The 72,089-nt window shown below is 36.3% G+C and overlaps 1 non-coding gene across 1 annotated transcript; it reads left to right on the plus strand.

Annotated features, from left to right (window-relative positions):
• Positions 1 to 2,065: 2,065 nt before the first annotated feature.
• LOC145037953 (small nucleolar RNA R71) lies at positions 2,066 to 2,173 on the plus strand. The gene has a single exon (XR_013679062.1). It is a non-coding gene; the product is annotated as a small nucleolar RNA R71 (small nucleolar RNA).
• The last annotated feature ends 69,916 nt before the right edge of the window (positions 2,174 to 72,089 follow it).

Genomic DNA, 72,089 nt, shown 5'->3' on the forward strand with positions numbered 1-72,089 from the left:
TTGTGAGACTTCTCTTCATTATGCCCCTCGGGGTACCAATAAATCCTCACCAGTAGTCTAACCAGAGTCTCCTGGAGGGAGAACGTAAAATTTGTGAATAGATTTATTCGGTACCGACAATCCCTCACCTGAACTGTTAGCTACAGTTAGGCGAGCATGCCTGGGGTGACAAATTTTGTATACGTCGACACCTAAAGAAACATCAAGGAGGTTACCGGTCATATTAGTATGGTTATACGACTCACAATAAGTAAAAACTAACCTTTGTTCATAGGATTTCATTCTTCCATAGTTTTATTGTAATTAATAAAAATACATATCTATTTACTGGAGGATATTCTAAGGACATAGTCTACGGTTTTATTTTAAGAAATAAGACTACTATACATACTCGTGGTAACCAGGATTTTCAAACAGAATATACTTTTCATATAGAATTCATCAAACATGTTAGAAAATATGAGATTTTCTTGGTAAACATACTTTCATATTCAGAACTTGATAACAACGATTTTCTATAACAAACTACAATTTACTTATAATGGAAAGGAATCATTTATACAAACTCGGTGACTAGTTTTCAATACAAAAACATGTTTATGAACTCACCAGCTTTATGCTGATACGTTTTTAAAACCACTTGTATTCACAGGACAACAATAAACAGGTACCTTGCCAGCTTTTGGAGAAGACGGAGCATTTTGGAGTCTCGTTTTTATGTTTTGTTTATATAGATGTATACAAACTATGTTTCTTATTGTAATGTAATGGTTGTGTTTACTATAATTGCTATGATATGATTGTTGTGATACTACGCATGACATCTCCGCCCCTGACGTTTCCGTCGTTGTTTTTCTGACGGTTCAGAGGTGTGACAAACCACCTTCTTCACTTCTGCCATCTTATTTCTATTTGTAATAAGCTCCTTTAAAATTTTAGCATACTTAGGCATTTGTGCAGCCGCATCGATGAATGGCATATTAATTTGAAGGTCTTTTATGTGTTCCAGGAACTTGCTATAATCAATATTGTGCTTCTCTTGTCTGGCTCGACCTGGAAACGGTAGTAGAGGCTGATATGGCTTAACAGGAGGTTTATTTTTCTGTTCAGGTGGGGGACTCATTGAGTCCATGTCTGTGACTCGGCGAGTCAGGTTGGGATTTTTCAATTTTTGAGTTTCTGCTTCTTCCTCTTGCACCAATTTAGGATCTTGTTTCTAAATAGGGGCCAGAGGAGTAAAAATCTTCCCACTCCTAGTTGTCACGATGTTATATGTGAGCCTTTCGGATTATTTTCGGTATTATTAGGAAGTCCACCCGGTCGTCTCTCATTTCTTTGAAGTGCAAGTTGGCCTAGCTGTTTTTCAATGATGAGAATGGAGGCTTGTTGATTCCTATGTAGAGCTTGCTGATCATTCATCATAATTTGGTGCTCTTTAATCATGCTTTGTTGATCCCTCAACATATTTTGTTGATCTTTTATTGCACAATCGGTATCGTTATGTCTTTTTTCGGATGCAATTTCAAATCTTGTAAGCATATCTTCAAAGTCTAACTTCTTTTCTTGCACCGGCTCCTCCTTTTGATAAAAATTGCTTTCTTTTTTCTTATACTTTTCCTCCTTCTCCTTCTTGTACTCATCATAAGGTAGCCATTCTTTCTTGCATTTTCACCAATCATCATCATATCTGTCACTGCTTGAGTAACACACTTGAGCTTTCTGGTTCCCGTTCTCATCAAGATCACAATCCTTAGTAAGATGAGGTCCTCTACAGTTATCACATACCACTCTAATGGCATGGATAGATTGGTCCATCTTAGTCATTCTTCGATCCATGCTCTCCAATTTTTCCATCACTGCTGCCATATCACCGGTTATAGCATTCAACACCGCTCGAGTTCAGTCATTCCTTGGGTTATGATATTCTCTAGAGAGCTTAGAGAATTCTTCAATAAGTTCCCTAACTTCAGCCAGATTTTCTTTGTTAATGGCCTTGAGAGTGAAGGAGTTGTCTAGTGGTGACGTTTACCGCATCATAAATGTTGATACTTCTTGTTGCACATTGAGGTCTTTTTGTGGGCAATTCCTAATTAGACCCTTGTAGCTCTCCCATGCTTCGTATAGCGACTCACCCATTTGTTGTTCAAAATTTGCAATGGCCTTTTTTGAGTTTAGCAACCTTAGATTGTGGACAAAATTGCTCTAAAAATTCTTCACGCATTTTTGCCCATGCAGTAATCACGCTCGGTGGTAGTGCTTTCAACCAATCCTTTGCAACTCCTTTAAAGGTGATAGGGAGAATCCTTAAGAACATCGTTTCTCTTAGTACATTAGGAATATTAAAGTATTGGCGATGTTGTTAACTTCATCGAGATGCTTATAGCATCTTCATGATCCTTTTTGATGAAAGGAATCTCCTTCAATGCAGAGAGGATGTGCCCATAAAGTTCAAATGTGGCAGCGGCGGGTATGGCGGGTTGCACAAGCCCCAGACCGGTGTTGTCTCGAATCCTCTTTTTGTACGCCTCTATCGAGAGGTCGACAATGTCCACCTTGGTGTTGTTGGGTTCGCCTTCATGCTCACTTTCTTCTTCGTATTCTGACTCGTATTTGGTTACTTTTGGGATCGAATTTTCTTCAAAACTCTAGAACTTTCTTTCCACGCTCTTTTGACTGCTAGACTCACCTGCTTCTTGCTTTTCTTCTTCCTAAAGACCGATTTAACGTCCTTGAAAGATGATTTCCTTGACGGGTTTGAGTCTTCAACGGTTTTATCATTGTTCTTCCTATGAGCGGATTCCGGGTCTTCGAATGGAGGTAACAGAAGTGTGTTTGAACCTCGGTTCATATAATACTTGCAAGAAAAAACAAGAAATATGCGTAAAAAGAACAAAAAATGAAATAAAAAACGAAACTGAAAATTTTGCCTTGGAATCATCGAGTAGCTGCGATTGGACTTAACGAGTCAAAGCTAAAACAGAAAAAAATTAATCAAAAATCCTAAAAACAAGAAAATTTAATACTTAAACCTAGTAACTAATTTACTAAAGCAGTAACTTTGTGCAAGATAGATCTCACACAAAGGATCGATAACACTAGCAATTAAAATTAATTTTTAGAATCGTTCCCCGACAATGGCATCAAATACTTGATGTGTGTAAGATGCACTAGTTTTAATCTCACTTTTAAATATGATTTAGACACAAAAAAGGCAGTTATACCTGTCAATTGGTGGTATAGTTAAGAAAGTAGGGTATCGAACACAGGGAACGGTAATTAAACTAACTACTAGAATTATCTAAAAAAACAAATATAAAAGGAAGGAGGTTTTCTCTAGTTTTCAATACTAGAAACTTAAGCACTTAACTGACACTTAAACAACACAATTAGCAACTAAAACAAATAAAAATCAACTAAATTCAGTATTAAAGGAGACTTATGTTCATGTTCAACTTATTTATTCCTATTGTTGATTTTATGGCAAGTGAAATGGATTAATTTGTCATTGGCTACCGATTAATGTGATTAGGTTCATGTTCACTATTACTAATCCTTAGAAAACAAATCAATTCAAACAGTGGACAATTGGTTAAATTAATGAGTTTAATAGTGTATTGATTTGGGTTAAGTAAGACTTGTAGTTAGCTAATTCAATTAACTTCTTGTATGGTTGTTCGTCACACAAGCTCACACATTTATTTACCTATTTTCTAATTAACCCCTTGTTTCATGCTCACTATTCCTAGGCATTTAACATTGTTTTCACATAAATTATGTGAGACAAGCAATTAAGAGGTATTTATGCAGCTTAATATACTTGATAATTAACAGAAAATAGTTATTGGCAACACATGAGGGTCTTTAACAAGCTTAACAAAACAAAATTCAACAAATTAAATTAATCCAACCACAAAATCAAGCCATAGTCATAAATTTGTCTACCCTAAACAGAAGAAACAAGTTTTTAGCTCATATTCATAGCAGAAAATGTCTCATAAACTAAACCTAATGATTCAAACATGGTGTAATCACTAGATTAAGAAAAGAGAATATAATTTTGCCTTTCGATCTCCTCAAAATTGAAGGTTAGGGTTGATCCACGAGTTCCAAATCTCCAGATGCACTTTCAATCACAATTCAATCCCCAAGGGTTCCAGAAAAGGTCCTTGTTATGTGTGTTTATGCCCATTATATAGATTTCTGAAAACAGCGGTTACTCGTCGAGTCCATAAGCCGGCTCGTCGAGTCCCTCACTTAAAATCCGTGCGCGGTAAGGCATCCATTTATTCACGAAGTTTCTTGCCTACTCGTCGAGTAGGTGTTCGACTCGCCAAGTACATCTAGTTTTTGACGTTTTTTCTTCTTTCTTCAATTCCCGAGCTTCCGATTGCATTTCCCGCTTCCTTTTGCTTCCGAGCATGTCTTTAAGGTTGAAAATATAATTTGAACATAATTAAGTACCTTTTTTCATTAATTGATATAAAATAGCCAAAAAGTATTAAGATTCTACACAAAATATATAACTAAATACGCACATATCATCAAGCTCAAGTTTTCTATTCCTCAGCGAAAACTCAAGATCTTTAATTTCCTCCTTAGAAGATTCTTTGCTACGAGGAACATTGAAATATATGTTGTATGTGACTCACGTGGCGACACCGTTTAAGAATCCTCTTTTTTCCTTGCCAAAAACTAAGTTCATGGCATTTGTGCCCGTTTCAACATTTAGATGTCCATCTTTTATCTGTTATTCATGTTCCATCTAGCACACAAAATATGATTAATTAATGTTCGAAAAAAATTGTCACAAATCCTTGAAGTTAAAGTAATAAAAAAATTTAGTGAAGTTACTTGTTTATCCGCCAAGAGTTTAACATTCTCATCTTTAAATTTTCCTTCTTTACTTTCATGTCCTTTACACCACATAAAAAATGAAAAATAATAATATGTTAGTAATAAAGGATTTGTGAATATAATATGAGATGCAATTAATAATAATGAAAAAGTATTTACTGTAAGCTCTTCCCATAGTTTCTCCTTCACTTCTGAGGTTACCTTCTTCCAGCCAAAAGCACTTAATCCCACATTCTCGCGGAGAAGATCTCCCAAATAGCTATCAAACAATCTACTATGCTTACCTAAAAACTTACCCAATCCATCAACCTTTACACATGTTTTTTCTAGCACCAGAATTGACATACACAGTCTTCAATTTTGGCATTCGAGTCATGACCCTCTTTCTATTTGACCTTGTAGGAACTGGGTTTTGGATTTCTTCATCAGAATCTGAATTACTATTGTAGTCAATATTGTTTCCTTCCCCATCTTCGGTGTCTGAATCATACACTTGTGTTCCATCATCTTTCTCATATTTCATATCATACTCGGGCATATCCTCATGTTGTTGGTTGTTCACCTCCATGAATCCTTGGTTGACACGAAACATAGGAAACAAGTTTCATTTGTGATATGTTAAATGAAAAGGTATGAGTAGCTTATATTACAGACAATATTTTCACAAACGCAATTCATCGAACACTTGGTGTGCAACAAGAACAGTAATATGAAGAAGGAAAATTTTCGTTTTTTATGTATAATCCACCAATCAATACAATCAAGCACACTATACACAAATAGTATACTTATAGTGGAATTCATGCAGAATATGTACTAAATGTTGTCGATTAATGAACTGATAAACAATACAATGTTGGAATAAATCAATGTGCTTTAAATACTAGAATATTAGTATGCCCTAAATGGATGTTTGTTACCAAAGTTAGCAAAACTTCCTTGATTCCATGTATTGATCTTCAGATTTTTGGCGGTGAGATAGATGAAAACTTCCTGCATTGAATTGGAGCCAAAAAAGGATATGGAAATATGATTGCCTCCCATTGCATTTGCGTGATTTCCTTAACAGATTCAAATATTTTCAAGTTTTTGATGTGACCCTATACTAAGAGAAGCGTAAAACCATTTGGAAACATGGACTTCTCGCAATTAAAATCTTGTAGATTTGTTTATTTAATTAATATAAATATTACATATTTGGTCCTTGTATATTAATAATTTTACTTTAGGATACAATTATATGAGTATTGGAAATAAAAAATATGTAACATTTAATGGGAAAAAGGTAGAATACAACGAAAATAAGAATATTGTCAAGGTAGTTGTCTAATTTTCAATAATCATTTATATGCCCTAAATATATAAAAAAAAAAATTGTTTTGCACAATTATATTACACTTGTATTACTAAGTTTTATTACCCCTTCTAAACTACATCAACTATATTCACACCCTATATACACCCATTAAGGTCCCAAAGCCCTACCACTACCTCAACTATATTCACATCCAACCAATATACTTTCCAATACCAGTGTTTACAGGTAACTCCTACATCTACACTCAATTCACCTGTACCACTAAAGTACCTGCTCTAATCCATACAGCTAACTAATACATCCCAAACAATTTACCCAACCCACTAACCTACCCTGCTCTAACTCATCCAGCTACTCACACATCCATACCCAATTCACCCGTACCACCAACCTACCATGCTCTAACCCAGACAAATAACTCATACATCCACACCCAATTCACCCATACCACTAACCTACCCTGCTCTCTAACCCATACACCCCATATATGCCTATTATGGTCCCAAACATCTACCACTATCTCAACTACATTCACATCCGAGCCATATACTTTCAAATACTAGTGTTTACAACTAACTCATATATTCACACCCAATTCACTCGTACCACTAACCTATGATGCTTTAACCATACAGCTAATTCACATATCCACACCAAATTCACTCATATCACCAACCTACCGTGCTCTACCCCAAACAACTAACTCATACATCCACACCCAATTCACCCATACCACTAACCTATCCTGCTCTAACCCATACACCCATATATGCCTATTATGGTCACAAACCCCTACCACTACCTCAACTACATTCACATCTAACCCATATACTTTCAAATACCAGTGTTTACAACTAACTCATACATTTACACCCAATTCACTCGTACCACTAACCTTCTCTACTCTAACCCATATAACTAACTTATACATCCACACCCAATTCACCCGTACCATTAACCTTCCCTACTCCAACCCATACTGTTAACTCATTCATCAACACCCAATTCACCCGTACCACTAACTGACCTTGCTCTAACCCATACAACTAACCCAAACATCCACACCCATTTCACCTGTACCACTAACCTACCATGCTCTAACCTATATAACTAACTCATACATCCACATCCAATTCACTCATACCTCTAACCTACCCTGTTCTAGCCTATAAACCCTATATACGCCCATTATGGTCCCAAACCCCCACCACTACCTCAAGTACATTCATATCCGACCCATATACTTTTAAATACCAGTGCTTACAACTAACTCAAACATCCACACCCAATTTACCCATACCAGTAACCTACCTGCTCTAACCCATACAACTAACTTATACATCCATACCCAATTCAATTGTATCACTAACATACCCTGCTATAACCCATATAACTAACTCAGACATCCACACCCAAATCACCTGTACCACTAACCTACCCTGCTCTAACCCATGCATCTAACTCATACATCCACACTGAATTCACCTGTAGCACTAACATACCCTACTCTAACCCATACAACTAACTCATACATCCACACCTAATTCACCCATACCACTAACCAACTTTACTCTAACCCATATAACTAACTCTTAAATCCCCACCCAATTTACCTGTACCACTAACCTACCATACTGTAACCCATACAACTAACTCATACTTCCATAAACAATTCGTCCATACCACTTACCTACCTACTGTAACCTATACACCCCGTATACACCCATTATGGTCCAAACCCCTACCACTACCTCAACTACATTCACATCCGACCCATATACTTTCCAATGCCAATGTTTACAACTAACTCATACATCCACACCCAATTCACTCGTACCACTAAGCTACCCTGCTCTAACCCATATACCTAACTCATACATCCACACCCAATTCACCTGTACCACTTACCACTATCTCAACTACATTCACGAATAATTAACCATATATGCCCATTAATTATTAATTTTTATTTTTAATTTTAAATAAAAAATTAAAATATAAAGGATGACGTAATATACAAATTAAATCTCAAATTTATTAATTAATTTGTAATTCTATTGTTCAATAACCCCCATACATAGATACATATTAATACACAAATTAAAGAATAAATTTTAATTAGTATGGTAACATTAAAAAACATAAACACTGGTGAAATTGAAAACTTATACGTAGAGCACAAGACTAACAATGTGCTAGTGAATTGCCCCCACTACTTGGTGAACTCACCATCAAAGAAGATAGAAAAGCTTTTTAATCTATTGGTTATAGAAGACCCAAGGGAAACTGTTGATGATGGAATTGCATACATCAAGCATATGCTTAACATGTCAATTCCCAGAGAAAAGATTGAAGATGCCATGGACATGGCTAAAGAGAATGTGATTCAATGGAATTATAGATGTAACACAACATCTAATATATTAGTTATTTTGAAACTCTTTTTTGATTAAGATAATATAAAAACAATGTAATTTGGCTTTAATTCAAAAATTGTCAATATTTTATTATGGTATTGTACTTTGTAGTTTACATTTTTTGGTTCTTTCTTCTTGTTATGGTATTACTTTAAACTTAAATAAAAAGAAACTTGTTTATATGTTAAGCCCCAAAAATTAGTGGTTAAAATCAATACTTTATGTTAGTGATATTATTTCACCAACAATGTATTATAACATAAATGTATTATAACAACAATATGCAGGGGTGTTTATGATTAGGGTTACTATGGTGAAGTCAAATGTTTTAACATGGCATCGTACTTTGAATTTAACCATTTACCTTTTCAATTTTTATGTTAATTGTCAATAGAATGATAAAAAAAGATTAATTAAACATTTTAAAATAGAGGGCAAACAAGGATATTTTTTTCTTTTTTGTTTTTCTATTTTCAAATAAAGAGATTAATTAAACAATTTAAGATAGAGGGAGTCAGGGGTATAATTGTCTTTTTTTCAAGTTAGGAGATTAAATAAACAGTTTAAAGAAATATATTTGAGAGTTAGTAGAAGCAGGGGTATTTTTTCATTTGCTTTTATTTCTAAATTTGTTATTATAATAGATGTATTTGATGAAATGTATACATATTTTGACTCATTGTTTCTACTTTTGCATCACATTATATTGAAAGTGCATTGAAAATACAAGTATATCATCTAATACGAACTGGAGTACAAGGGGTTTAAATTATTTTCTTTTAATCTTAGTAATTAGTTATAGTTTTCTTTTATCATAACCAAATATATTATGTACTAAAACGCAACCTAGTTGGTTAATGTTGATGGATTACCTCATATATATTCTGGAAGATCGTGGGTTCGAACCCCACTTACAACATTTTTTTTTATTTTTCAATAAGTTACACGTTTCTTAACTCTGTCACACACTAAACACTATCATTAAGTACTTTCCTTTATCCATACATAATTTCCTTATATATATATATATATATATATATATATATATATATATATATATATATATATATATATATATATATATATATATATATTCATTCCCATTGACTGAATATGAATATTCATTCAATATGAATTTTCATTGAAGCAGTCTCCGGTCACTACAAATTCTTTGCTAATACATAATAACGTCTACTAGATATTCATATAGGTATGCATACATAACATTTTTATAAGTTCTACATAGACATAAAAAAACCTTCAATATCTGTTTGTTTGTTTTTTTTTTTTTTTTTTTTTTGGTTTGATAATGAACTGAATTACTATGCATGCATGCTAGAATCTACAATTAATGTGGGTTTGGTTTCCATGTATTGGATTAATTTATTATAATGTGTTATTTTCCTTTATGTACACCAATTAGTTGATAAAACACATCAATGAACAACTGATCTTACTTATTGAACTCATGTATGATTATTGTAGCATCAAAATAGATAAGTCTTGGATGGGATCGTATAGAACCACAGAGAATTATATAAATAGCGTTGCCTTTACCATAATGGCCCTAACCATTCTTGGCCCAAACAAAATATCGGGCTCCAAGGTCTACAAAGGCCCAACTACACCACTGAAGGCCCGTAAGCAGAAGTCAAAGTCCCCCTTACTCTAAACAGATCAAGGCCCAAAACCAACTCAACCCTAATGACCCAAAAGCCCAACAAAAGTCCAAAAGCTCACTGGGATCATACACACAGCGTAATCTCAGTATCCTCGGCGTACTTGATCGTCATGTAGTATGTGTTGCGTACACCTTGGTACACACATCGTATCGAGCTACTCAACACCTTTAGCCATTTAGTGCTTAATCTATGCAACCACTTAATATAACTTCTAGATCTCGATCATTAAGGGGGTCCTAGGGTATAAGGTTGGCAACTTTACTCCTTAGCATGTATTATATGAGCCCAACATCCATTTTTGTTCATCAAAGCTCACATAAAGGACCTAGATTCATGCATGGCTTTATATCAACCACCAAGATAACATTTTTATGCCTCTAATACACCAAAGGGACTAAGATCTAGCATTTCTAGCTTCTGGAGTTGCCCAAACTCCCACGAGAGAACCTATGGACCCGTAATGAGCTTATAAACAAATTCTAACTCTAATTATCAAAAGGATTACAATGTATGAGCTTTTTACCTTCAAGAGCTTTCTAAGATGATGTAGATTGAGGATCTTGAAGCTCAACCATGTCCAAAGATTTAACACCAAGTTTTTCTTCTTGCAAATACACTAAAAAGGCCACAAAAGTTACTTCCAAGCTCAACAATCACTCTCAGTGACAAACTAGGGTTTTAAGGATGATAATAGCAGTTGAGGATGAGAAGAGTAGGGGTCTAAAGTGTTGGATTGGGTGTGTAAGACCATACCTATAATTGGTATATACTTGAATTGAGAGTAGCACAGTCCTTTTGGGTTGCCCTCAAAACTAGCAACTAGACAGGATAACATTTGGAGATGGAGATTGATTTATAAATTGAAATAAATAATTTGTTAATATCTTATGAGAATAATATATTAATTAGAACTAGTAATATTTAATTAATATTTAATCAGAAATCAATTGGAATTAATTTTGGGATTAAAAGAATTAATTAAAAGTGTAGGGACTGAAGTGCAATTGTTCAATAGTTAAGAAAGAGGCAATCTAGAACACTCCATTAGGCATGGATGGTTTCTTTAAGCCTAAGGGATTCTAGAGTTATTTCTGGTAAATTACCTTGTTTTGAGATAATATTGGATTAAAGTTTATCTAGGGTTTCCTGACTGCACTATAAATAGAGCCTCAACCCTAGAATTTTCGGCCACTAATTCTTTTGAAGTGGTAGCCGAATTTTATAGCCTCCCTCCTCTCTCTCAATCAGCTTCTTTTGCTAGAGTTGGGTGTGATCCACTAGAGGCGCAATATTTGTGGCACTTGCTTTCAAGGCTTCAACAACACAATGGTTTTCATTGATATTACTAAATAGCAATCAAGGTAAGTTTCTCCTAACCCTATTTGTATTTTCCAACATATGCTAGTGTTATAGGGTTTTTATTTTGTTTTTTAAAGTTGTATGTTCAATTAGAGAAAACATAGATCAGGTATTATGGTTGCATTCACACATTGGAATTATATGCTTTGCATAATACCCATCACAGAGGTCATAGTGTGTTTAAATAGGGATCATGCCTTAAAATTCGGGCTTTAACTTTTGGCTGTGTACGACCTACGTACGTGGATCATATTCCCGATTCAACATGCCCATATACGCTAAGTGTACATATAAGTACTCCCAGTGTACGAAGAGACCTCATTCACAATTCTATTTTTTTCCAAGGACTAAAAAGAAAATACATGGATTTGAGTGTTACAATATTAATATAGTTTTAAGATAAAATAGTTTTTTATAGTCTCAGCTCTCGTTATTCGTAAGTGAATAAAAGTGTATCAGATTTTTATTATAATACATTCGTTATTAACTAATGAATAACACATATACTTAATTTTCTTTAAAGTTTAAGTATCATTCATATATTAATATAACACATAAAATATTCTCTTACCAATTTTTTTTAAATAAGATTTTGTCACATTTATATTTATTTATTAATAAAAACGAATATTAGCTCTCATCATATGTTATATTAATATATGAATAAATATTTATTCGATTTTTGTTATCGTTCATTTGTTATTCATATACAGATATGTAGTATATTTTAAAAAATACCAAGTGTTTTGAAAATTCAAACTACTTATTCATATATGAATAACAAATGAATTATAACAAAATTTTAATAACCGTGTTATTAACATGTGAATCTAACTTTTATTCGCATATGAATAAAAATATATTTTAGATAAAAAAACGTTATTACATGTTATATTAATATATGAATGATACTTCAACTATAAAAAAAAATATAAGTTTTATTCATAAGTGAATACTTTCAACCTCACATAAATATCATCATTATCATGCATTCTCACTAATTCTTTTTCATTTTTGATCTTACACATAAATTTTCATTCATTCTCATTCTTATAGAATACGGTTATCAAGAACACATTCTGGTAAAGTGAGAATCATAAAAAAAATAAAATAAAAAAAATAAAAAAAAAAGTCTGTAATACCCTTATAGACGATTTAATTACTAAAAATGTGGGATAATGATAATAGTTATGTGAGGTTGAACGAATTCACATTACTAAACAATATATTGTATTAGTCATTCTCATAAAATATCATTGTCCACACGTCCGCACAATGGTTGTTCCTCCACCTTTGAATCTAACTCTCTCTCTCTCTTTCTCTCTCTCTCTCTCTCTCTCTATATATATATATATATATATATATATATATACATTTGAATCTAACTCTCTCTCTCTCTATATATATATATATATATATATATATATATATATATATATATATATATATATATATATATATATATATACTTAGGTTCAAATAAGAACAATTATCGTGTTAGAAAACACAAGAACAAATCTCAGACACCAATCCTAAAAGGAAAATTTGCCTCCTATTTTTAGCTCTCATAGGTATTTTTGTAACTTATAATCTTATATCTGAATCCAAGTTAGCATTGATCGTATCTTCTCCTCTATGATCAGGTCTGCAAGATATCAAGTAATCTTTTCTGATTTCTACTACTTGACACCTAAAATCGAAACTTGATTAAGATATTCTTCATTGTTTCCTATATAATGAAGCACATACTGAATCGATGTTTAAAAGTGAGTTATTTTCGAAGATTATAGGGAATCAATTCTTAAAGGGCAAATTACACCAATCGTCCCATTTGCACATGCCAGAAAACGTGTTTAGTCCCTATTTTTAAAAATTAACTCGGACCGTCCCTCGTTTGTTTAAAACTTGCACATTTCATCCCTTTGGACATAAAAAGATAATTTTGCCCTTAAAAAATTCCTTTTTAATTTTCTTTTAATGCTTTATCATTTTTTATTTAAAAAAAAAAAGAAAAAAGTATATTATGTACCCACCCTCCCTCTTCCCTTTCCCGCCGTCCTTTCCTCTTAATAGAAACCTCCCTATCTCCAATCAAAATCATCAGATGAATCACCGACGTATTTTCCACAGCCACTTCATTTTGGTTCCAAAATCATCTCACCACCTATTCTCCTCGTCTTTACTCGACTCAAAACCGGTCTCACACACCATGTACAACCTCCTTCCCACCATCTAACAACCTCCTGAATCCACCGGTCAAACTCTAACCGTGGTTACGACACAATCTAGAAGAAAAGATTATTAGTAGTGGTGATGCTCAATCTGAACCCCCCAAAATGAAATCCGTCATGAAATACCCAAAGTTCTCAATCTGAAACCACACATTTCCCCATATATAAATATGAAACCCTAGACACACAGGTGAAGAAGGAGATCGTCGATCGGAAAAAGAGGAGGGGAGAGATGCAGTATAGGTGATGGCGCTTGGATGAAGAAGGAGATCTTCGATCTTGAAACCCTAGGTGGCGATTCGAAACCCTGAATTATGCTCTTGGTTGTTGAAGGTCGTCGATGAGACAAGAGTTGTGCTTGGCGGAAGGTGGGTCACGATGAAGAGGATGGTTGAATGGTGGAGAAGATTACAAGATTGTGAGTGGAGAATAAGGGATATCTGATGGGAAAATAAGGAGGAGAGAGATGTCATGGTTCTGTAAACAATACTAATGGTGGTGAGTGGTGCTCCGATGATGGTGACAGATGGTTTTCCGCCGATGCTGGTGGTCGGTGGTCTGATGATGTCCGCCCGGAAAGAAAATGGTGGTGTTTGTCATTTTTTGTGAGGGTGGGGTTTTAGAAATAAATAAGGGTATATACCTTTTTTCTAAATATTAATATATAATTAATATCAATAAAAAAATAAAAAATAATTGGAAACTAATTAAAAAGGGCATTATGGTCATTTTAGATTTGACATGGACTAAATTCGCAACAAAACTGCATATCAGGGATGAAGCGTGCAAGTGTTAAAGAAACAAGGGACGGTCCGAGTTAATTTTTGAAAATAGGGACTAAACACGCTTTCTGGCAAGTACACAAGGGACGATTGGAGTAATTTACCCATTCTTAGAATAGGAAGCAAATACAATACTTAATTGCAATTTTCATGGAATATGTTCAATAAATTGCTCAATCTTTCTTCCTTTTTTAGCTTTGGTGAAATACATGTTAAATTCAGAGCTGTTTTTTGTTGGAGAAATTAACTTGTATACACACTAACTGTTTGATGAAATTCATAAACTAAGTGTACCATATAATTTTCACATACAAGTATGTATGTACACATGACTTGGTATATGCTTATTAGAAGCTATGAAAGGTTGTATGTAATTTACACATGAATTATATATAAAAAATTTATTGATATGCATTTTGATAGAATTATATGTTGATCTATTTATTTATGGAGTTTAAATAGTCCATCAGTGAATGCTTTTACCATAAATATATATGTTAACTTGTGTGCATTCCAACTGTTTGATGAAATGCCTAAACTAAGTAAACCATCTATTATTCACAAGCGAATATGCATACACTTATGAATCAACATATAAATTAATATATTCACATGTTAATATGTTCTCTGATGTAATATTCATATGTGACTATACCATGTAATATGCACATTTTAATATACCATGTAATATCTACATGTGTATATAATATATAATTATCACATATGAATTTAACATGTGGTATTCGCATGTGAAAATGGATTTACTTATAACACATGAATATGATGTAAAACCGAAAAATGATGATGAAAACCTCACACATTCAAATCTTGATCCAAAAAGAGATTCAAATTCAAAGAAAAACATGTAGATATAAGTTTCTGAAAAATGGTTGGGAGAGAAAGGGAAGATGGTGGAATGCTTCATCTTGATGATGGAGTAGGGAGGAGGGAGGAGGGAGGGGATGTATTTGTTACTAATCAACCTTCAGTATCATTAGCTTCCTCCAGCATTCCATCAGTTTCCTCTGTTGTCGCCGTCACTGCACCGTCATCTACATCACGTAAGGTCAATTTTCTTCAAGCTCTTTTTTCCTTTTCTGAATTGATTTCTATAATTATTTGGTTGTTGAGTGCCTTTTTGGTTGTTAATTGGCTTCCTATGTGTGAATTTTCCATCTGAATTTGTATAGAAACGATAATGGGTAAGATACACGAAGGGTGAGCTTCATTTTTGAATCTCTTGTTCTTCAATTTTTTTTGCCCAAAGACAGTATTCCAACCCACATCTGTTTCTGTAAATCTCACCCTTTTCGCATACAACATATCAAAATCAAAAACAGACACACAATTGTGTTTGATTTTCTCACTTCTTTCAGATTTTAATAATGATTTCACAATTGGGTCTTGTTTGGATGCAAGTTAGTAGATCAGAGATATCGATTGGTATGGGAAGTAGTCGTCGAGGGTAATTGAGCAGTGTAGATTAACGAGGTGTGGTGGAGATGGATTTCCAGGTAGTGGTTGAGATGGACCTCGACTATTCTTCATCTTCATGGTTCATGGTGGGAGAAAAGCTGGAGGCTGGGAAGACCAGTAGAGAGAGAGAGAGAGAGAGAGAGAGAGAGAAAGAGAGAGAGAGGGAGAGAGAGAGAGAAGAAGAAGAAGAAGAAGAGCGGGAATGGGAGAAGGAGGTAGGGCCTAATGTTTATTAATAATAAAACATCAAATTAAATACAAAAAATATTAAAAAAATGTATCAAAAGGGTATTTTTAGTCTTTTCAGTTTTTGAAAGACTAAAAGCACAATCAAATTAGGTCAAAAGGACCATCAATCCAAAAAAAATTAAAGTTTGGATCAAACCTTAGAAAAAATGCATACACAAGGACCATTTTTACAATTTTGTCTAATTTGGATAACTGATGTTTATGTTTTCAATGTCCTATTAGTAATTTAGCAAACTCACATATTTTATATAAATAACAACTAAAAATATGAGATTTTCAAAAAAAAAAAAAAAAAGAAACTGTTATGAGGTATTTTCAATGAAGAAACTTCATAAACCTTGAATAAATTTAAAAAGATTTTGCTTTAACAATAATTCAAGTCAACATTTTGAAAAAGCTCACAACTATTCATCGTGATTTAAAATGTTGAATTTAGATTTAAAATGTTGAATCCCAAAAATAATGGGATCATATAAAAATCATGAAAACTATCAACATTAGATTTAATCATCTCTCATAAATGAAAATAATTCTTCCACATATCACTCTCTTATTAACTTGGAAACATATCATTTTGGGTATTTTTGATTAAATGTTTTTTCCATCTGTCATTTGGTCATTTTTTTTTATCTTTTCTTAATTAATAATCATATTCACACCTCAATTAATAATTATCTTAATTGAAATTAACCAATAAATTACAATATTAATACTCATATAGTATTTAATATGTTTCTTTTTAAATTTAAATTTTAAATTTTAAATTTCAAATCTAAAATTTTAAATTTAAATAAGCTTTTGTTTAAACTTTCATATTTTATGCACCAACATAAAGAGAATGGTAAAATCCGTATTTCACTTTATAAAACTAAGGTTGAGAAGATGTTACTTAGCAAAAAATGAATCTTTTAGTAGTTACAGATTATTTCTATAAATGTTATTTTAAGTTTACTAGATGTTCTTTTTATTAATATCTATTCTTAATAAAAGAATACTTTGCAAGCCACATGTCCCTCTTTTGCACATCCAACTTGCCACGTGTCCTTACCAGGGATTTCTTATGACTCAAATTCCCACCCATTCTTTGCACCAAAAAATTGATTATATCATCTCTTATAAATCAGCTCACACATTTTGAATCAACTGCAAATTAAAACTGATATTAATCATATATTTATGGTCAATCCTACATTTATGGTTATTTGTTTTATAGTATATGTTTTGAAATTAAAAACATAAAAACTGACATCATAATCTCTTGTAAATTAGGAATCAAATTAACTGAAATTGTTTACCCATTATATCTACATAATAATAATAATAATAATAATAATAATAATAATAATAGGAATGAAATAATTTTTGCGATTTTATCATTTATCATTCATATAAATATGTCATCTAAAAATCTCTCTAACCCTTGCATCTTTCCAAGTTTGGTTCATCTATACATCTTCTTCTCTGTGACTTTGGTAATTCATTCTAAACTATACTTCACATTCTGTTAGAGTAAGTATTATTCTTATGTTATAGTTATCCTTTTCATGTTATGCGTATATGTATTTGTATGCAGCATATGTGTGTTGCTTTTTTCTAAAAAAAAACTTTAATAGTTGTTACCCATCAGCCATGTTCTATACGGATGGACTTCAAACCACTAAATCTATATTATACATGCCAATCATAACAAATAGTGGTATTTATGTATTGGTAACAAAAAGTGTACTGCTTTTGTTTCTATAAACCATAAGACTTCCTTATCTGTTGTAGCATTAACATAATACTTTCAAATGATGTGCAAACTACTTTGACTAAAAATTATAATTAATAGCAACCTTCTTTTATACTTTTATGTGGTTGATCTGTATGTGTGTGTTTATATGTTTAGTGGTTTATACTGTATGTGACTGTGTATGTAAGGGTCGAAAATCTTATTACTTATTGTTATTGTTACTTTTCTGATCCTGTGTGATGTTTAACACAGAACTGTACTTCACAACAATTTGCTTTAAAAATATTAACTCTAATTTATGTGTCCATTCATCTGTGATGTTAATCTGTGTAATTATGTGTGTGTGTGTGTGTATATATATATATACTAGTTTATAACCCGTGGGAACCACGGTTATAAAATTAATTAGACTTTTATAGTAAAAACCCACAATTATAAATCATTTATTTTAAATAAATTACTAATTAAGAGATATTTTTATTAGTTATGTGAAATTATAATCGTTAATTCAAAAAAATATGTAAAATTAATTTTTATTATATATTAGATATTTTTTATTTGTGAATTAATGAATACAATAATATAAAATTTAAAATTTAAAATAGAGAATAAATATATTGATAAATAGCATCATATTAATGATGAGGTCTAATAAATTTAAAATGAAGAACTAATAGATTGACAAGTGGCAACACATTAATTAAGGGATCTAATATGGTGACACATGACAAAATAGCTACTATTGTATTAGTGTGTATATATATATATATATATATATATATATATATATATATATATATATATATATATATTGTAAAAATGTTGGTTTGGTATGATGGTGTAACACCCAAAGTTTCAAAGGCCAAGAAGGGAAAGAAAGGCCCTAATTTAAGGGCCGACTCGGCGAGTCCAAGGAGGGACTCGGCGAGTCGGTCAAGGTGACTCGGCGAGTCTGGTCTGTGCGTGGAAAACCCTGAATTCGGGACTTGGGGCCTATATAAATGTCTTAATCTTCTTCCTAGGGTTCCTTACTGCCTCTTTAGCCCTGGATATCAAACCCTAGCCGTCATATCTCCTAGTTGATCCTTGGAAGGTGCATTAAAGCTTGGAAAAGGAAGAAGAAACTTGGAGGAGCAAGAAGGAGCTATAGATCTGGGATTGTGAGTTCATTCTGAGCACTTGGAGGTAATAAACTAGTTCCTGGACCCTTTTTGCACCTAGATCTATGTGTGGTTGTTGGGGCTCTTTTGCCATAATGTTATTATTTTGGGTTAGAAGTCGGATCTGGAGTTGCTACTTCAGATTCAAGTGTTTTAGGGCCTGGAGAAGCATAAAGTATCAGCCACTGAGTCGATTTTGAAGTCCCTTGGCCTTACACCCTAGTTAATGGCATATCTTGCCTAGATCTCCTTCTCTACACGTAAAGTTTGCAACTTTACATGTGGAATAGGCTTGGGAAGGGTGGATCTATAGTTTGGAGTCCATGCATGACTCAAAAATCCTCTGCATGTAAGGAGATCTGAAGGGACTCGACGAGTCCTTTGAGTGGACTCGGCGAGTAGCATGAAGTTTTGGAGAAACTCGACGAGTGGGATGAACAACTCGTCGAGTCGTATGAAGATTGCCTTGGACTCGGCGAGTCTGTTCTTAGACTCGGCGAGTCAGGTCGCAAAACCCCAAACCCTTCGAGTTGTGACTCGAATCAGTGAGTCGGGTGGAGACTCAGTGAGTTGAACAGGTCTGGACTCAGAAATCGGTAGACTTGGCGAGTCATGGACTGACTCGGCGAGTCGAGTCGCGAATGAAAGGAATCTGATCATTTTGAACTCGGCGAGTCAGTAGGGTGACTCGGCGAGTAGGGTTGACCTGGAAGGTTGACTTTGACCAGGACTTTGACTTTGGACCAGGGTGGACTTGATTGTCTTTCGGGGGTCAGTTAGACTCAGTGTTGCATTGATATTGGTAGTTCGGGGAGCAAGGGGAGCAGGATTTCCATGAGTTGTCGGGAAGCAACTAGTGAGATCATCAGCAAGTTCAGCCAGTTCAGGTGAGTTTCCCTTTGTGTGAATGGGTCTAAGGCCACAATACCGGCTCATGTAGTTATGAGTAGAAGACCTGGGGGTTATGAGTAGAAGACCTGGGGGTTAGCCCTAGGCACAGTATGCTAGCATTGTTTGTAGTACGAGGTCCAGTAATAGCGGGCGGGCGCCCAAGGAATTGTTTATATATGATAGTTTATACTTGTTGTCTGTGTGATACATGTATGTACCTGGTAGGGAGGTGAGTGTGGGCGAGGTCCCGTATCTCACCAATAGCAGAGTGTGGATGGGGTCCATATCTCACTAGTAGCAGATTAGGGGCGAGGCCCGAATTAGAACAGGAGTGAGAGTGGGCTAGGCCCTTACCTCACTACCATTAGGAGCATGGATGGGGTTCCATGACTCCTCAGTAGCAGGACATGGGCGAGGCCCAGGAAAGGCGAGGCCTTAGGACAGAACCAGTTGCATGTGTTAGTTATGTGTTATGAAATGTTTATGTGTTATTATTTGTTGACGGGCGAGGCCCTGTGACAGGCGAGGCCTAAGTAAAACAGATCTGTATCCGAGCGGGGCTCGAAGCCAGGCGGGGCCTGGAGCGGCGGGGCCGTTGTAGCGGGCGAGGCCCGAGGTAGGGGCGAGGCCCAAGATAGGGGGCGTGGCCCAGTATGTGCAGTATGTGGTTATGCATGGTATGTGGTAGGGTGGGGAACTCACTAAGCTTCGTGCTTACGGTTTTCAGTTTTGGTTTCAGGTACTTCCGGTAGCGGAGGAAAGAGCTCGGGGTGATCGCATGGCACACACCATAGATTAGACAGCCTGGGGATGTTTACTCTGATAACGAACATATGTTTTGAAAACTTATACTCATATTATGTTTTGGAATGATGATGTTACTTTAAGTAATGATTTATTACAGAAATTTTTGGTCTTAAATTTTGGGTCGTTACAAGTTGGTATCAGAGCCTTGGTTTGAGGGATTCGGGCATACTCTCGGGTGTGCCTGAACTCAAACTGAGGAGTCGGATAAAAAGTTTTCAAAAGCGAAAAGATAGTTTTGTAAAGAGAGTTCTGAGAAAGAAAACGGCTTTATAAAAGTAAAAAGAATTCAGAAAGAAAAGAACTTGAAAAGAGAAAAGAGGTGTGGTGCATGCAATCAACCGAGCTCAAGTAAGTACCCCAAAATACCCATACAACTTTATGTTTTGATTATCAGTTAATAGAGCAGCATGCTAGATTAGGACTAAGGATCTAGGGAGGATGCCTTATGTGCCTGTTATATGTGCTTTTGATCTGCATGATAGTGCTGAATAGTCAGTAGTAGGATAGCCTGATTAGGTTATGCCTGAGTTATGAGTTGTGTTGCATGCTAGTTCAGATTCTTGCTATGTGGATATGATTGCTTGAGTATGTCATGGTTAGATTTTCCCTTGTCTGAATGCTGCTTTCTTTGTGCATTGTGGGATTCTAAGTGATGGGAGTTAGCCATTAGGTGGATACGTCACGTCACATGTGATCAGGGTTGAATAATCTCAGAGTGTTGGATTTGGTCCTATTGCGCAGCTCTTGTTTGAGTCCAACCATTGTAGAAACGAGTCTTTTACTTGAAGGATTATCTGAGCCTCGTCACAAGTGATGGTATCCAGGTGATGGCTAATTGGCATTGCGAGGAGGCCTTCAGCAGCTGAGGACTGGTTGAGTTGAGTCAAAGGTTTCCCTAGGGTAAGCCTAGGATGAGGTAGTGCTGGGAGCAGTAGTAGTAGAAAAAGGGACCTGGTGGAGTCAAAGCAGTTCCTGAGGAAAGTACGGATAGATGTGGAAGGTAGTATGGGCCCGTACTACTGAAAGCAGAGGATCCGTACTCGATTCAGGGAAGGCCGAGACAAGACCGGGAACCTGGTAGTGAGTATGTTGGTCTCGCAGCAGTGAGGAGTATTCTGATAGTGGTTATGTTGTATGTTTCAGTATGGTGACATTACAAGAGGGACTAGCGGGCGGATCAGGCGCCGGAGAGGGATTAGGCTCGGGTTTAGGGGCCGAGCAGCTCGAGGAGCGGATGAGGGAGTTGATATCAGCGGAGGTTACGCGCAGTATTCTAGCTCAGACTCCTGTGATCTTTGGCACGGTCAAGGAGGGTATATTGGAGATTTTGGATGAGAGGCTGGGAGCCTTCCGTACTGAGATGATGGCTTTGTTGGGAGCGCGTACCTTGACATTTCGGGAGTTCAGGGCTTGCGGGGCACCAGATTATCATGGGGCTAGGGACCCCATCGCTAGCAGCAGATGGTTGGCTGATGTTGCCAACGCATTCCATACGAGCCGGTGTCCTGAGGAGGACAAGGTCAGACTCGCTTCCTGTCTTCTGAAGGACAAAGCGAGGGATTGGTGGGAGGAGATTGGTCACGCTTTGGGGGATGATGCCGCGTTGGACGCAATGACTTGGAGTGATTTCTCAGCGAGGTTTAGAGCGGAGTTTTCGCCGATTATTGAGGTGCATCAGTTGGCCCGGGAGTTTCAGGATTTGACGCAGACTACTGAGACTGTGGCGGAGATCACCGCCAAGTTCAGAGAGAGAGCCCTTCTTGTTCCGCAGTATGTCGCAGATGAGGAGATGAAGAAGGCACGATATCACGAGATGCTGAGGGATGACATCAGGGAGTTCGTGAGCAGGTCCGGATGTAAGACTCTGGAGGATATGATTTCTCGGGCCAGGGAGAGGGAAATTGATTTGGAGCAGATCCGAAAGAGGAAGCCGGATGAGGTTCAGGTAGCCGCGAGTTCGGGAAAAAGGCCCAAGGGAACGGATTCAAGGTCGAGGGATTATCAGGACCGCAGTCGATGTGGAAGGTGTGGCAGGACGCACGGGGGCGCGTGCAGGAGTGGTAGTGGTGGTGAGTCTGGCTGTTTCAGGTGCGGTCGGACGGGTCATTTTAGCAGAGATTGTACTGCTACCATCACCCAGGGATCAGACTTGATATGTTTTCACTGCAATCAGCGGGGCCACAAGAAGGCCCAGTGCCCTAGTTTGTTTTCAGCAGGACGGGTGACGACACCCGCTCCTGCAACTTTGAGGATCACAGACGGCCGTCAGGGCCGTGCGGAGGCGCCTGCGGTAGGAGGCAGGGCTTTTCAGATGGCTACTTTGGAGATGCAAGCAACGCTGGACATTGCAGGTATGCGACTTCCGTTTTCAATTCTTTTATTTTGTGCATGATTATATTGTTATGGTTCTGCATCATTAGCGGTTGAGAATTTTAATTTCGAGCGGGTTCATTGGGATCGAGTTATATGCCATTTGCATACCTTGGTTATTCGTTAGTAATTAAGGGATAAGTTGTATCGAAGAAGGTTACTTTGAGTACAGTATCCGTAGCATGCCTTGGAGGGACTCGGTATGTCTCGCTAGTTCGGAGCCGTATAAGTTTTAAAATGGACAGGTTGGATCCTTAGCTATGGTAAGCTTGGAATTCCTCAGCGGAGTGATTATGGTAGCAAGGATTGGGATTTCTTCTCACCGACCATCGGGGTGTGAGCAGGATCTTAGTGGGGGAGAATCCTCCGAGTGTATAAGGGTAAGGGCACGCGAATCCAGATCGGGTATATGATTTCGGATAAGGAAAAGGGGTAGTTCAGCGTTTAAAAGTTCAGGGTTGGGAGTTTGAGAACTTCCCATCAGCGCGTGCGTGTGAAGGGTAATGGTGGGTATGTGGTCCGGATTCAGGTTAAAGGGCCACATGTGGAGCTCGTGTGAGTCGATATGGGGATCTTGAGGTTAAATAGCAGGAGATGTTTTCGTGTCAGCAGTCAGTGGTGGAAAGTGATGTAAGACTACGGGGCAATCATAGCATTTTGTAGTAGCTCGTTGGCGGAGTCGGGGCGAGGCCCTTATCTCCTAACATTCAGATAGGGATCGGGAATGGAGAATGGATGAGAATGGTATGGAGTTGCCTGTATAGTCATAAAGAGATGAGACCTTGGAAGAGGCCTCTCCAGGATACAGTCGGGTGAGACCCGTGGGCGGGGCCCATATGAGGATAGCAGTATAGGTGAGACCTGAGAGTCGGGTGGCTCAGTAGTACGGTTGGGTGAGACCCATGGGTGAGGCCCGTGAGTTTTAGCAGCACAGGTAGGACCTGGTAGGATCTTAGCATCTAGACAAGGGGATCGGGGATCCCAGGAAATTGTAGTGTCAGCATGGTAGAATAGATTGAGCTGTATAGGTGGCGGAAGTATCTTCAAATGTCGCTGGGAGCGACTAGTGGTTGTGCTGGGTCAATAATCGGTGAGGGTCGGTAATCCAGTTGTTGATAGGTTGGTAGGGACCAGGATGGCCTCAGTTCATTCGGAAGCCAGATAAGAATAGCAGGATTCCTAGTCAGTAGCAGTGCGGGGATGCAGAGTATGGTGGAATTCAGTTAGTCGATCGTGGGGTGCTCAACACCAAATGATAGCAGGATGAATGCCCAGAGGGTACTGGCAACGATGACCCGTACTGGGAGTGGCGGGAGTAATAGATTTGGTGAGCAAAGGGTCTTCACAGCGGCTGAAGGGATAGATGGTTATGGAGCGTTGCCTTGGGAAGACAGGGAAATCGCGCAAGGAAAGAAGGGGTGGACCCTTATGTTGGAGTACTCGGAGATTACCAGAAAGATTGTCGGTGGAGTAAGTTGTGTTTCCAGGATGTTCATAGTCAGGATGCATCCGAAGTTATTATCTGTAAGGATTGGCGTTGGTCTGAATGATTAAACGGAAGGCCAGCAAAGTTAGGCAGCTGGTGCTAGAATGGATGATGGGGCTTTGGAGGTTGATCGCTGACAATAGAGTATAGTAAACTTCGAGGACGAAGTTTAGTTTAAGTGGGGGAGAGTTGTAACACCCAAAGTTTTAAAGGCCAAGAAGGGAAAGAAAGGCCCTAATTTAAGGGCCGACTCGGCGAGTCCAAGGAGGGACTCGGCGAGTCCGAGCGGGATCCGGGTCGAGGTGTAAGCGACCGACTCGGCGAGTCGGTCAAGGTGACTCGGCGAGTCTGGTCTGTGCGTGGAAAACCCTAAATTCGGGACTTGGGGCCTATATAAATGTCTTAATCTTCTTCCTAGGGTTCCTTACTGCCTCTTTAGCCCTGGATATCAAACCCTAGCCGTCATATCTCCTAGTTGATCCTTGGAAGGTGCATTAAAGCTTGGAAAAGGAAGAAGGAACTTGGAGGAGCAAGAAGGAGCTATAGATCTGGGATTGTGAGTTCATTCTGAGCACTTGGAGGTAATAAACTAGTTCCTAGACCCTTTTTGCACCTAGATCTATGTGTGGTTGTTGGGGCTCTTTTGCCATAATGTTATTATTTTGGGTTAGAAGCCGGATCTGGAGTTGCTACTTCAGATTCAAGTGTTTTAGGGCCTGGAGAAGCATAAAGTATCAGCCACTGAGTCGATTTTGAAGTCCCTTGGCCTTACACCCTAGTTAATGGCGTATCTTGCCTAGATCTCCTTCTCTACACGTAAAGTTTGCAACTTTACGTGTGGAATAGGCTTGCGAAGGGTGGATCTATAGTTTGGAGTCCATGCATGACTCAAAAATCCTCTGCATGTAAGGAGATCTGAAGGGACTCGACGAGTCCTTTGAGTGGACTCGGCGAGTAGCATGAAGTTTTGGAGAAACTCGACGAGTGGGATGAACAACTCGTCGAGTCGTATGAAGATTGCCTTGGACTCGGCGAGTCTGTTCTTGGACTCGGCGAGTCAGGTCGCAAAACCCCAAACCCTTCGAGTTGTGACTTGAATCAGTGAGTCGGGTGGAGACTCAGTGAGTTGAACAGGTCTGGACTCAGAAATCGGTAGACTCGGCGAGTCATGGACTGACTCGGCGAGTCGAGTCGCGAATGAAAGGAATCTGATCATTTTGAACTCGGCGAGTCAGTAGGGTGACTCGGCGAGTAAGGTTGACCTGGAAGGTTGACTTTGACCAGGACTTTGACTTTGGACCAGGGTGGACTTGATTGTCTTTCGGGGGTCAGTTAGACTCAGTGTTGCATTGATATTGGTAGTTCGGGGAGCAAGGGGAGCAGGATTTCCATGAGTTGTCGGGAAGCAACTAGTGAGATCATCAGCAAGTTCAGCCAGTTCAGGTGAGTTTCCCTTTGTGTGAATGGGTCTAAGGCCACAATACCGGCCCATGTAGTTATGAGTAGAAGACCTGGGGGTTATGAGTAGAAGACCTGGGGGTTAGCCCTAGGCACAGTATGCTAGCATTGTTTGCAGTACGAGGTCCAGTAATAGCGGGCGGGCGCCCAAGGAATTGTTTATATATGATAGTTTATACTTGTTGTCTGTGTGATACATGTATGTACCTGGTAGGGAGGTGAGTGTGGGCGAGGTCCCGTATCTCACCAATAGCAGAGTGTGGATGGGGTCCATATCTCACTAGTAGCAGATTAGGGGCGAGGCCCGAATTAGAACAGGAGTGAGAGTGGGCTAGGCCCGTACCTCACTACCATTAGGAGCATGGATGGGGTTCCATGACTCCTCAGTAGCAGGACATAGGCGAGGCCCAGGAAAGGCGAGGCCTTAGGACAGAACCAGTTGCATGTGTTAGTTATGTGTTATGAAATGTTTATGTGTTATTATTTGTTGACGGGCGAGGCCCTGTGACAGGCGAGGCCTAAGTAAAACAGATCTGTATCCGAGCGGGGCTCGAAGCCAGGCGGGGCCTGGAGCGGCGGGGCCGTTGTAGCGGGCGAGGCCCGAGGTAGGGGCGAGGCCCAAGATAGGGGGCGTGGCCCAGTATGTGCAGTATGTGGTTATGCATGGTATGTGGTAGGGTGGGGAACTCACTAAGCTTCGTGCTTACGGTTTTCAGTTTTGGTTTCAGGTACTTCCGGTAGCGGAGGAAAGAGCTCGGGGTGATCGCATGGCACACACCATAGATTAGACAGCCTGGGGATGTTTACTCTGATAACGAACATATGTTTTGAAAACTTATACTCATATTATGTTTTGGAATGATGATGTTACTTTAAGTAATGATTTATTACAGAAATTTTTTGTCTTAAATTTTGGGTCGTTACAGATGGAATGGATCTTTTGATTTATGATTTTTTTCTTATCAAGTCACTATAATGAAAAAATACATTAACACAAACATAGCATACCATTCCATTCCTTTTTTTTATTCCATTCCATCATACCAAACCAACATTTATACAAATAAAATTTTTTAAACAAAAATAACATATGAAAATAGTGATAATTTTTACATGTATTTGATTTTCTGTAATTTAATCATGTCTGGAATGAACTTCTACCTACCAAACCCAGGTTCCAGAGTCATTACAAAATTCATTTCAAAGGATTTCACATCCAATCTACGAACCAGTGAAAATATATATATATATATATATATATATATATATATATATATATATATATATATATATATATATATATATATATATATATAATTTAGTTATTTCAACCAACAAAACAACGGTAATTTATATCCCCCAATATCATATTTACATAAAGACAGATAAAATGATATTTTGAAACACCATCAAATACATAAATGTACATTATTTTTGTTATATTTGATTAATTATTTTAGCAACATAACAATGACAATCATATTTATATTTCTCATTAAATTTATATAATTTCCTATATTTTCAGATAAATGGTTGCACCCAATGTCACTTTGATTGTTGATGTATATAAGCTCAATAATGATTCGTCTCAAAAAGTTTGTGTCATAAACTTATGGAAACATATGTATTTCTACAACAAGGATAAAATTTGGTCAATTGAAATAATCTTACTTGATGAACAATATCTTCCACTCTATATTTTAATAATTTTTTACAAATACACATTGAAGTACAATCACTTATATACTTTATCATATTTTATTATTGGAACAGATTAATGTTTGGAGAGGTATATGTATTTTTTGTTTCTTATACATTCATAAAATGTTTTGAATGCATTTTTTGGATTTTTTTTGCTATGGCATGATGATTTCATAGCATATTGCTTTATAATATTTTCTCAAATTATTTCAGCCAACTTCTAGGATCATACCATGGCAGATCTATGTTGATTCATTAAGAAGAGAAAAACACAAGCATTCGTATTTTCATGACGCTTTAAGACTTTAATCGGTACAACTTCTGAAATATATTTTCTAATATATATAAATCAAACACCCGATGTTAGAATGTTGAGTAGTTATGAGTCTGATCGATATATTTAACATTAAATTTCCAAAAGAAAATTACTTGCTTTAAAATAAATAAAAGGAAAGATACCTTCAAGCAAACCACATCAGCTTTATGAATGGCTTCAAACATGTACCCACAAATTCTTACATGCTCGAGATTATAATTTATAACCAATGCTCAAGGCCAATATGCCTACAAATCAAAGGAATACACTTATATAAATTTGGAATATTGCATAAATAAACCAAAATTGTAAGATATATATAATTCACTTAAACTAAAACTTCAAACTAAGTGCTACTGTGGAACTAAAGATTCAAGTAACAGTAAAAAAAATCAATCAAGAAACTTGTAAACTTAGTCTCATAATGAACATAATTATAAAAAATGTATCATGTGTGCTTTGCGATTTACCAATTCAATAATATAAAAATATGAGCAATGATGAGGAATTATAGAACTTTTCCCGGAAACAAAAAGCTTCTTTTGTATATATGATCTCTTATAAAACATAGATAGCTTACCTTAACAAATAATAATAATTTGGCATTAGATTAGAAAATATTAAAAAATATGAAAAGAAGACAAAATTTTACTGTGAATTGTACTGATTGCAAAAAATTTCATATATTGAAAATTACAAAACTGCTAATTTAAAATAAGTGAAAACCATAAAATATCAAAGCAAAACTATTGATACAAAAGATGTATTATCAAGAAAATGTATGAAGAACGTATATGTTGACAACCAATATTTGCATTTGTTGCAATTTTTTATGAAAGAATTGGTGGAATATGTTAATGGTTACTATGTTAGGTGTGAGTGTTCCAAGCAATGATATATAAATGTATTTATCAATGAAGTATTACCTGTAATAATTTAAAAAAAAAAAAAAAAAAAAATTTAAAGAGGAGTATAGTGTATGTATCATTTCCATGTGAATTTTGGCCTTAAAAAAACCGCTTTTGTATATGGTCCCTCAAAAAAAAATTAAAAAAAAAAACATTTAATATTCACCTTACATTCAATGGCCACACAATTGTTCATTGTGTCTTATTTAATAATTTACATTCAATCCTAAAGATATGAAATGATAAATATATGAAATGATGTATAAATTAAATAATAAGTTATAACTTAAATTTCATGTGTTTTATTTATTTAACTGTGTCATTTAAAAATAAAAAAAAAAACTATGTGTCATTTAATATTGAATAATATTATTTTATATATTATTGTCAAAAAAATTTATAAGTGACTTTAATTTATATAAAACTTTGTATAATTTTGTTATGTATACAAAATTTCAGTATTTGTTGTATTTAAATTTATACGGCATTCTTTAAAATTATAATTTTGTGAAATACAAAATCCCAATTGGATATTCAAACCACTATTCTTTTATAATTTATATTGTATTCTTTAAAATTATAATTTTGTAGCATACCTACAAATACAAAATACCAATTGGATATTCAAACCACTAACAAAACATATATATTTATGTTTTGTAGTTTCAACCAATATTTATGTCATTATCATATTACTAACAAAACATATACACTTATAAATTAGTAAGATTTTATTATCATTTCTTCATAATTAAGTTATAATTTAATTAAAACTATTTTTAAAATTTCATCCGTGGTTCTCACGGATTATAACCTAGGCAATAATAATTTATACTTTTGATGATTGATTGTATTAGGTTTTCACCATTTTATTTTGTATTTAACATTTTTATATAGTTTTTGTAGTAATTTATTTTATATAATCTTGAATTCGTTTTCATCATGTAAATTTTCAATTTTATTGTAGTAATTTATTTAACATTTATACTTTTGATGATTGATTGTAGTAATTAAGTTATAGGAAACACCAAAACGACATGGAATTCAAAATTTTCAATTTTCATACTCCAGCAGTATAGATTTACTGACTCCGTACACATAACAAAATATAATAAAATTATCCATTTTTTCAAATATCTTTTTTTAGGGCTAGCATTTTAACAGATTATAGATTTCCTAACTCCGTACACATAACAAAATATAATAAAATTATCCATTTTTTCAAATTTCTTTTTCTTGGTGCTAGCATTTTATCAGAAACATGTGATAATACAGTATCTGTCGACATATTGGTACGATCTCACTCGACACTGTCCACAAAAAAGTAAACAAGGAATAGAATTGCTAGCACACATAAATGATTAGGGATAAAATTCATAACCAATTAATATAAAATAATAATAATAATAATAATAATAATTTAAAAAAAAACATTTTGAACTTTTAAAAAAATGGAATGGTTGAAAAATATAATATTTTTACATGTAATTTTTGTCCTACTCTGAATGAAAATGACTTATAAAAATATTATATTTTTTATTTGTATACATATGGTCATTGGGTTTTTTTCGTCTATATTTACTCATTCAACTTTTTTAATTGTACACATTATATTACTATGAATAAATTATTGAAATCATCCATGTGGTTTGGTCAAAATTGCACGTTTGGTCCCTAACTTTTTTTTTTCACTCGGATCGTCCTTGTGGTTTGCTTTTGTTGCGTTTTTCGTCTCTATGGTTTGGTAAAAGTTGCATGTTTGGTCCCTAACTTTATGTATATAATGGACGAAAAATACAACAAAATCAAACCACATGGACGAAAAACGCAACAAAATCAAACCACAGGAATGATCCGAGTGCAAAAAAAAAGTTAGAGACCAAACGTTCAACTTTGACCAAACCATAGGGACGATTTCAGTAATTTACTTTATTACTATTACCGGATGATACAATATCTGTTGACATAGTTGTCTATGTGGACATTCATTAGTAGAAAGATACCCTATGTGGCTCTTCCTTTGCTTCCAATGACTATAACGTGATCGAGGCCCCTAAAATCAGTTAAAAATCTTCTAACCCTATCAAAAATCAAAGAAGAAGATGTCAACTAGTTCATCTAGCTCCATTGCAACCAAGGAGGATCTTTGTGATTGTTGACTTCCAGTTCGAGTATGCATATCAAATACTACAGATAATCCTAACAAAAAGTTCAAAGTTTGCCCCGATTCCATGGTAAGTCGACTGTGAAAGAATTTCTTCTATTCATTTTATGAAATCGAGCTTCTTACCCATCTTCAAATTTGATTTCCCTTATATTAAATGAAGAATGCAGGTAAAAAGTGTAAGTACTAGTGTAACATCCTGGTTTTCAGGCATTTTCAAATTCATCTTTTGATTTTAAGGTGTGTCATTTTGGTCATTGTTTTGGAAGGACGTGGTCGCAAGAAGCCCTATGGGTAAAATGGTAATTTTGGGAGAAGGTACACTAAGTGTACTAGGGTGTGCCCTAGTACGCTGGGCGTACACATATGTACGATTACGTACTCTTGTCCGAAAGAAACCATAAGTTTTAAGGTTGTGTGATATTTAAGCACCTTTATGGATCATTTTGCTTCACTCTTTCAGTCTCCAAGTATTTGATCCTTGTTTTTAGCAAACCCTTACCCTATAAGTGAGTGTGTTGAGCTGAAAGTATGATATTGGTGTGCTTAAAGGAGAAGGAAGTGCATTAAGGAGTCAAGGAAGGAAAACAAGCTTATAGATCTTGGATTGTAACATCCCAAAAATATTGTCTAAAAATTTCGTTTTAAATTAATAATAAAACCATAGTTATCAAACATCGTATAAAAACCATAACCAATGTTTCTCCAAAATATCATAACAATTGTCAAAATATATCAGAGTATAAATATCACAGGCTGAACTGATGGTATGTGCATTGCAATCTTCTCGAGCTCCTCTTTTGAAAATTGAGTACTTGAAACCCAAAACCGAAATTGTAACAAACGAAGCTTAGTAAGCTCCCCCAACACTACCACATACCATACAATAACATATAAGCACATACTGGGCCTTGCCCACTGCATCGGACCGAAGTCCGGAACTGACTAGGGCCTTGCCCTCTGCATCGGACCGAAGTCCGGAACTGACTAGGGCCTTGCCCTCTGCATCGGATCGAAGTCCGGAACTAACTAGGTCCTTGCCCTCTGCATCGGACCGAAGTCCGGAAACTGCATCAGACCGAAGTCCGGAAACTGCATCGGATCGAAGTCTAGAACTAATTGAACTTGGCATAGCATAAGCATAACATATAACATAAACATGTATACTGCATACTGCATCGGACCATAATCTGGAACAAATAACATATAATCCTGCCTGAGTCACGAAGACATCAAACAAACTAACTACTGCATCGGACCGTAGTCCGGAAACTACTACTAACTAAATGGGCCGACATTGTGGTCGTAGACTCGTTCCTACTAGAAAGAAACTCACCTGAACTACTGAACTCGACCGATAACCCTCTGGCTGCTAACCGATAACTCTCTAAAACGCTGCTCCTCTAGATCCCTGAGCGACCAATACCAATAATGACACTTAGCATAAACTATCCTCCCGAGGTCAACTAAGTCAACTCTGGTCAAAGTCCTGGTCAAAGTCAACCTTCCAGCTGACCTGACTCGCCGAGTTGTTCTACCAACTTGCTGAGTCCATGCTCTTCTATCTCAAAACAACCCCGACACCACTCGTCGAGTATGGAAATAACTCGACGGGTTTTCCTTCAACTAACACTTCAGGACCATATTCAACCGACTCGTCGAGTTTATCCTTGAACTCGTCAAGTTCATCATCATAGCATGAATGTCTAGGCTTTGACTCGTCGAGTTGTATGAACAACTCGTCGAGTTCATCTTCATAACTAAGAAGATTGTCTTGACTCGCCGAGTTCCTCATTGAACTCGTCGAGTGTTATGATCTTGATGATCATTATGGGTCCAGATTGACTGAATCCTCACTAACCCCACTCACTGATCCGACTCATAAACAGAAGGGTTTGGGTTTACGACTCGACTCGTCGAGTCCATGAACCGACTCAAAGAGTCCTCTTTGTGACATCTCTATTCTGTCGATTGCAGTCCATTCTAACACCTCCAACCCATAGATCTGGACTCCAAATGCTAGCATTGCATGTAATGTTGTTAACTTTACGTGCATGCAAGGTGTTATGAAGCTAGAACACCAAATCTAGGCTAATATGAAGGTCTAGGTTAAGGAATGAGGCTATGGTTGGGTAAAGCTACCCCCTCAGAGCTCCTCAAGCTCATAAATGCTCAGATCTCAAGTCCTTTTCATCCTCAAGGCTCAAAGTTCGGATTGCCCTTGGAAATGGTCCAGATGTGACAAAATTTATGCTAAAAAGGGGATCTAGATGATTAATAGTCAAGGAATGAGCTTTTTTCCTCCAAATGATCTGAAATGCTACTGCAACTCTGTATTTATATCTCCTTCTTCCACCACCAAGGTCCTTCTTCCTTCTCCAAGCTTCAATTCACTCACAAGGCAAGAAACTAGCTCAAGAATGAGGTTGGGTAGCTAGGGTTTCGAGTTATAGGCTATAAGGGCCGCAAATGAACCCTAGGGAAGAGAATGAGATGCTTAAATAGGGTACCAAGTCTCGGAATTAGGGTTTTCCAACCCAGACCAGACTCGCCGAGTCCACTTGCCGACCCGTCGAGTTGGTCACTTAATCTTCCACACAGAGCCCGCTCCGACTCGTCGAGTTCTTCCTTGGACTCGACAAGTTGAATCCTTTGACTTAGGGCTTTTCTATGACATCCCCAAAATCTCGGCCAGAAAAGACCGGTTTCATTTATGCTTTTTAAACATTTTCAGAGTAAATCCTTTTGATTTTTAGAAGAGATGCGGAATTTGTTCCCAAAAACAAAACATGATAAAATAGATTTTTATCAAAACATTTAAAGAAATATAATTTCATTTCATAATCAAAAATCGGGATGTCATGTTCTGATACAGACCATAAATAATAAACGATAACATTACAAGTCATTCAACAAATATATACATATACAGACTTGAAAACAAAACAACTTGATGATTCATCCATCTTATGCCCTTGCGCCACTTCCTGTAGTACAAAGAAACTGAGTGGGTCAGGCTTGGGGGCCTGGTGAGCATATAGGGTTTTCAACCCACAATAAATAATTATATTTAATTTCAACAATCAACAATAACCCGATTACCCATTCCTGTTATCCTTACATTACGTCCCTAAAAACAACATCTATTATAAGGAACCTAATTTAGGATTTTCATCGGGATGGACATTACTGCAGAGGGGCTTCCTCAATAATAAGTGTCCTAAAGGTAACCATGTGGGGGATAGAGTACACCGGTGGACACATCGTTCACAACACCTACAGGTTATGAGCCTTCTAGCGTTCCACAGGACTGTCTAGATAGTTCGTGGTCGTCATCCATACTCTGCTGAATGACTAGAATAACACCTACAACAAGGCCTCTCATCAATTTATTTCATTGCACACCAGCTGTCTACCCATGTTCTACCCAACATATTAGTAGATAAAAATATACAAGTTTTATACATAATTTTTAAAAGAAAACTATATAGCATGCTCTTTCAATCCTCCATCCAAATAGCAAGTAATACGTAAACACATAACAAGAAATTTCAAGGAGAGTTATATAAGGCTATGTGTTAGAAGGTAATAATAATACCCTCAGACAACTCGTATTCTTAAGTACATTCAACGATTACTTGTATAATATCGTGTATTTAAAGGGACTATACACTCACTTGATCAGAAGATGATCGGGCAACACTACGACTTGCATATGTAGTATTCTTCGGTGGATTTGGAAGATCTTCACAAAAACCAGGCTCCTCACGGGCAGGGCTTCGGCTCGGAAATCTCACTTCTCGGGATCCTCGGGACTTCGGAACTTGCTTCGGGGCTCGGGAATGATACCAGGGCTTTGGGATATAATTGGCACGCAAATCGAGGCAAAAACTAGAGAGAAGAAAGAGTTTGAACAAGAGAAATCGGTAGCACTCACATTTTATTTATATGCTGATGGGTCTGGATTACGTTGGGCGTAATTTTCAAGTACGCTGGGCGTAATTTTGGTTACGCTGGGCGTACGCTTCGGATAAGCTTTCGTATGTGTGCCACGATCTTCAAAAATTCATAACTTTCGCATACGAGCTTCGTTTTCGACGTTCTTTATATCCAGGCGTTGGTGAGATTATACTCTACAAATTTCGTTTAGACTCCTTTGGTTAATTTTGATTTATTTATTATTATTATTTATATTTAGTAGGTCAGGATAGAAAAACTTCGTTAGAAATTCATAACTTCTTTGTCTGACGTCCGTTTTCGTCTGTCTTTTCACCAATGCACTACTATCAACGAGATCTTTAATTCTCGTTTAGAAAGTTTCGGCTAAAACTCACTCGATCTTAATTCGAACTTTTGGGTTGTCTACTACTAAGCTGAAACTTCGAAAAATCATAACTTCCTCATACGAAGTCAGATTTAGGCGCTCTTTTTATGCACGGTCTCGGTTCAACATTATCTACGTCTTTCGTGTTGATCAATAAGGCAAAATATCACTCCTTCGTAAGTTCACTATATACGTCACGATGTGCGACACCGGTTTTGTCGCGAAACCTCGACAGGTCATAACTTCTTCGTTATAACTTGGATTTCAACATTCTTTATATTTTCGGAAACCTCGTCTCAACTACTACATCTTCGTGCATCAATATCGGGTTTATATAACATTTCATTTTTACGTTTATTTTTATTCTTAGTTAAATCAAATCACATAATTAAGCAGATAAGTATAAAACACATAATTTGCAAATTATACATTCTTATTACTTCAAATTGGGTTACAAAGGTTAACCAAGACTATTACATTGCTAAAAATGGCAAGCCCAGAAACACGGGCGTTACAATTCTCCCCACCTTAGGATGATTCCATCCCCGGAATCACACATCAACAAACAAATGCGGATAGCAACTCAACATGTCACTCTCCGTCTCCCAGGTGAGATATGGCTCATTCACGTGTTTTCAACAGAAAAGCGCTAACTAAACCATTTTACGTTGCAACTTCTTAGTCTTTCGGTCAACGATTGCCTCTGGTTCTTCAATCAACCTTTTGTTCTCATCGATTCATAATTCAGAAATTGAAATTATATCGGGAACTTCTCCCGTGAATTTCCTCAAATAACACACATGAAAAGTGTTATGAATTCCATTCAGTTCTTATGGTAGTTCGAGCTTGTAAGCTTGGTTCCCAATCATCTAAAGAATTTTAAATGGTCCAATAAACCTCGGACTTAAATTGCCCCTTTTACCAAATCTTATAAGTCCTTTCCACGGTGAGAATTTAAGCAAAACTGAATCTCCAACTTCTAAATTCATCGGTCTTTGCTTTTTGTCAGCATAGCTCTTTTGACGATCCTGAGTTGCTAACATTCTCTCCCTAATTATTTTCAACTTTTCAGCAGTTTGATGGACTATCTCTGGTCCCATAAACTGCTTTTCCCCAGCCTCAAGCCAACAAGACGGTGTACGACACTTCTGTCCGTACAAAGCTTGATAAGGTGCCATCTTAATGCTCGAGTGGAAACTATTATTATAGGAAAATTCTACCAATGGTAAATGTTCATCCCAGTTACCTTGGAATTCTAAGGTACATGCTCTTAGCATATCTTCAAGTGTTTGTATCGTTCGTTCGCTTTGACCATCTGTCTGTGAATGGTAAGCTGTACTTAAACACAACTTGGTACCCATTTCCTCTTGTAGACTTTTCCAAAACCTTGAGGTGAAACGGCTATCACGATCCGACACAATCATTAGCGGAACACCGTGAAGCCTCACAATTTCCTTCATGTAAGAATTCGCAAGCTTCTCCATAGACCATTTCTCGTTGGCTGCTATGAAATGCGCACTCTTAGTGAATCAATCAACGACCACCCAAATCATGTCGTGACCATTCTTTTTCCTGGGCATTTTAGTGACAAAATCCATCGTGATGTCCTCCCAATTGCCCATAGGCATAGGCAAAGGTTCTAAACTCCCGTATGGTTTCTGATGTTGTGCCTTGACTCTCGCACAGGTCACACACTCTGCCACATACTTCGCAATGTCGAGCTTCATCGTCGGCCGCCAGTTATAGGGTTTCAGGTCCCTATACATCTTTGTGCTACCGGGATGAATGGAGTACATGGTTTTATGAGCTTCTTCCATCAGAATTTCTCTGACTCCTCCTGTCTTAGGTATCCAAATCCGATCTTGGAACACCTTTAGTCCATGACTGTTTATACCGAACACCAACGTTTTTCCCAAACGTTCTTCCTTTCGGTCATTCATCTCCGAAGCTTCCTCTTGAGCTTTCTTTATACTTTCCAAAATAGTCGAGACAACTTCTATTCTCAACGCTCTTGGCCTTCTCTTTTCAAGATTGACTTTCCGACTGAGAGCATCAGCAACAACATTAGCTTTACCGGGGTGGTAAAGTATCTCACAGTCGTAGTCCTTAAGTAACTCTAGCCAGCGTCGTTGTCTCATATTCAATTCCTTCTGACTAAAGAGATATTGGAGACTCTTATGATCAGGGAAAAGTTTGCACTTCGTGCCATAGAGGTAATGCTTCCATATTTTCAGAGCAAAAAATACTACTTCCAACTCCAAACCGTGAGTCGGGTAGTTCTTTCATGCTCTTTTAGCTGTCGAGAATCATACGCGATCACCTTATCTCTTTGGGTCAAAACACAACCCAATCCAACTCCAAACGCATCGCTATAAACAACGAAGTCTTCAACTCCATCGGTTAGAGATAGAATCGGTGCCTCACATAGCTTCTTCTTTAGCAACTCAAAAGCTTCTTTGTGCTTATCAATCCAAGCATAAGCGGCTCCTTTATGGGTCAGAGCTGTTAATGGACTAGCGATCGAAGAAAAGCCCTGGATAAACCTTCGGTAATATCTGACTAATCCCAAAAAGCTTCAGATCTCCGTGGGATTCTTCGGTTGCTCCCACTTTGTCACAGCTTCAATCTTTGCCGGATCAACCATTATACCTTCTTGGTTGACCACATGACCCACGAATTGGACTTCTCTAATCCAAAAATCACATTTGGAGAACTTATCATATATCTTCTCCTTCTTCAAGACTTCTAACACTTCTCGCAAGTATCTGCCATGCTCTTCTTGGCTTTTTGAATAAATCAGAATGTCATCTATGAACACTATCAAAGATTTATCGAGGAACGGATTGCACACTCTATTCATCAAATCCATGAATGTTGTTGGAGCATTAGTTAGTCCAAACGATATAACCAAGAACTCGTCGTGTCCATATCGCGTTCTGAATGCAGTCTTCTCTATATCCTGCTCTTTCACCTTTAGCTGATGATATCCTGACCTTAGGTCGATCTTTGAAAAAGAACTTGAACCTTGTAGTTGATCAAATAGGTCATCAATCCTCGGCAACGAATATCTATTCTTTATTGTTGCCTTGTTCAGCTCTCTATAGTCGATGCACATTCTCATACTTCCATCTTTCTTCTTCACAAATAACACCGGAGCTCCCCAAGGTGATGAACTAGGTCTTATGAAACCTTTGTCCAATAACTCCTAAAGTTGCATCATTAGCTCCTTCATCTCCGACGGTGCTAGTCGTTAAGGTGCTTTTGCTATTGGCGTCGTCCCTGGAAACAAGTCGATACGGAATTCTACTTGCCGATCGAGCGGTAATCTAGGAAGATCTTCGGGAAATATTTCCGGATAATCACACACGACAGGAATGCTCTGCATCTCCTTTTTCTCCTTCTTAGCATCGATCACAAATGCCAAATATGATGTGTATCCTTTGGCCAAACACTTTCTGGCTTTCATTAGAGAAATGATCTTAGAACTTACTCTACGCTTGTCCCCATACACCATAAATGACTCTTTCCCTGGCGGGTTTACCTTGACTATCTTCTTTCTGCACAATATCTCGGCGTCATTGGCGCTAAGCCAATCCAATCCCAACACGATGTCGAAACTGTTAAGTTCTATAGGCAATAAATCCTCGTGGAACTTATTCCCATTCAAGTCAATTAAGATGTTTTTCATACGATGGCTAACAGGTACAAACTTGCCACTAGCAACTTCGACTAATAAAGCATTATCTAGTCTATCGACACGGAAAGCTAGTTTTCTACCAAATTTATGCGAAATAAAGGAGTAGTTGGCTCCAGAATCAAATAATATTTGGGCAGGCAATTTGTTTACGAGAAAGGTACCTGAAGCGACATCAACTTCATCTTTAGCAGCTTCCAGTGTCATCTGGAATGCTCTCGCCTTTGGCTTTGGCGGGATGTTGGGTTTTGCTGCCTCCTTCTTCTTTGGACAGTCTCTTGAGATGTGCCCTTCCTCACCACAACCATAACAAACTTTCTTGGTTAGGGTGCATTCGTTGGCATAATCCCCTGTCTTTCCACATTTGAAGCATGTGACTGCTTCCTTGTTACATTTCCCATGATGCTTCTTCTTACACTTGTCACACCATTTCGCATCTACCTTTCCTCCACTTCCTCTCGAACCAGACTTCGAGAATTTACCCTTTTTTCTGGACCCTGAAGATCCCTCGAACTTCCTCTTTTCACCAACCTCTGACCTTTCCAGACCTTTTTCCCTTATCTGGGTCTCAACATTTTTAGCAGCCCAGATGGCGGCTTTCAATGTGGTTGCTTGCTTAACCATTGGAGCATACTCCGCTGGTAGTCCGTGGGCAAACTTGTTGACCTTAGAGAGTTCTGTTGGTACCAAATATGGGATAAAATTCATCTTTTCTGTGAAACTAGCAGCGTATTCAGTAACGCTCAATTTCCCCTTCTTCAAATTCTGAAACTCGTTACTGATTTCTAGAAGGTCCTGCTCGGAGCAGTATTGCAGTTTTAGTTGTTCCAAAAAGTCTTCCCAAGACATTTTGCTTGCTTCTCCCTTGGGCATAGAGTTAACTAATAGCTTCCACCAACTCAACACACCAGATTATAGCAGAGGGATCACAAGAGCGGTCTTCTGCCTGTTGCTACACTCGCAACTTTCAAAGATAGTCTCCATTTCGGAGATCCAATTAATTACTTCCACTGGCGTCGGGCTTCCAGATAGACATGGTGTTTTGGATGCCATGAAATCCTTGTACTTGCACCCACGACCATCATTACCTCCATTTAGGTTGTTCTGCCTAACTATTGGTGGGTCGGCTTGACCGATAACCTCACTGAAATTGCCTCCTTCCAACAGCCCTCCATTTACTTCGGGCTCTTCCACGTGGATTGACAGTCCTTCACGATTATATTGAAGCAGACACCTTGTTTCTTCCATTTGGCGATCTAACATAGTTTGAATCATCGATTGTACCCCAACCATTGTTATTAACTCGCTCATTCACTGGTGGTTGATTCCTATTTTCATCAGCATTTCCAACGCCACTTCTTGTTCTCACCATTTTTGATCTACACACCGAATAAGGTGAAATTAGATCCTCTTTCACGATAAGATTTCAATTCATCCTTATTACTCCAAACGATTACATGCTAGTTCTAATATCATAGACATACGCTTAGTATCCTAAACACATAAACCTTCAGATCCGGTTGGCAACAAACTGTAGATCCGAACAAATAATATCATATATGGCAACATATAACATTTAGCACATAAAAACATTTTAGGCAACTTCTTAAAATATACTAATGCTCGTGTCTAAAATTCAACAGACACTTAACTCAAATTTCCACTTAGCATTCTAAGTTTAAGTCTAGAAATCCTACAAATTCCTAGTTTGCTTAAACTAATGCTCTGATACCAACTGTGACATTGCCAAAATCTCGGCCAGAAAAGACCGGTTTCATTTATGCTTTTTAAACATTTTCAGAGTAAATCCTTTTGATTTTTAAAAGAGATGCATAATTTGTTCCCAAAAACAAAACATGATAAAATAGATTTTTATCAAAACATTTCATAAAGAAATATAATTTCATTTCATAATAAAAAATCGGGATGTCATGTTCCGATACAGACCATAAATCATAAATGATAACATTACAAGTCATTCAACAAATATATACATATACAGACTTGTAAACAAAACAAATTGATGATTCATCCATCTTATGCCATTGCGCCACTTCCTATAATACAAAGAAACTGAGTGGGTCAGGCTTGGGGACATGGTGAGCATATAGGGTTTTCAACCCACAATAGATAATTATATTTAATTTTTTAACAATAAAAAATAACCTGATTACCCATTCCCATTATCCTAACTTTACATCCCTAAAAACAACATCTATTATAAGGAACCAAATTTAGGATTTTCATCGGGATGGACATTACTGCAGAGGGGCTTCCTCAAAAATAAGTATCCTAAAGGCAACCATGTGGGGGATAGAGTACACCAGTGAACACATCGTTCACAACACCTAAAGGTTATGAGCCTGCTAGCGTTCTACAGGACGGTCTAGAATAGTCCATGGTCATCATCCATACTCTGCTGAATGACTAGAATAACACCTACAACAAGGCCTCTCATAAATTTATTTCATTGTACACCAACTCTCTACCCATGTTCTACCCAACATATAAGTCTATCTGTTAGAAGGTAATAATAATACCCTCACACAACTTGTATTCTTAAGTACATTCAACGATTACTTGTATAATATCGTGTATTTAAAGGGACTATACACTCACTTGATCAGAAGATGATCGGGCAGCACTACGAATTGCAGAAGTAGTATTCTTCGGTAGAGCTGGAAGATCTTCACAAAAACCGGGCTCCTCGCGGGCAGGGCTTCAGCTCGGAAATCTCACTTCTCGGGATCCTCGGGACTTCGAAACTTCCTTCGGGGCTCGGAAATGATATCGGGGCTTCGGGATATAATTGGCACGCAAATCGAGGCAAAAACTAGAGAGAAGAAAGAGTTTGAACAAGAGAAATCGGTAGCTCTCGCATTCTGTTTATAGGCTGTTGTGTCTGGGATTACGCTGGGCATAATTTTGGTTACGTTGGGCGTACACTTCGGATAAGCTTTGGTATGTGTGCCATGATCTTCAAAAATTCATAACTTTCGCATACAAGCTCCGTTTTCGACGTTCTTTATATCCACGCGTAGGTGAGATTATACTCTACAAGTTTCGTTTAGACTCCGTTGGCTAATTTTGACTTTATTTTTTATTATTTATTTTTAGTAGGCCGGGACAGAAAAACTTCATCTTCTTAGGTTGTGTTTCAACATTCTTTTCTTTCAAAACTAGTTTCCAAGTCTTTACTGAAACATTCGAATCTTTTAAGGATGAGCTTTCAGTTGACGAAGTATTCACATACTTCTCATAAGCTTCTTGGATTTGTTGTTGAGAGTAAATCCTTGATTGATACATTCGTCCTTTTCCTTCAAGCCAATGATCAATGTTTTTCTCTCGAGACAACCCTTTTGTGCAAGAAACTTTTAAGGTTTGTTTCACCGAAGGATTTGGAATGAAATCAACATTGGAATTTGGACGAAATGTTTGAGCATATTTACCATGAACCTTGTTTTAATCATTTGTGTTTGGAGAAAATCCATTTTGAAAATGTTTTGACTGATTTGGAAATGATTTTGGTTTTAAGTTCTTATTTTGAGAAAATCTTTGTTGTGGATGATACGAAAAACGATTTCCAACTTTTTGATTTTGAAATTGCTTTGAAGAATTATTAGCACTTGAAGAAAATGTTGGTTTCTAAACTTTTGAAGAATTGTTTTGTGGATTGAATTCAGACGTTGATTTATTTCTTTGAGCGGGATTTTTCTTTTTGTCTGAATAAGATGATAAATATGAACACTTATTCTTAACAAATTGAGTCTTTGTGTTTTCAAATGTTTTCGATGTCAAACCATTTTATTTCTTTCGAGACTCAATGGTTTGCCAGAAAATCTTCTTTCGTGCTTGTCTTTTTGAAATTTTATTTTCTTTTGTAAACTTGTCAACTTGTTTTTTGAATTCTTTTGAATTTAATTTGACAACCAGTTCAGTTTCCACAATAACCTCTTTTGTAACTTCTTTCATAACCCACTTTCATTGAGCTTTTTGTATTTGAAAAACATACGAATTCTTTGTTAATGTGTTTTCGATAGTGTTTTGATTGGCAAAGAGTCCTCCGTCTGTTGTTTTCTTGTTGTCTTCTTCAAATAATTTCTTGAACTCGGGTTTTATATTCTCAACATTCCCAGTAGTAACAAAGACTTGATTCGGGAATATAACATCATCAATGCACCTGAAATTTGAATAAACCACAATTTTGTTTCCAGAAAATAAGCAATTTGTTCTGACAACACTTTGTCAAATTTTTCTATATCGCCATACACTTGATCAACAACTATTAATGGAATTACAGTTTCTTTCAAATCTTTGTTCGATATTATCTTTTTATTCGAATCATCTTAATCATCACTGCTATCCGTTTGACTATCTCGGATATCCACAAAATCAGGATCACAAACTTTCAAAGTTGAAGGTTTGTCAGTGTCAATCTTAACACTCAAATCCTTACATATTTCTTTTCCTTAGATTTTGATGCAACATTAATGACAGTCAATTGAGAACTATCAACATCGTCAATATCACTAATTTCACTAATATTATCATAATTATCTTCGATATCGGCAAATTAAAATGAGAATCAGAAGTCGAATTCTCAGTCTTCTTCAAAATTTTGATTTGTTCAGATTTAGACAAAGTATTATTCACAATGTTAACTAATTCATTTGTAACAAGACATTCATCAATTTTGATAATTCCATAAGCATATCTATCATCAGGAACTTTGTCAAACTCAACAATATTTTTCTCACAATCATACGAAATATTATCAACCTTCCCTCTTTCATATGCTAGAAAAGGTAATAATTTTCTATGTTGTTCCTTACTAATTTCACACGAATGATGCAATGCAGTCAATTTACCGTAAATTCGTGTAGCAGAATTACAGTAAATATTAAGTTGAGCTAACAAAAGTTTTACATTAGTAGCAAGAGAATCTCTATCACACATGATATTTGTAACTTACAATTCTAAACACTCTATTTTGGTTATTTTTGAGTCTAACATCTTTTGAGTCTGTGACAACCCGAAACTTTTATCTTGTACAATTAATCTTTATATCAAAATTTCCTGATTCCGTTACCTTTTAACGCCATTTAAGGGTTCGTTTAAGTGTTCTAAGCATGAGTACAGTCGGGGTTGATATTAGCAATGAGTCTGCACGTCGTTTAGAAGCAAAAGCGGTCCATACACACTCATGAGAGGTTTGTACGGCTGTACACACGGGTGTGTGGCCGCACACTCCCCTCTATATATAGGGGAGGACCCCTTTATTCATTCTTTTCCTTCTTTGGCTGCACTCTACTTCTCTCTCTAAAAATCTCGTCCAAAGAACACTCTAAGGGCCTCAAGAACGTGAACCACCCCATCAATCAGCTTGTTACACTGGTAAAACACCTGAATCTAAGCTTAAAACTCATAGTGTTCTTAGTGTTCTTCATCCTTTGAAGGAGTGCAGCCGCACACCTTCATAAGGTGGCCGCACACACCTTAAAAACTCTCCAAAGTGAAGAGTTTGGCCTTCATTTACTAGTAAGACTTGGTATTAGTACAAGAACACCTAAAAAATCGACATTTTCGGCACCAATTAGGAGTATACGGCTGCACACACCCTCTGTACGGCCGCACACTCATGTGTGCAACCGTACACACAGCCTGGCCGCACACGCTCGCCACACACACACCCTTTTGGCCATACACCTCCCTTGTTTGATCATATAGGGTCCCGACAAGCATTTCCAAGTCCTTAGGGTTGTTTCCCGTCATGATTAATCATGAAGCACCCTAATTCTAACACACACATGTGTTATCACATGTTAATAGGATCCACTTGCGTACGCAACATCAGTTGATACTCAGCATTCGTAACCGATCATACACCCAAATCCTACATCAAACGGTGAGTTCATAACCCTACACTTTTTCGAGTTTTTCATGTTTCAGGGGGGGGGGGGGTAGAAGCTAAACATAAAAGTTTTCATAACTTAAAAACTGATGCGATTACAATACTTTTCAATCAAACGTTTAGATACAATTATCCCTTTTGTATTATGCGGAGCATAGGGGATGTTTTCAATTCATAATTACATAGTTTTCAAAACCATACACGAATGTAACAACCATTCAAACTATAATAGGTATATTTTGGGATTTCATTACCAGTCTTACAGGTTCAAACTTCATGCAAAGTCAAACATATAAACTATGTCAGATTTAGTTTATCCATTACTACGAATAAAAAACTAGAGTATCATGCTAAATAATTATTTTTAATTATTTATACTCTACACCGTTACAAACAATTTCGAACTCGAGACCAACCGAACAACACGTAAGCTAGTTAATACAGGATTGTGAGACTTATCTTTGTTATGCCCCTCGAGGTACCAATAAATCATCGCGTTTTAGTATAACCAAAGTCTCCTAGAGGGAGAGTGTGAAATTTGTGAATAGATCTATTCGGGACTGACAATCTCACACCTGAACTGTTAGCTACAGTTAGGCAGGCATGCCTGGGCTGACAAATTTTGGTAATCGTGCGACGCTTGAAGAAACGTAAAGGAGGTCATTAGTCATATTAGTATGGTTATATGAACTCACAATAGTGTCAACCAACCTTTGTTTACGAGATCTCTTGTAAAGTTTTATTTGAAGTAATAAAATTTCTATAAATAATGAGGGTAGCCAGGGCTTGCGAACAGAACATACTTTTCATAACGGAAAACAACAAACATCTTAGGAAATATTGGATTTTCTTGGCAAGCATATATCTATATATCTATATATATATATATATATATATATATATATATATATATATATATATATATATATATATATATTCCAGAACTTGTTAATTAGGGTTTTCGATGCAAACGTCATTTACTTATAATGAAAAGAAACCATTTATACAAATTCAGTGACTAGGTTTTTTTTAATACACAAAAACACGCTTATGAGCTCACCAGCTTTATGCTGATATTTTAAAACTACTTATATTCTCAGGGCATCAATAGACAGGTACTTCCTGGAGTTCAAAGACGATGAAGCGTTAGAGTCACGTCTTTACTTTTAATATGAACAAAACTATGTATTAAACAATGTAAACCTTTTTCATATATGTATTCACTGTTTGGTTGAGTTAACTTTGCTTGCTATGATACAATTGTGTGATACTACGTATGACATCACTCTGCCCCGGAACATTTCGAGGTGTGACAGATTGGTATCAGAGCTATTGTTTATAGTGAACTAAGTATACCGAACCTTACATGGTATACAACTATAAACATTAAGGGGCCTAAGTGCTCTAAACTTAAAGTATACTTTCAAAAATATAAGTATTTTTATAACAAGTATACAAGTATACCCAAGTACCAGAATCCGTGTCATAAGTAGAACAAAATAAAAAGTATTTGAATGTTGGACACTGCGATTAAACCTGGGCAATTATGTAATCATGTCTAGGATCAATATAGCCTGATCAACTATATTTATTCGAGACATGACCAACATGTGTTTGGGAGTGACTATGATGTTACAACAAGTCTAAAACTTACCTAGATACTAGAGGGGTTCTAGAGCCAAACATCAGGACTAAAATACTATATGGGTATTTTAGGATGCTATAGCAACTAAGCCGAAAACTTACCCAAGGACCCATCCTTTAAGAATCAAGCACGTAGCCATGATACATTGGAAGTATTATTAGATTCGATGCCTATTGACTATTCCTTTACCATCACTGCGCGTAGATAACATGATTGGATTCCATCTCCTTGGTGACGGTACTCTCCCAACCAAGGAGATGGTGGGTGGATCGAACCAGATCCAGAAGGAAACCAGGAAATCCCTTTCGATGATGGCTTTGCCGAATCATTTCCTGAAGTCGAGAACTTACCCCAGTGGCTCCAATAATAAATTCTAATTCTCGAGTTGTATTACAAGGACCAACGCCCATGTAGGCTGGGATTTGGATAGGTGGAACCATGAGCAAGACCAACCTCTCCTATACGACGGAACCCGCAACTTCTACAATCTAAATGAAGGAGGACCCGCAAACAGGGCTCTTCCAATCCTGATACGCCGAGTGGCTTGCAATGTGGAGTTAGGTGTGGCAACCCTACAGTGAACTATGGAACTTGAGGCAAACTCGGAGCCCAGCACAAACCACATTTGTAATCTTGAAGTTGTTAATGGGAGAACTACTAGGAACAATGAAACTCTTTAGTGAGAGTTATCTATAACCCGAGCCGAGGTCGTAGACCTCCAAGCCTATCAGTCAGAGTATGAAGGACGCCTGCTTTATGTAGAGCGACAGCTGGCCGAATCAGAGTTTCACTTGAGGAGTGCCCGTTGCAAATAGAGGAACACTCTTCTCGTTCTTCTTTTCTCGTCTAAGGAATAACTTTCATGTTTATGTTCTGAGTATCTCTTTCCCGTAAACATCTCCGTCATCCATATTGCCAAAATTTTCTCTTTATTATTACGACTTAGACCTATTGTTAAGTTCTGAGTTCCGGAATATGTAATCTCAGTTTCAGTTATGATGACAACAATCGTATTTCAGCTAAATCATGCATCATAGGATGTGCTCGTACCTTAGACGATCATTCCGTTTCCCCAACAATTTTATATCAGTATCTATGAAAAACTTCAATGTCCTAATCGGCATGGGACGAATGAGCCTCACATCGTGCCAATGTCCTTACTTTGAGGAAGCGATTTGTCTCGATCGTCCCTCTGACGGAGTTCTCACTAGTTTTAGTGATAAGATCATTCGAACCTTCGTATCGTTTCCTGCGTCAAAACCTAGGAACATATACGAAAGGAATGTTATGCATTCCTGGCTCGTGTTGTTGATGAGACGCAAAACGTTAAAGACCTCGAGAGCATTTCCGAAGTCTGCGACTTTCCCGATATCTTACCTAAGGACAGTCCGGTGATCTCTCCCGAGCGTCACGTTGAATCCCGTGTTGACTTGATACCCGTAATTACTCTTATAACAAACCCTTCATTTTATCTGGAGCCGAAGAGATGGGAGAGTTACTTAGCCAGCTCGATGGGCTGAGCAACCAAAAAAAAATAAACTTATTTTACGTGATCTTGTGTACTCAAATCTTTTCTATCCTTGCTAAGACCACATCATGGGGATGTGGGTCGTATCAAAGAGAGTCAGTCAGCAAAATTGGAAATATCAATACATAGACAAACATTTAGGATACATCCAGAGGCAACCATTGTTGCTCACAAACTCTTTTCTTGACATGTAGCAGATCATGCCTCCGAAAAACTAGAACCAATCAACCAGTAAGGCACCAATCCTCAAGATGGACTCAGCTACATTCCAAGCTACGGTCACCGCATCTATAGCAGCCGCCCTAGCTGTTCTTAACCCTCACAACCTGAATGGGAATGGGAACGACTCCTACACCTCAAGTTGTAACAACACACCAGGAAATCAGCAAGGGCTTGTCCAAATGAACATTCCAACTCCCAAACCTAAGAGTGCCAAATGGAAATTTTGGTCCAAGAGGAAGGACAAGTCGTCTCATAAACTTGCCAGGAAACGACAACTCGAAATAACTTCTACGACCGTCACATCCGCCCAACCGGTGCCACCACCAGCACGACAATATGCTGGAAAACTTCCAAATTGTGAGAAATGCAACTTCCACCACGTAGGAAAGTTTCGTGAACTTCGATGTGAAAACTATAGTAGACAAGGACACACCACGCGATGTTGTAGGGCACCTGCACAGCCAAACACCTCGATTCCTGGCATACAGATGGGTCAGGTTTGCTACAATTGTGGTGAACCCGGACATTACAAAAGACAATGTCCAAGACTTAAGGATGGCAAGGAAGCCCACTTCGTAAAGACCCCGACCCAACACATCACTTCCATTACTAATGCTATCATAGTACAAGTGTGCTGCGTATGTGGCAAAACGGGACATCTCAAAAGAGACTGACCAACAGAGAAGAAAAATGAAGAAGCAGGAGGAATCTAACCCCAGGGAATGAGGAAACATCAAAGAAACCTACTGTTTATTGGTACATTTCCGAAAAACCTCAATAATATTCATAATCATGACTTCTTTCCCATCTAAATTTAATCACGATGTACTTTTAAAAGTTGATGCCCTAATGGGTAAATTATGTTGGCCTACTGTATACATTAGGGTCAGCTGTACTTATACATGACTTGTATACGTCAAGCAATCATAGGAAAATCTAGTGAGAACTATTCCATCGAGAGCCCATAGTTTCAAAACAGTTGAACCCCCACATTAGTAGTAGTACCTACCAAGTCCAAATCAAACGTAGAAAATACCAGAGACGTTCATTTAGGGATGCCAATGTGATAGCGAAACGATCCTCCCGGACTAATTTGACATGCGATTCTACGACACTATTTTGTCTAGCTTGACTAAGTCCGTGTTATACCAATCCCTTTTTGTCTTAAGTTATTCGATCGCGAAACTCTCGTCGCTCGTGACGACAACCAGATGCAAACTTCAAAGAATCCATCTCTCTTCGGAATTCGAAAGTATTCATACGAAGAGTATTCGCGAAGACAAGGATAGATTAAGAGAACCATCTGCACAAATGAAGATGTGTCATAGGACCCACATCTATCCTTAATTGAAATTTATTGCAACAACGGCGACCTTTCCAGTAGCAAGGTTGGGCCGTTTGAGGTCGTCTACAACCATAAGTACAGACCCCATCTGTGTTGGGTTGTGCTGGGCAACACACAAACAGACAAGAGTCAAGTCCCCGACAGCACTCTCACGAGTCCTGGAATCATCCGAGAGATGGTAGAAAAGATCGTACGAAAGGGGCTATGTTGTTAGTAGAGAAAAACCATTAGAGTCCCCAATTGGCAAAAGTGTCTTTCTTACATGTTTCACCCAGGAAAAGCCCGATACGCTTTGGGAAAGCGTAGAAAACTAAATCCAAGATACGTTAGATCGTCCATCCTTGCTAGGATCGGTCCCATAGCGCACAAACTCCAGTTACCTCAAGGGCTTAGCAACGCTCATCTCGTCTTCCTTGTTCCAAGATAAAACGAGTGTACGGCCGATAAGACACTTAAGATTTCCTCTCAAAAGCGTTGGGTCAGACGAGATTCTACACTTTTCTAAAATCATCCGAGTCCATGGATCAAGGAGTCAAGCAAACGAAATAACGTCACATCCCGATAGTGAAGGTCCGCTAGAATGTCAAACAAGAACTTGGATTCACATGGGAGCATGAGAGTCCCATGAACCTTAAATACCTACACCTTTTTCCAAGACCATGAATTATATTCTTATTCTTCAATTTCGGGACGAAATTCCCTCTAGCGGGGGGATAATGTGACAATCCGAAACTTTTATCCTGTACAATCGATCTTTATATCAAATTTTCCCGATTCCATTTCCTTTTAACGCCATTTAAGGGTTCGTTTAAGTGTTCTAAGCATGAGTACAACCTGGGTCGAGATTAGGAATGAGTCTGCACGTCGTTTAGAAGCAAAATCGAGCCATACACACTCATGAGAGGTGTGTACGGTTGTACATACGGGTGTGCGGCCGCACACCCATCCCCAACCGCACACTCCCCTCTATATATAGGGGAGGACCCCTTCATTCATTCTTTTCCTTCTTTGGTTGCACCCTACTTCTCTCTCTATTTTCTCTCTCTAAAAATCTCGTCCAAAGAACACTCTAAGGGCCTCAAGAACGTGAACCACCTCATCAATCAGCTTGTTATACTGGTAAAACACCTGAATCTAAGCTTAAAACTCATAGTGTTCTTAGTGTTCTTCATCCTTTGAAGGAGTACACACCTTAAAAACTCTCCAAAGTGAAGAGTTTGGCCTTTATTTACTTGTAAGACTTGGTATTAGTACAAGAACACCTCAAAAATCGACATTTTGGGCACAAATTAGGAGTGTACGACCGCACACTCCTGTGTACGGTCGCACACACCCTCTGTACAGCCACACACTCATGCGTGCAACCTCACACACAGCCTGGCCGCACATACACCCTTTTGGCCATACAACTCCCTTGTTTGATCATATAGGGTCCCGACAAGCATTTCCAAGTCCTTAGGGTTGTTTCCCGTCATGATTAATCATGAAGCCCCCTAATTCTAACACGCATATGTGTTATCGCGTGTTAATAGGATCCACTTGCGCATGAAACATCGGTTGACATTCAGCATTCGTAACCGATCATACACCCAAATCCTACATCAAACAGTGAGTTCCTACCGCTACGCTTTTCCGAGTTTTTCATGTTTTCAGGGGGGGAATACAAGCTAAACATAAAAGTTTTCATAACTTAAAAACTAATGCAATTACAATACTTTTCTATCAAACGTTTAGATACAATTATCCATTTTTTATTATGCAGAGCATAGGGGATGCTTTCAATTCATAATTGCATAGTTTTCAAAACCATACACGAACGTAACAACCATTCAAACTATAATAGGTATAGTTTGAGATTTCATTACCAGTCTTACAAGTTCAAACTTCATGCAAAGTCAAACATATAAACTATGTCGGATTTAGTTTATCCATTACTACGAATACAAAACTAGAGTATCATGCTAAATAATTATTTTTAATTATTTATACTCTACACCGTTACAAACAATTTCGAACTCGAGAACAACCGAACAACACATAAACTAGTTAATACAAGATTGTGAGACTTATCTTTGTTATGCCCCTCGGAGTACCAATAAATCCTCGCCTTTTAGTATAACGAGAGTCTCCTAGAGGGAGAGCGTGAAATTTGTGAATAGATCTATTCAGGACTGACAATCCCACACCTAAACTGTTAGCTACAGTTAGGCGGGCACGCCTAGGGTGACAAATTTTGGTAATCATGCGACGCTTGAAGAAACGTAAAGGAGGTCATCAGTCATATTAGTATGGTTATACGAACTCACAACAGTGTCAAATATATATATATATATATATATATATATATATATATATATATATATATATATATATATATATATATATATATATATATATATATATATATTCCATAACTTGTTAATAAGGGTTTTCGATACAAACGACATTTACTTATAATGAAAAGAAACCATTTATACAAATTCAGTAACTAGTTGTTTTTAATACACAAAAACACGCTTATGAACTCACCAGCTTTATGCTGATATTTTAAAACTGCTTGTATTCTCAGGTTATCAATAGACAGGTACTTCCAGGAGTTCGGAGAAGATGGAGCGTTAGACTCACGTCTTTACTTTTAATATGAACAAAACTATGTATTAAACAATGTAAACCTTTTTCATGTATGTATTCAATGTTTGGTTGAGTTAACTTTGTTTGCTATGATACAATTGTGTGATACTGCGTATCACATCACTTTGCCCCAAAACGTTTCCGCCATCAGTTTCGGGGTGTGACAGAGTCTCTAAGAACCGTGTGCTTAATTTCTTAGCTTCGTTACTAGCAGACACTACAAGTGAATCAAAGTAAGTAACAATATCATCAAAAGCAACAATTTAAGAATTATATGCATTCAAATGAATATTGAAAGATTCAATAATAGAACGTACCTTAGTTGTCATTGGAGACTTATCAGCAGATTTGGACACGAAGCATCAACCCGTCACCTCTTTGTCCTAATCTTCCTCCAACTTCGCATACATGGAACCATGCGTAGCATTACGCATTTATTCATCATCTGAACCCCAAGACCAGATTTGAAAATTTCCATCATCCTACTGTTCACCTCTAGCCACCAAAGACATATTCTTCGCCTTAGCTCTCACTTCCTCTAGCCTCTCAGCATAGCACGCTTTGTCCTTCACTTTGTTCTTTCTTTCATCCTTCTTACGAAGCATGCAATCATTTGCTAGATGATTTGCATCGTTGTAATAATGGCAATCCACACCCGAATCTCCTTTCAACTTCTTCTTATTCTTATCCTCAACTACATTCCCATCATTCTTATCAAACTTTCTTTTTCTCCTCACCAGCATTCTTTTTCACGAAACTTCCTTTTCCCTCACTTTGCTTCACTTTTGGATTTAACGGTTTCATGAAAAACTTTTTGACTCGGTTGTTCGAATAAAAAGCTATTGCCTCATCATCCGAATTCATGATAAACCCCTCTTCATCATCAGACTCACCTTTTTCGATTGTTTCCTTTTCAGACACTTTAGAGACAAGTGCTATTGGACCTCCCAGACTGAGCATCAAATCTTCTGCCATTTCATTCACCTAACTTTCGTGTGTTTTCAGTTGATTGTACAAATCATTTAGAGATGATGTGTCGAAACTCTAATGATTCTTCACCATCATGCTAACACTCCTCCGTTATTTATGGAGTCCCATAACGAAAGTAAGATTCAACTCCATAGCAGACCTTGTGATTCCATATCGATTGCACCGATAAATCAGCTCATTCAGGCGATCATAGTAAACTTCATTTGTTTCACTCTCCTTTTATCTGAAATCTTTCAGTTCCACAAGACATTTCTTAAATGAATTGATTTTAGTCTTCTCGCTTCCCTGATATTTCTCCTTGAGAGTATTCCAGATTTCCTTTTCACTATTACAACCACGCACATAATTGTAAACCACAGGAGACAGTGCACCTCTCAATTCTCTCATACAACGCTTTTCGTTTTTCTTCAACATTGTGGATTGTTCCTCAACAACAGAAGTTGAATTTGAAGATCATATGTTTTAAACAATTAATGGAGGTTGAGCAGTTCCTGAGATACAATTCTAGAGTTCTTCATCCAAACCATTCAGATAATCCTTCATGCGATCAGCCTATTGGTCATAATACTCCGGAATAAACATAGGAATCTTAGTGGTAGATCCTAAGAAATGAGAGAAAGAAGTCATCATATTCATGTGCAGTTTGCAATTATCATACGGATAAGAATTTTCCAGAAAACTTGAAGAAATTTGAATATGATTGAATGAATTGATCAGAAACTCAAAATCAAACACTCGATTATGCAAATCAAATGCATAATCAAATCAAAACTAATGATCAGAGATGATGTTCTGAATCTAACATTGCAGAAACTTTTGAGTCAAACTTTACAACTAAAAAACGAAAGATTCAACTGAAAATCAGATCGCAGTAATGATTCCTGCTCTGATACCAATTGAGGATGTGATAATCGAGTATGAAACAAATCAAAGTAACAAAAATGTAACATGAACACGAGAAGTAAATATAATCTGGTTTCAGTTCAATTATGCTTTCAACTGTTTTACAAAGAGAAAAATAGACAAGTTCTGTAGAGACTCTAATCTAACTCTAGGTAATGTCCCTATTTATAGGTGACGTGAAAGCATACAAAAAATACTAAGGCATAGACATTAGGCTTCATACAAAACACACCTTAGTAAATATATTACAAAACATACGAAGGGTACATTAAACAGACTTTGAATCATTACAACTTTGACCTTTACATGCATGTATCATAATGCATAACATAGTTGTAGAAGATAACTGATGAAATATTGTACACTATATCCCAACGAAGCCCAAACAGATTCAATTTCAACTATAAACAACATAATATTTATACATCGTTGTTGATACTCAGGACACACATAAAAACATGCAACCTGGATAAGACTTGGCAGATTGCATTTACGTCGGTAACGATGATAATGAATACTGTTATTAGGAGAAAAAAGTTATATACTTATTTTTTATTATTGAAATTGATTTTTTTTTTAATTTAGAGGTTATGTTTTATTTTTTATTGGTTAAAACAATTGTACTACATCATTATTTTGAAATTTATTAAATAAAATATGTTTATTTATGTTTCACGTTTTGATATTATAAAGACAAAATTGCAAGAATGGTCTAAATGGTATGTCGAAAATTGTCACTTTGGTCTATTTGGATTAGCATTAGTGGTCCAAAACTTTGATTTTGTTGCAAGTTTGGTCCGAAATTTTATAAAAATATTTAAAATGTTGGATTTCCCCTTTTAATTTTAATTTTTCATTTTCTTAGTTTTACAATAATTAAAAACACAAATAAATAAAATAGAACCCCACCCCACCTCCCTACCCCTTCTTGCCTCTCTATATTTTCTACAAACACTCAAGAGCACATATACACCACCACCAAATCACCTACCGTACCCCACCAGTCTCTTTCCTATGTTCTGACTTCCACCTTCAACACAACCACCATCGACGATCACCACATCACATACTATCCATCCATTCCAACGACGACACCACCTCTTGGAAACCATCTCACTTTCGATCTAGTTTACATCTCCTGACCACTGTCAGCTCCTTATTGTCATCGTGAACTTGTGGACGTAGGAATCACCACCGTTCCCTGTATCTTCATCGTACCTTCATCTGAAAACCGAAACCCTGGCATGCACCGTCAATCTGAGCAATAGAGAAGACGGAGGGACATCTCCGGTAGTGGAGAACGTCATCTTCACCCGTTGCCTTCAAAAAACCCTAAACGACATCTTTTTTTTTCCGTCTAGCTACAAATTGTTGTTCTAGGTACGTGGTGGTTTCTGGTAAACGGAATCAGAGAAGGTAGGAAGTGGTGCTCTAGATCTGCAAAGAACAATTGTTTGGTCGGACAAAGAATGGAGTTTTTGGCAGTGGTTTTTGGTAGATGAAAGGCGGCGAAATGGTTGCTCCCACCGTCTGATAGAAAAGCCTTTGTTGGGTCTATCATTTACAGAAAACATTAGCATCATCGCCACAGGGAGAGCTGAAGTTTGTAGATTTGGAAAGTCGAGCTAAAGTGTTTGCCTTGATCTTGTTTTTCTGTTTATTTAGAATGAATGTTTAATAAGTGAGGTTTGCTCTAGAAAATTTTGTTTACATTCTTACGATCCAAAAAACAAGAGGTGGTGATGGTGGTGACTGACGACGGTGGTAGTAATCGACGTCGATGGTGGTGATCAGCGGTGTTGGTGGTTGTGCTGTTGATAGGGGATGACGGTGATATGTGATGCACCTGATAGATAAAAGGACTATGGGTGTTTGCATTTTCTCTTTTCTTTTTTTTATTTATTTTAATCCAAAGAATAATGGAACTAATAAAGGAAAATAGAAAAAATAAATCACCAAGGGTAAATTCGTCACTTTAAGCCATTTAAAAAAAAATTGAACTAAACTCGCAACAAAGTGAAAAAGTTTAGACCCTTGGTGTTGTCTAAACTTGTTTACACCAAAATAACAATTTCGAGCGAACCATTATTGCAATATTGTCTATTATAAAATGGGTACTATGTGTAAAACCCGCGTAATGTACGAGTTGATTAAAGAAAAATAAAATATTAAATTGTAAATAATAAGTATTTTTTAAAACAAAGTTTTGAAGGAATAAAAAAACATATTAATTGTAATTTATTATAATATTTATTATATTGGTACTTTACATATATAAGTATAAGATTATGTGACCTTTTAATTTTAAAAATTGAAAAAAAAAACCATAAATTAACCTATGAATATTATATATTTAAAATTTTTCACAAAATGACAATTATCGAAATTAATTAAAGATTGACATGTATCAAAAACTTTTTATTTATTAGAAATGATTAGATATATGTACACAGACACATAAATATGCACACATGAATTTATATGCATTTTAACATTACAAAAACATATTAGACAAATTAATATTTATGGTGTTTCTATAAATACAATCACAGTAAAATTGAATAATATTATAATGAAATTTGATTATTTAGGATTGTATGAAAATTCCAAGAAAGATAATGTCATTTATCATATTTAAACAAATTACTATTTACGGAAATTGATGGGAATGTAAAAACAATCATTTCAACATATTTAAAGAGTAAAACTAACATATGTTAACTTTATGGACCAAACCGTAATAAAACTCTCGAATAAATATTATTTCTGCAATTTGAAACATTTTCTGATTTAAAAAAATTACAAACCATTGGGACTACTTGTACGATTTACTCTTAATTTTATATACTTGCGTGTAATCGTTGCCACATACTAATTAGTAGTTTAAATGTGATCTATAAATTTTATTATTATGGTTTCGTTTAAAGTTATTTTATATCTGGTCAACAATCAATTGTTCTCAAGTAATGTACTAAATAAAATAGTGTATTATAAAAGAACAAGCATCATAAGCGACTAATTACAAATTTTTATATTTAAGAGCACTGATCCGACATGGACGACATGTTGGCTGATGTGGCGCCTTAGAACCGGCGGAAGCACTGTCCCATCCAATTGGTACCGTCTAGAACACGTCAAAGTGATATGGTTGTCCTGATTTGGAGGCAGGAGACAGGAACACTGTCTCACATGATCAACGGTGTGGATGCCACTCACTAGTAACCATTCCACTTAGCTAATATTTTTAACTATAACTTAGGCTATGTGGAGTGTATCTCTAACTCACCATGCGTAGGAGGTAGACACATCGCCCAAATATCAATTCACAAATCTTAGGAAATAGTGTTTCAATTGTAAGTTGCCAGTGAGTTTTGAGAAGAAAAAGTGATAGAGGGGAGAAAAAGAGTGAGACAGAGATGAGGAAGAAGACCACGGCCGACCCTGATACCTGGGCGAATTGGGCATAGGCCCAGGGCAGCAAGAGATGAGGGGCATAAATTTCGTCCATAATGTTAATATCATAGGTATTTGGCCCAAATGAATTCGGCATCTACGATCAACCATGTCACGGGCTTCGACTATTGGAGTCTGGTTCCCATCTTCCCAGTGGCCACCTAGAAAGATGAAAGGGCAGGATGTAGAAGATGAGAAGTTGATTGCATTTTCCAATCGTCGATTGGTTAAGAGACTCTTCTTTGGATACGCAATAGATACATCTCCCGATTTCTATGAAGAACCTTAGTTTCTATAAACTCGCTACTCTCTGGTCTCTGGATTTCTGTTAAGAACAAGAAGAAATATTTTTTCGTTTTTTGGATGCCTTTCATCTTTCGATGATCTTGCTCCTTTTCTTACAGAATTACCGGTGCTTAGTTTAATGCTTATCTTTTCTAGATATTATTTTTTTCGCATCTGTGTTTTTCTCTCGAATTTTTCACGGCTGCAAGGTAATCTTTGCCTTGTTTTGGTTGGTTTAGATTTTAAAAGTGTTTCCCCTCTATGGACAATTTTGTCCTTGATGGAGTTTGGTTTCAAGGCATAGTAAAAGGATAGCTTGGATGGACTATTATGCTCTTGGATTTGATGCCAATGTAACCTTAAGTGGGTACTACTGCAATTCTTAAAATGTTTGTGTTGCTGACAAAATACTTTGTTTCCAGTGGATTTAAAGAGTATTTGTTTCAATTTTGAGATTATATCACAAACGAAGACCTTGACATTTTTTGATTTAAATTTTCATATAATATTGACATTCAAGATATTGATATTTGTTGGAGTAGTGTGTTTGTAACAGTTTAATGTATCTAGTTTTCGTGATCACAATTTACAATTTTGTTTATGTCATAGTTACATTATTTTTTTGTAAAAAAATTAAATAAAATGGAGATACACTATACTTGTTAAACATGCTATTGTTAATTATGATGTAGTAATTGATTTTTATAATTCATACAAAATCGTAGTAATTATATTTTTATAATTCACAAAGCACAAATAAAATGTTATAGTGATCTTTGCTAGTTTAAGTTTTAATAGATATGAAGTTGTTTGAAAAAAAAAACTAGTTAATTTATGTTGTAGGTAGATTTAATAAAAGTCTTGGGCATTTTTAAGTTTTTTCGCTCCAGAGCATTAAAAAACTATAGACTGGCCCTGAAGAAGAGAGAATATGATCAAACGCACCCAACCATTAAAGCTCACACTTACATAATATGGGGCGGTGCCAAGAACGCATCACTCGTAAAGGGATACCCACATTCTATGTAGCCTTACATGACTAGCAATAATCATTTCACCAATTCACCGTATATATTTTTAATTAAAATTCATAAAAGTACTACATTTAATTAAAATTCATAAAAGTTTTACATCACTAGCAATAATTTGCAAGAACAAAACTTTAAAGTCAACTTTTGTTTAATTTGCATGACCTCATTCATTATTTTGGCCTTGTGAACACAAATTTTGTTTTCATACTCTTATTTTAGTCATTGACGATATTGAGTATAATTATTTTAATCATTGACGATATTCAGCATATGCTTTCAATAACGACTAATGTACAGCGTGTAGATTCGTAATTAATGCTTGTTTTTGAATTTTTTTGCGTACATGATACGAATTCTCTAGATAAACTATATAAGTCATTATATATATATATATATATATATATATATATATATATATATATATATATATATATATATATATATATATATATATATATATATATATATATATATATATATATATATATATATATATAGGGTTAGGTTCATTTGAGACCACCTATATTTTGTGACACCGTGAGACGCATTTTTTTTTATTTATTTATTTATTTATTTTTTTATTTTTTTAGTTAATTCATGTTCCGAAAATAATATTTAAAAAAATAATTTTTTGATTTTTTCATTTATTTTGCATTTTAAAATTATTTTTAGAATATGTACAGTGTAATATTGTATTTACAATATTTCACGTATTTTTCAAAAAAAATAGAATTTTTATTTTTTTTTTATTTTTTATTTTTTTAGTTAATTCAAGTTCTGAAAATAATATTTAAAAAAAAATAATTTTTAGATTTTTCCATTTATTTTGCATTTTAAAATTATTTTTCAGAATATGTCAGTGTAATATTCTATTTACAATATTTCACGTATGTTTCAAAAAAAAACGGAATTTTTTTTTATATTTTTTTTAGTTAATTCAAGTTCCGAAAATAATATTTAAAAAAAGAATTTTTGGATTTTTCCATTTATTTTGTATTTTAAAATTATTTTTAGATTTGGTCTCACGGTCTTACAAAATTAGAATTGTCTCAAATGAACCTGAAACTATATATATATAGGTTCAGGTTCATTTGAGACCATTCTAATTTTGTGAGACCGTGAGACCAAATCTAAAAATAATTTTAAAATGCAAAATAAATAGAAAAATCAAGAAATTATTTTTTTTAAATATTATTTTCGGAACTTGAATTAACTAAAAAAAATAAAAAATAAATAAAAAAAATCCCGTTTTTTTTTTTTTTTTGAAAAATACATGAAATATTCTAAATAGAATATTACACTGATATATTCTAAAAAATAATTTTAAAATGCAAAATAAATGGAAAAATCTAAAAATTCTTTTTCTAAATATTATTTTCGGAACTTGAATTAAATAAAAAAAATAAATAAAAAAATATAAAAAAAATCCAATTTTTTTAAAAAAATACATGAAATATTCTAAATAAAATATTACACTGCACACATTCTAAAAATAATTTTAAAATGCAAAATAAATGGAAAAATCAAAAAATTCTTTTTTTAAATATTATTTTCGGAACTTGAATTAACTAAAAAAAATAAAAAAAATAAAAAAAAATGCGTCTCATGGTCTCACAAAATTAGGCCGTTTCACATGAACCTAACAATATATATATATATATAAATTAAACTATTGTATTAAACGTTTTTTTATCAATGCCACTTTAACTTATATAAACAGGAAAGTAGAAAGGAAAAAATACCTAGTCACAATTAATGGTTATTTTATAAATGTAAGGGAGGGTTTGGAGAGGCGATTCCAAAGTTAGTGTGTTTGAAGTCGGTGGCAGAATCGGGACAAAGTCCAAGGTGTAGCACACATGATTTCTGGGATAGTATGCCGAAAAATTAACACTATAGTGAAAAAAAATTCAAAATTTTACCTTATGTCTGAAAATTCAAGGGGTACACATACCACCCCTGGAACCCCTGGTTCCACCATTGTTTGGAGTTGAATCAAACTGTTAAATGTGACTTGAGCATTTGGAGTATTCGTATGGAGTATGTGAGTTCAATTGAGCACTTGGAACTCAATGGAGCATGTGAAAAAGAAACATATCATCTGAGCAAAGAATGTATCATCTAGCAAATGAATGAGTCAAGTGATAAAGGAACATGTCTTCTAAAAGGGGGTATGAAGCACCTTCAAGAGGTATGGAAAACCTAGGAGTGGAATGGAGCACCTTGGTGCAATGATGTGTTATTCATTCTCATGATGCGCCATCATGAGCATGGATGCGCCACATTGGAGACAATGTACGCCATTAAGAAGCAACATGTGCCACTCTACGATAAGGTGCAACATTTGTGATATTCGGTGCGCCATCAAGAAGCAACATTCGCCCCATTTAAGGAATGAGCACTATTTGTGAATGAGTGCCAACATGGAAGTAGGTGCGCCATCTTGGGGGAAGATATGCCACCCTTGGAAAAGGTATGCCATTCCTAGCACAAGATGTGCCATCATCATTCTAGATGCGTTGTAATATCCAAAATTTTCAAACCAAAATTTTCATTTTTAAATTCATATAAAAGCATTTTTCGTAAACACCATCTCAAGAGAATCACAATATCAAATACATATCTGTTGGATTAATGTCTAAGTCCATAACTATAATTGGTAAGACTTGATCCGACCCGGCATGGTCCATTTGGGTTGCATGACATCATGCATTTGGATAGACTATAATGAGAGAAATAACATTTATGGTTGGTTAATATATTATAAGTTCTAATATATTAATAATATTATTTAATTAGTATTGATCAAGAATTAATCTAGGATTAATTAAGTGATCAAAAGAAGACTAATTAAATATATGGGTTGATTGTGTAAATCATCCATACTTATATAGTGGGCTAATGCTCCATGGATTATCTAGTTGGGCTAAAACCCATATGATGCTCCATGGATGCTTCATGGTGTTTTTGTACCCATGGATCATGGAAATGAAAAGCCATGTTAATTAGGGTTTACATGGTGTAACCCTAACTATATATGCATCTTATTCTTAACCAAAATCGGCCACTAGAGAGAGAAAGAAAGGGCTAGCTGATTTTCATGAAGTATAGAATTCTCTCAAGTTATTCCAACTGTATTTGGTGTTGTGTGAACCATTTTAGGTGTCACACTTGAGGCACTAGGCACTCAAGCTTCATGAAGACATTCTATATCAAAGAGGTATGTATTTTATCTTGCTATAGTCATTGTTTTGTATGTCAGATTAGTATAATACCTTGGATGTTCATATTTGCATGTATAATAGAGGAAACATAGATCCAAGGTATTTAGGGTTTCATATACACTTAGGAGTGTTAGAATGCTCAAAACTCAATAGTAGTATTAGAGCCTAGGCTTGTTTTCTTGCTATACTTGGAAAACTGCTTAAAAAATCAAAGTTGTTGCTGTCTGATCATCAAACTCGGCGAGTCCATGCCTAAAAAGTGATCAAATCGATCCAACTCGTCGAGTTGGTTCATGCACTCGACGAGGTGGACCCCCAAACAGCATAAATTCGACTTTTTTGGCTGGAATTGGACTAGGAACATTACCCTAAGATGTTTTTGGACTTAAAAAACTTGATTTTGATGTGGTAATGTTCATGCTAATCCAATTTCAAAGATAATTGTCAATAGATTCATGTTTTGTATTAGTTTAAAGTTTAGACTAATTACATGAAAAAGTTTGATTTGAATTATCTTGTTCTTATGAGTTTCTTAGATTAATAGAAAAGTTAATTGATTATGTGTTTGATCCATTTTAATCTAAGAGTTGATGCTAAAATGTGTTTTTGTAACTTGTCCTCAAGTTATATTAAAAGACACATTTAAGATTCATAAAACTCATAAAAGTTGGAAATGGTTACAAAAAAATGAAGATTCTTGTCATCATTAATTGTATTTATGACTCCATAACTTGTCCTCAAGTTATGGATGTTCAAGAGTCACTTCATTAAAGAATAAAGTGTGTAACCATAATAATTCCATAAGTTATAAAATAAAGAAAAGTTACATTCTTTTATTAAGTTTAAAGTCTTCCATAACTTGTCTTCAAGTTATGGAACTTGAATAGTTTTTGGATTAAAACTACTTTAAACACATAAGTTATGGAATTAATTAGTTTTGAATAGTTTCAAAACTTGCCCTCAAGTTTTGGAATTTGTAAAGTTTTCTCTTATGAATACTTTAATTCCAAGTTTGCCCTTAGAATTTTAAAAGTTAAAATTCAACCCTTTTACTTTATAATATTATAGTTAATAATATTTATATATATATATATATATATATATATATATGTGTGTGTGTGTGTATAAGAGTAAAGTCAGTCTTACCGTTAGTAGGCCTCATTCACGAAGCCGGTCTATAAGGGGGGTATAAGGTTACTGCCTATAAAATGGCAGTTTAATGGGTGTCCACTCTCACCCACCACTTCCTTGACTGGTGGAGGGTCGTTAGCCTAACGGGTTTGACAGGACTATAATTCTCCCTTCATTAAAAGTATTAATGATAAATACTAAGTAACTAAACCTTTTATAAATACCCAATCTTAGTTACTTATGAAAATGTGAATAAGGTGCTAATCCATGAAACTACACTTTGCACTTTGTTTAAGTTGGTTAGTGGAGCGTGTGTGGTTAACTGGCACACTAACTCGTATTTAACAAGGTAGGAAAAGGGTAACTTAATGTTTATCATAATATCGATGGAGCGTGTGTGGTTAACCGACACATCGATTGAGCGGTAAACACTTAAGGGTCCCAAGTAATTTGCATGGTTACTTCACACCTTGTTTTGTGATCCTTGGCATCCCAGTCACAAAACCTGAAGGGCACACTCGAGATTGAAACATGCCATTAAACAGTTCAATGAAGCTCAAAAGAATCTAGGAGTTTCAAAACCAATTAAAACCTAATAATACATTTCGTTTATCTTGGTGGAAATTGGTAAATCGTCATTCACCTACCTTCAAATATTTTATAGCTTGGATTACGGTATCCATCTTCTAAGTTATAAAATAGTTTGTAGGGTCCTAGCCTTAATATCTCATATTGGGTGTTATATTAAGGACTTTTAATCAACTATCTTGAATATCTCCTAAAAGATGTCTGGTTTAGACATTTATGATCTTCCCAAATCTCTTGAAACAAACTTTCCTAAATGAAGATGATGTCCCATGGAAATCATACTTCTTTCACCTCCTCCAATTATTCTCCCTAACCCACAAGTTCTTGAAAAGTTTAAGGTCACTCAAGCCCTATTGGCAAGTAAAGGTCTATGTGTGGTCACATCTTGGAGATGTAGTCACATATTGACAAGCCGGGAGAGTTGGGTATCAAAGTCTTGAAAAAGTTGGTGGTTCAATCACTTTCTAAGTTACATAGTGAGCTCCTTTGGGACTCCTATGAAACAGACTAAGACAAGACCCTTAATGATCTTATCTATTTGCTAAGATCAACTTCCTAAAACTTTATGGCCATTGACAATGATGACATTGGATATTCAGTAAAGCCCTTTCTTCCCAATGGAAAGGAATCGACCATAGTCAACTCGGTTGACCAAATGGTAAAGAGAAAAGCTAAGTCTGTGATAGTCCCGTGTACCATTATCAAAGGGTCCATATGTTTATATTTCCAAAGGAAGGGTCATTAGTTACGAAGCTGCCAAATTTACCTAAGGATGTTAAAGTCAATAAGTTTGACTCTACTTTAGGTAAAGTCCACTATCTAACTCGGCTAAGTTTCTATTATGAGATTCTTGATACATGATGTGACTGAGTCACATGTTGATGTTTTAAGAATCAAAGAAAAGTAAAGAAACTTAAAGAAAGAATATGCTGAATCTGATAGCGTAGATGGATTTCTATCGCATAGTTTGAAGATTGGATTCTTGAGCTACTTCTTAGGAGTTATGAGATATTGCTTAGGAATAGATAACAACAAGTTTTCATATGGACTGTACGAACAAGTTCTTCCGCAAATTTTTTTAGAATAAAAGGAAAAGTTTTGATTTTATTTATTTTAAAATATCCTTATGTCACACCCCAAAACCATTAAACGGCGGAAACGTTTTGGGGCGGAGGACGTCATGTATAGTATCACAACAATGAAGAGAAGTAAACGAGCAACAACATCATCCATTACATTAATAATAGAATTATTATACAAGTGTGTTCTGTTAAATTATAATAGACACTAATGCATAAATCAAAATGAAAGATGAGTCGTGAACGAGCTCCATCTTCTCTAAACCTTGCATCGGTACCTATCTATTGATGACCTGAGGATACAAGTAATTTTGGAAGCGAGTATCAACTTTGAAGCTGGTGAGATCATAACTATTTTAGTGTCTTAATTTATATGTAAGAAATTGTTTGTATATGAACTGTAAGTATGAAAATGTTTTGAATGATCTTAGGAAACCCTATATTTCCTACTAATAGTATCCTTCTACCAAGGCATCTAGTGTCTGTGTGTGTGTGTCTCTTGTAAGAGTGTGTATTTTCCTAAATCTGACTATCATTAACCAAAAATATAGTTTCTACATTACTGTGCATTTTGTGAATGTACACGAAATGAATGTAAAGGGGAAAATGAAATAGTACCATGGTGTAGTATCAAATAACTACAAACGTACTAACTACCTTAAGTCTATTGAAATCTTGAAAGTACTGTAGTATTTGTAATAAGTAACTACCAATGTACTAACTACCTTAAAAACAAAAAGGTATTCAATATAACATGTGATCGACCTGTATCCTGCTACCGACTCTAGTAAAACGACGATGTAAGACGCCGTAAGAAATGACATTTGGCACCCGTACATTTCCAAGTCCCACTGTAGCGAGCAACAAGGTGTAGGATAGTCAATCCAGTAGAGATCTATACGCAAACTCATACGCTCCCCAATTAAAGAGATTCGGGATACAAGAACGGTCATGGAAGGAAGTGCCATGACCCGCCCATTGGTTCACATAACTGCATAAATGTATATGTAATGAATGTGCTAACTGAAAGTGCAATCTTTCTCTTGTCTAGCCTATATGTACTGAAATGTTCTGCCTGCGCTAGCTGTAATGTATGTTCTCTCTCTATCTAGTATGTATAGTAATGTACTGTGTGTACCAGCTGTAATGTACGTTCTCTCTATCTAGAAAGTATTGACTCATGAATGAACTGACTCATTGTATGATATCGTGTACTAGTAATAGTTCTAGTATTTTCCTAAACTACCCCTATGGTAGCTTACTAGTAATGTAACTGGTACGTATGAACATGGATGTATACCCTTGCTACCCAAGGGCATCGAATGAACTGGAAGAACCTTTATGACTGTATATGTACACATGATATATAACTAATATTTAAACTACCTTCGGACGGGTACCCGATATCCCACCAGACCACTTCTCAAGCGCGAAAAGGAAATAGGGTGGATATCCTTCCTAAGTCATTTAAACACTTCTTATATAAATATACATATATAGGCATGCAATTTATATTATAAAAGCATAAAATAAGTTTTGTAAAACCTTTTAAGCATGATGACTATCTAAGAAAAGATCAACTTGATGTTAATCTATAAAACAGGTTGGAGGTATTTATCTAACAAAATAGTTTTAAATACAAGGAAACATTTGTTTGAAACACAATTGTAAATGAGTTTGAAATGAAACATACAGTGTATAATGAAGAATTAAATCAGGAGTTTTAAACATATAAAACGTATATGAAAATCCTTTGAATAACAATTGTTTGGTAAAACAGCTAATGTGTAGTAAATCATTTGAATGTTGCTTATTAATCACATGTGATTTGATATAATAACTAGCATGATTCTACTTGTATCCCCCCATAAAACATTTAAAAACATTTAAAAAATTGATTAAGGGGTATGAACTCACCTGTTGTGGGTGATACGGATGAACTGAAGAGGTAGGACCGCTAGGTGTCAAGTGAAGTCTTGAACACACTCTATGGTCCTAGTTAACATATAAATTCACATATATGTAACAAATTAGTTTATATACAACTAATAAACAAGTCAAGACACCCTAGGACGTGCTAAACACCATTATCAAGTGTTATTAGCCTCTAGGATTGCATCTAAGTGTTTGTAGGGGAAGCTATTGTGTATAGGGCTCAAGGAAAACTCCATAAGGGAGTTCATGACCCTAAAGACACTACTAAATGAGTTTACGGTCGTAAACTCATGAGTTTACGACCGTGAACTCATACTTATGTGTCCATTTGATGTTTGATGCTCTATAAGGCCCTAATAAACATTTCTACTTAATGGCTTGGTCTATGGAAGAGTTTAGGGCATAATATAACTCCTTTTAGGAGTTTATGGCCCTGGGACCATATCCTTTGGAGATTATGGCCGTAATCTCCCTTGGGAGGATGTTTATGGTGTTTTCAAGTCCCTAAATTGACTAGGAACTAAACTAGGCTTTTATTCTAGGCTTTAGGAGGGTTTATGGCACCATTTGGCACCATTTAATGGAGTTCACAGCCCTGGAACATCTTGGGCCGTGAACACCTTTTTCTTGGTGTTCTAAAGGTGTTTGCTAGCTCCAATCACACTAGGGTACTTGTCCTAATTAGTCTCTTGGCTTAAGGAGGATTTTTAGGGCATTTTGGCACTTAAACATGGAGTTCACGGCCCAAGAACTTCCTTGGCCGTGAACTCACTTTAATCCTTGTTTCTAATTGATTTTGGTGTCCTAAACATGCAATGGTGGCTTCTAGTTTGAGTTCCAAGGCTTTGAGGGACATTGGGACACTTTTGGCCCTTAAAATGGAGTTTACTCCCCAAGTGTTCTTGGGCGGTAAACTCCCAAATCTTGGGGTCTTGATCCGATTTAGATGTTTTCTAGTCATATACACACTAGCATACAAGCCTAAGGTAGTTACAAAACACGGGGGTACGACTGGGCATCTTTTTAGGAGTTTACTCTCCAAGGTGTTCTTGGGTGGTAAACTCCCGAATCTAGTTGTTTTGTTATGAAATTGATGTTATTAAGAACATTAGAAGCCGTATAATACAACTAGAGAAAGGTACTCACGATTTGGGATAAAAACCCGAAGATATGTGAGAGAGAATTCGGCTTTTCTCTAGTTGGAAATGCAACTAATGAATGAATATGGTTCAAATTTCTATATATAGTCCTGAGATTTTTGGCAGAAAATATTTTATTCCCGGAATGAACTCTAATATCGTAGAGTATTGGAATGACAGTGTTGCACAAAACCCTAGTGCATCCACTCTCTTGATATCTCCTTAAGTGCTAAACCTGAAATACTCAAACTTGTACCCAAAGTCTGAAATTTCACTGTAACTGTTCTAACTTCTATTGGCTTGACGTGGTTTGTTCAGAATGGAAATTTTGGGTTGTCACACCTTACAATGGCATTTGTGGAAATTTTTGTTGCTTATAAGATTCCATTAAGAGAAAGAGTGGAAATATGAATTTGATTCTTTCATTTGTGGTAGTGTCTAAATTTACCAAAGAAGGAAAGATCCTCATCACCCAAGTTTCAATTGGACCGGAACTTGGAATCATGAAAGTTGTATAGCATGATGAATGAGAACTTTCAAGTATTGGAAAATTAAGACTAATTACTTGTTCACATGGATGTCTGAGTCATGTAAAGTACTAAGGGATCGAGTACACATTCTTGTGCACTGGTCAAGTCCACCACAAAAGACCGATAAGATTATTCGTCATAATTTACTAAAGCTCATTAAATATGGTTATACTTACAAGCTTAAGTGTAATTCTGAGACATTGGAAAATGTTCCAATGTAAGGCAGAGCGAATAAGAAGAATCAAATTAAGCAGAAGGATAAAAGTTTCTCAAATCTGAAAAGATATGATAGTACTTTTGTATCAGTTTTATGATCATCTTAATGATTTAGAGACCTTATCACAATTCATCCTCTAAGTGCATTCTGATAGCTAAGAAGAGGAGCTATGAATATTTGACATGGTTAAATCAAGAAGATGATTCATACTTCGTTCCAAAAACAATTCTTAGAGTCATACTCCAAGATTGTAACTTGAGTGACATGTCTTAAAGAAGGTTTAAAACACTATCAAATGTAAGAGTAAAAGTTTTATACTATTGTACATTTGAAAATGGTAAGTTGTGATGTTTTGGATAAAACAAAGACCAACTAAGGCCAATTGTGTGAAGTGTTTGTCTTGATTAGAATCCACACTATCTCTTGGATGTTTGACAAGGGAGTCTTATATGTCAAGAGGATAGTGGGAGTCTTAAAGGTCTTGAATGTCTCAAGAACTAATCAATAATAAAACCTGAAGTTATTCACTAGCACACAAATTGAGGTTTATAACCTATCGTGTTAACATGTTCTGTGCCCATTCCAGTTAAAGTTTGCTTTGCATATGAGTTCTTAGAGTTCTCAATTGGTTGCACAACTTGGAAGCAATGGCAGGCCCTTGAGCTGCTAGGTGGCAAGAAATTAAGATTGAGTTCAGTCCATATGAGCTTGGATTTGTCATTATCCTTGTCTTGTGACTATGATTTGACAAATCACATGGATAAGAACACATACACTATTAAATCTAAGTGTCATAAGGTTTCTCTCTGATTCATGAAAATGATGGTGAGGAAACATTTTCACTAAGTAGATTTTAGCTAGATAGCAATTGTGATACTTGCATTCTCAAAGTCGTTAGTGGAGCGTGTGTGGTTAACCGGCACACTAACATGGACTTGTGAGAAGTGGGAAAGGTTTAAAAAATTGAGACTATGATTACGGCATCCCTTTTCATAGTTCTTAAAATTGTTTAGACACACCTGTGAGCTATCTAAGACTACAAGATGGAGAGACTGACAAGAATATACATCCGAGAAATCGTGAGGCTTCACGGAGTGCCAGTGTCTATCATCTCAGATAGAGACAGTAGGTTCACTTCACGTTTTTATCAATCACTTCAGAAAGCACTTGGAACCCATCTCGACATGAGCACCGCTTATCACCCACAAACGGACGGTCAAAGTGAACGAACCATCCAGATGCACGAAGACATGCTTCGCGCCTGTGTGGTAGACTTTGGGAAGTCCTGGGATACCCACTTACCCTTAGTTGAGTTCTCATATAACAACAGTTATCATTCGAGCATCAAAGTCGCCCCTTTCGAAGCGCTATATGGACGTAAGTGTAGATCACCGTTGTGTTGGGCTGAGGTGGGCGACACCCAGCTAGCAAAGGAAGTAGCATCGGACAAGACATTAACGGGACCGGAGATCATACGGGAAACCCCGGAGAAGATAGTTCAAATCAGAGCTCGACTACAAGCATCACGCGACCGACAAAAGAGCTACGCTGATAAACGGCGAAAGCCCTTAGAGTTTCAGGTCGGGGATCAAGTGTTGTTAAAAGTTTCCTCCTGGAAAAGGGTCATTCGTTTTGGAAAACGAGGAAAACTGAACCCACAATACATTGGACCTTTTGAGATCCTTGCCCGAATAGGTCCAGTGGCGTACAGACTGCAGTGACCCGCTGAGCTATGCAGTGTACACCCTGTGTTCCATGTTTCCAATCTAAAGAAGTGCCTATCCGATGAAACTCTCGTCATTCCCCTTGACGAAATTGAAATCAATGAGAATCTCCTGTTCGTTGAAGAACCAGTTGAAATCATGGACAGGGAGGTGAAGCGTACTAAGCAAAGTCGCATCCCCATCGTGAAAGTACGGTGGAACGCGAAGCGTGGGCCAGAATTCACGTGGGAACGCAAAGACCAAATGAAGCAAAAGTACCCTCATCTATTCTAGCATTCTTAGATCTAGCTTTCAAAAGAATTTCCGGATGAAATTCCCTCTAACAGGGGGATGATGTCACAACTAGAAATTTTTTGTGCCTTATAACTACAACACTTATGTCAATTATGAATCAAAAATATCAAAGCATGCATGATGCTTACTATATGACAAAAAAATTTCAATCAAACACTTCATACATGCACTACAAATAGTCAACAAATAATTGGAAACCCTAAAAGTCCTTGTTTAAGTCCATTTTAGACTAGGACTTCCTTATTGGACCCAATGGACCAATAAGCTTCCAATTGGAATATCATGGGCTTAGACCTCTTAAATGGGCTCTAATTGGACCCACTTTCATTTATTTCAATATTTTGGGCCATATTGGGCCTAGAAAGAAATAAATTATTTAAATAGACCATATTGGGCCATAATTACCCTAATTTAGCCCTAATAGGTTATAAAAATCATATGTATAGTTATTTGGGCCAAACATCACTTAACATAACCATGAAATAGGCTTAAGCATACAAGGCCCAATCCTTTTCTTTTTACCTCTCCATTCTTAGCCTAAGCCCAACCAAGGAAGAAGAGTTGACTTTTTTTCATTGCCACCTCATTTTTGTTTAATGGTTCTCCATGCAAATCCCACACACCCAAGTAAACATATCATCACTTACCTCTCTTCCTCTCCCTCTATTTTCTTCGGCTGAGAGCAAGAGAAACACACACACACACACTCACAACAAAATTTCCTCTAAACAACTCAAGAATCATCCACTCTCCTTCATCCAAAATCTCGAAAATTTGACTTGAAGTCTAAGGATTTTCGTCAAGTAAATCATCATTCAAGGTAGATTGATGTTAAATCTATGATCTAACTCACTTCATTTCATCAAAAATCTCTTCTAAATCCATTCAATCTTGTGATCTTGCAC

Source organism: Lactuca saligna, chromosome 3 (genome assembly GCF_052625555.1).
Source record: "Lactuca saligna cultivar CGN05327 chromosome 3, ASM5262555v1, whole genome shotgun sequence".
Lineage (NCBI taxonomy): Eukaryota > Viridiplantae > Streptophyta > Magnoliopsida > Asterales > Asteraceae > Lactuca > Lactuca saligna.